This window comes from Cyprinus carpio, chromosome A18 (genome assembly GCF_018340385.1).
Source record: "Cyprinus carpio isolate SPL01 chromosome A18, ASM1834038v1, whole genome shotgun sequence".
In the NCBI taxonomy this organism is placed as follows: Eukaryota; Metazoa; Chordata; class Actinopteri; order Cypriniformes; family Cyprinidae; genus Cyprinus; species Cyprinus carpio.
In genome coordinates this window covers 2,110,452-2,182,540 of record NC_056589.1, presented here as the reverse complement: position 1 = coordinate 2,182,540, position 72,089 = coordinate 2,110,452, and the positions used below count along the sequence as shown (strand labels likewise).

Below are 72,089 nucleotides of genomic sequence, written 5' to 3'. Positions count from 1 at the left end.
GACGTGTCTGATTACATCGAGTATGTAGTAATGAATGCCTGGGTCCTCCAGTGTAATGCCTTATTTATTTAACTGGAGGAGCAAGAGAGCAGCAGAGATGGAGATATCTCATTTTCTACATCTCTCTATGTTCTCAGGGGGGACGTGTAAATGAGATGCCGGCACCAGTGAAGGCAGGGCAACTCTTTTCACGCTAACCCCGTCAAGGCCCACACGCAACAGGATAAACCCAAGGGCTTTACTAAACTGAAGCACAATCAGGCTCATTCGTACTTAAACGGCAGTCATTTCAGCACAGGAGAATGGAAGACAGTCTGCATAATCTCATATTCTACTCCCTCAGCCATCATAAAACTACATAGAGAGTGTTCATGAACACCTGGAGAAGGCTGTCCGTTTTTTCCTGTCCTCGTTCACGAAGCCTCGCATGGATTCCGTGTGCTGAGTGTGAACTCTCTAGATTCATGGTTGGTAGTATGAATTTCACAGACAAATGAAACCGGATCTGGAAATGTATCTTTATGCAAACAGCAGACCACTCATGTGTGACATTAGAATTTGCAAAGGGAAATTAAATCGCTGTGGTCTGTTTATAAGAGAGCATTTATAAAGGTAAAGCCTAACCAGTGAAAGTGCTGAACTTCTAATAAGACACCAGTCATCACGGCTGTTCGCTCCATCCAAACGAGGCAATGGATGACCTTTCAGTAATGTCAAACATCTGGTTTAATCAGACTTTCAGACAGAAATGTATAAGTTAGACCTACAGAGTGCGAAGAAATAATTGGCAATTATAAAGTGACAACTAAATTGCATAGTAGATCACATCTTTACATGCCATCTAGGGACTTTAGGGATTTTAGTTACTGAATAATGTCCATTATGCTCAGAAGAAATTCTCTCTTTTAGGCTGTAAATTATACAGTATAGTTTTCATCCTTGTTCAGTGTCTGCATCCTGTCTTTACAAAAAATTAAAATACATCCATTAACAGATTAAAAATTCACTTATTTTGTAATTAAAGTTATAATCGATTAAAAAATGTCTTTTCACAGATTTGCATTTCATTCATTTTCAGGGACTATATATACTTCCTTTGTCCACTGATGTCATTGTACTTTGTGTAGGGATCGTTCGAATAAAGACTGTTATTAATTATTAATAATACCAAGCCTCAGTGAAACTCCAGGTCATTAATCTTTGCATTTAAGACTACCCAGGTGAAATAAAGCCATGTGAATGAAAAAAAAATAAAAATAAATAAATAAATAAATACATAAATAAATAAAATACTTAGGGGAAAAGCAAGTCAAGGCATATGACTACACACCTCATCTAAGAAATTTCAAAATCATCTCTTCTCAATAAATCCTCTGACCACTCATCATTCAACAGGCTTTTAGAGGGCCCTTAAAGAAAAGCAGCAACTGAAATGAATACGCTGTCACCTCTCATTTCTGTCCACAGCCCGGTCCTGTGAGAGAGCGTGTTGTTCACGGGGAAGTGGGACAGGACTCTCAGGTTTACTGTGCCATGCTCTTTTTCTTAGGCATTTGCTTTGAGGACCCCCCTCCGTTCCTCAAAACCCCCACCAGACGTGTCTGACAGCCCGAACTCGACGTGAGCCACTCACCAGAATACAAAACCCATTCATCTGTGGCTCCGACGGTCAAATCTGGATCCAATAAAGCAGGATACTATTGATCCCTTGTCTCACTGAAACGTGCTGCGGTGGTTCTTCACCACTAGGGGGTTCGTTGAGCCAAGATCAGGACAAGAAAATGAGAATGAAAAGACATAACTGTGCAGCAATCTACATTTTGTGTGAGATGTATGCAAATGTCTTTTCTTTACATCATGTTCTGGCATCAACCATCAACCACCTTCTGATCGCATCTCAGACAGCATCCATGGGATAAGATTTTGAAAAATGAAAAGAAGAAAAAAATAGTACATTTGGGACATTAATGTTAAGTCGTTTGTTTTTCGATGTGTGCCTGTGTGTGTGTGTGTGTGTGACATAACATACACACATAAACAAAAAAATGTATATATAAAAAACACAATATAAACAAACACACAAACAAACAAAAACTTCTATATATACACACACACACACACACACACACACACACACACACACACACACACACACATATATATATATATATATATATATATATATATATATAATGAGCCTCTCAGAAAATGTTTTATATATATATATATGCACTTTTCTCTCTCGCTGTTTATCAACAATATATTCTACATAAATGAGCCTCTCAGAAAATGTTTTTATCAACAATGCCAGGAAATGGCACATCCGGACACTGCAACTGCTGACAATTGTCCATATCTTATTAGTTGCGCAAGACTTTCAGACTTTCTTTCCATCAACTACTATTATTTTGCAAGGCACGATAAGTCTAATATGTTTGTGTACACCACTAGGCCTTCGTGGGAGGCACAAAGTGAACCCCTCCCTCTCTACTGCTCCCTGGGGCAACAAACAAACGTATGAAACGGGAACCAGACCTAGCCACATGCATATGCTCTATTTGCCTGTTGAGTTAGGGGGTTCACTGATTATTTAATGAGAGGAATACCTAAAAAGTAAATGATCTGATGCACGTGTGACATGGGACGCCTGTCTGAAAGGATGAAGTCGGAAAGCCAGCTTCAAAAGGAGAGACTGGGAGCTGACCTAAAACTGTGCATGTGTGACTGACTGCAGGGTCACTGATCTAAACGCCCTGGCAAAAACCACAACATTCTTCCTCATCCTTACAGACACAGAACATTTTCTGTGGTTATGTGCCAAACACACACACACACACACACACACACACACACACACACACACACACACACACACACACACACACACACACACACACACACACACACACACACACACACACACACACACATCACATTAGATTAACATTTCAACATGTATGGTGCTGGCTGTCTGTGAAACATATGCACATATGCTTAACCCTTACTGGTTCAACAGCTGGGTTTGGATTATTGTTCAGTATTGTGCATTGGCTTTTCTTTGTCTGTCTGAGAGTCAAGAGACTTCAGAAGACATTAAGTAATGTAATAATTTTCACTGACTGATAGAGGGCAGAGTTGAGCTATGGAAGAGGCCAAAATAGACGTAAGCATAAGTGTCTTTCAAAGTATGCTAACTAATTTAGAAGAAAACTAAATATAACAAAAATAACAACTCTAGTTTAAAGCAATATAGGTAACATTGTATAATAAAGTTTCTATAACTTAGTTTCTAAAACTAACAATGAATACAACTTCTACAGCATTTATTAATCTTAATGCGAATCTTAACATTTATTAATACATTTTTAAGATCAAAAGTTGTATCTGTTAACATTTATTAATACTGTGAACATTAACATTTTTATTAACTAACACCAATAAAAGTTCAATAAATGCTTTGAAAATATTGTTCATTGTTAGTTGATGCATCAAGTAATGTTTACAAATGAGATCTAATTGTAAAGTGTAACCACAAATAAATGTATTTAATGTATTTTATATAGTACTCAAAGATATTCTTTTCTAAACAGAAATGAGATGTTGCGTGTAGTCTATCGTAAATTGAAATAGCAGTAACACTGATAAATATGAATTACTAAAACATTAAAAGTTCTACACATATCTATAAAAATACTACAGTAATATAAAAAAATTAAAACACACAAAAAAAGTAATAAAAAAACTAAAGGTTGCTGACCTTTTTTTTTTTTTTTTTTTTTTTTTTTTTTTTTTTTTTTTTTTTGTTTTTTTTTTTTTTTTTTTTTTTTTTTTTTTTTTTTTTTTTTTTTTTTTTTTTTTTTTTTTTTTTTTTTTTTTTTTTTTTTTTTATGATTAGCATGAAAAGCTTGTAATAAATGCCAGTGTACCAGGTCACTTTTTTGACACTGTTAAGTTGTTGCTTGGCATGTTTTTACAAGCTCTGACTAACACTTGACAGCATCTCTAATTGAGGGAGTGGAGCTCATAAGCACAAACACACAGACATGTAGAGCCAGCCAAAGAAACAAAAATACATCTAGAGGCAAAGACAAACACAAGCACGCTGCACCCACACAATCACATGCAAACGTGTACTCACAGCCCCTGAGCCGCACTGACACACATTCCCTCACATCAACACCTGTTTCTTCATTTATCTATCACCTACATCTTAAGTAACTTGTGTTACAATACAGCTGTACACAAAATAAAATGTGTCTGCTAAAATTTTGCCTATGCCCTTGATTTTAAATGTTCACTCATTGCGGTCGCTGAATATTAAACAGCGTGTTTTACTATGGAAAAAGTGACATGCTTTAAACAGAAAACTCTGTCATCATCTTCCCACCCTTGTATTGCTTCACGACTCTCATGGAACACAAAGTGAGTTATTATTAAAATGTCACAGCGCAACGAAAATACACGGTAGTCACTGGCAGTCAAATTTAGCTGCAAAAAATGTGCACATGATGCCTCTGCTGCCATCCTCCACTATTATCATGTGACTTCATCATATACATTTCTAATAAATGATCATATGCAGTCAAGCAGAGGAAGATAATGTGGGCAGAGGTGAAGAAGCCTTTGGGGTGAAAGTCTTGTCCTGCATATTTTGAATGTGGGAGTGCCACATTTGAGCTCAGATTAAACATAGGACAGGAACCGACTACATTCACGAGACTGCTGATAAAAGCAAAGAAGGGTTTTAATCACCAGCACAGAGAAAAAGAGAGAGCGATAGAGAGAAGTAGAGCTCACTCCGTTTCCTCATTGAGTATCAGACTGCAGGATAGATGCTACATCCTTAAACCGCATCTAAAAATAATCCTGTTGTTTTGTGGTGGGGTTAGTCTGGTTTATGTGTGTGTGTGTGGTCATGCTATCGTCTGGTTGGCTGTACATAAGCACGCAAGCATTAGAATGTGTGTGATGTGAGAATCTGGGAGTTTGATGGGAACGTGAGCTGATTATTTATGTGGCTGTAATCTAAACCCCCTTCAGCTGCACCCAGATCTTCTCCATCTCCCTGCAGTCAGCAGATACAGCCTGGAGATGGTCTGCAGTTGTGAGACGCTGATACATCCTTACATGAGCTGGAACACCTGCAAGGCATTGTGGGAACTGCCTTGATGGATGTACTAAGTGGACACATCACAGATAAGGGACAAGGTTTGGGCCTAAGATTATTATTCGGAATGGTTATGTAACTCAATATACAGCCATAACACTTTTGCAAGCGTGATATTGCTTTTACATGCATCACTTAAATAACCAAGTATAAAAATAAGGAAAAGTAGTCTGTTTAAATATAGTGTAAAATCAATATCACACTCGTGAGGCAATGCTATATGTGGAATTACCTTAAAAATATCTAAACGTCAATTTAGAACTACAGCAATTATGCAGAACGATTTGTGATAATTATTATTATTTTTATACAACCATTCAATCAATAAAATGTTAATGTTGAGTAATTTACATTTCAAAGGCAATTTTGCAGTTACTCTGTTTTCACGTCGCCGACGATCATTCCAGACAAATCCGCAGAAGTGCTTTTTTCGCGAATGAGTTATCGCCACCTACTGGCGAAATGATGCAACTTGCAGAAGAGTCACAGAAATCCATTCAGATTTTCCATTCAGAATGATCAGTCATCAGAATTTCTTAATTATGGTAAGTTTCTTACCAAAAATAAAAGAAAAAAAAGGCCAACATTCCAAATCCGAAAATTTGTTATTGGTTAAAAACCAGTGTAAACAAGAGAACTTGAATGAATATTACGTTTTGGAACAGTTTGTCTTTTCTCCTTTTGGTGCCTTCCTAATTTGCCATGAAAGCTGTGCTATAAACAGAGACCATGACAGCTGGAGTCACTCAACTCTTACCATAGCCCATCAGTACACACACGAAGCAGGCTGTTTTGAGCACATTTCTCTCAAAAGCCACACAAACACACAGAGTTGCAGTAATATGAATCAGTGTTTGGCACCTCTTCTTGTGAAAAGAGGAGTATCTGAGGAAAGCCATAATCCACTATTCCCTCCTAACGATGCCTCTGTGTGTGTTTGTGTTAAGTTCTGTGCTGCTGGATGTTGAGGCTTGTTTGTGTTGGCCCGGACCCAGTGTCTTATCAAGACTGAAAATGAATTTTTGCTTCATCGTTGGATTGCCCTCATTTTTAATCTTCTTTTCTTCCTTTCCAACAGACAATCTGCTCCACTGGCACACATTAAACTCTGCTGTCACCCATCCCCATAAAGAGACACTCTGAGCTGAGACACCTTTAAAATGCATGCAGTATGACAGAGCTGAGGGAAAATGTGTGTTGCGCTTAAACAGGTAATATGACGTTGCTAAAAAGAACATTATTTTGTGTTTTTGGTGTAATGCAATGTATTAATGTGGTTTAAGGTTCAAAAAACACATTATTTTCCACATACTGTACATTATTGTTTCTCCTCTATGCCCCGCCTTCTGAAATCTTTACAAAGCTCATCATGCTGAAAAGTGAGGTGTACACTGATTGGCCAGCTATCCAGTGCGTTGTGATTGGCTGTGGCTGACTCTGAACTTTTATAAAAATGATCTCTTTGGGTTTGAGACTTTAGTCTTTGCAACTTTACTGATATTCTTTATGCATCTATCTATTTTTAATTTAATTTAATTTAATTTAATTTAATTTAATTTAATTTAATTTAATTTAATTTAATTTAATTTAATTTAATTTAATTTATTTATTTATTTATTTATTTATTTATTTATTTTTTTTTTTTTTTTATTATTTATGGAAGTGTTTTCCCACCATAGAACAATAAAATAAAATAAAATAAAAAAAAATAAAATAAAAATTGCATTTTGTAAAAAAAAATTAAAAAAAATTAACAAAAAATTAACCTAAAACAAAAATAATAATAATAATAATAATTATTATTATTATTATTGCATTTTGTCATAAGTAAGTTTTAAAAAGTCTCAAATATGGATATTCTGGCAAATGTCACTATTTAACACTAACTGAAAACTTGAGTGAGTGAGTGAATGAAATCAATAATAAATAAATATATAAATAAAAATACATACATAAAAGGTTTAAAACTATCACAAATTATAAAAGATTACACATTTTACTCAAATAGATGATATATTAAAAAGCATCTCTGTCAATGTAAGATGAGGTGCTGAGTTTAAGGGAAATCAGATGTTTAATACGGCAACACGTGTCTCCTTAACACTGAACAGAGTCCATGCAGGGTCTTTAATTCAGTAAGGGTTGAGTCTCTTTGACCTTTCCTCACTGTTGGCCAAGGTTCACACCTCCACGGAGCAAGACACTATACCATAGTGCCAAACATATCCGATTGCTGACAAAAACGGCTGAGCAACACTCCCTGATCCAAACACCCCGGTCGCCTCGGATAAACAAAGCTCCTCAGAATGAGTTCCGGCACATGTTTCTCGACCAGGGAGTGTGGCGGAGGTCAGTTAGGCCCATTGCGAAACCCTATGGAAGGGCATAAGCCCTAGAACCTTCAAGAAACTTGAAACATCTAGAGAAAGTTACACACCTTCTAAGGCATGTTTGTGTGTCTTAGCAGGCCTATTTAGAGGCTGTTTGCACAATGCGTAAAAGGGATTGAGGCATTAATGAAAGATATCAAGGGCTTCTCGAAAGTCACAGATGCTTTGGCACTATTGCACTCAACTTTGAGAAATCTCCCTGTCAATATTAGTAAAAGACCCACATTTGGTCCAAAAGTGCAATGTCTTTACTCTACATTTATTTTCATTCTCATGATTGCCGGCTCTTTTGTTTAGAGCACTAAACTCAGGTTTGGGTGATCAAGAGTTGATACTGTCACAAAGCAGTATGAGCTCTCTTTTGACATCATATCCATGGCTTTTATCTAAAAATACCTCAGGAAGAAATAAAAACAAGGCTTCAGCAGAAAAGAGATCGGCCCCGTACCTCTCGGAAACACTGTGGCCTAAAATAGACTTCCTTCTTTGTAGTCGCTGGAGCAACATCTGTGGGGCAGTTTCTTTTGGGAAAGAGCCGGGCAGTGAATCAAAGCGAGCGGAGATCTCCTGCGAGAGATGAGTGGGAGGACTTTCTCTCACACAGTCTCTCGCTCTTTCCCCCTCAAAACATTAGAAGAACCTGCAGCATTTGGGACGATTCTAATAAAAGCTCATTAATATCTCCTGTCCTGCAGTATCTTTGGGAGATGTGCTAGAGAAGTGCTGATGAATCCCCCGTCAGGATGAATAGATAAGACTCTGCTAGATGATAAAGCTTTGATGTTCTGATTTATTATTTCATTTGATGGTAATAAAAGGTCTAGCAGCATTTAGACACCAGCCCTCACGTCAAGGTCGCCGTATTCTTTCGGCTTAATACTTTGAATACCAATTATGCAACAGTTTAGTGTGAGGTGTGATTCAGAGGTCTGTGAGATACGCTCAGGACGGACACGAGCAGTAAAGCAGTCAGAAGGAGTGAGTGATGAACGCAGGGCCGGCGCTCCGCACACGCACATCACGCACTGCGCGTAGGGCACCAAGTGCTTGGGGGGGCACCAAAAAATCTGGGTCGTGAAAAAATCATCACAATAGGCTACTTGTATAAATAACAAATAAAGTATTTCTAAAAGCAAATAAACAAACAAAAGCAATACAAAAGTAATATAGGCCTAGACCAAATTAGTCGAGAAAAAGGTGAATCTCTGTGCCAGTCTCCCTCTGGTGCCCCCCCTTCCCCACCTCCCAGTGGTCTGTTCGATTATGCCTCAATCAATAGGTGCGTTCGACTTGAAGCACGGCTACAGGCGGCGATCAACGAGAGTAGCCGCTTGCAGTCGGGGGCGGAGTTGAAAACAGACAAGTCAAGCCGGACACTTTCTGCTCCCGTTAGAACACTCACGTGGTGTTTGCATACTTTATCACAGATGAAGTAAATTAAATGCAATATTTGTCAAATACACAGACGTTTTAGAAACGTTTTCATGAGCAACAGAAACAGTCTTTACATACTGCTTAATACAGCGCGATTTTTTCAAGAATAAAGTTCAACATAATCATATACTATTTAAATACTAATAAAGTGAGCGTATATATGCTTTTATCAGTGTTGTATGATAAACGTTACTCAATACAACAGTGCGACTACAGTAAAAAAGCTTTTACCTTTCTAAAAATACAGATTTGTGGCCATTATTGGAATAGAAAAGGTTAGAATAAACCCGAAACACACGTGATCGTTGTCATGCGGTGAATCTGGCCAATCGTGAAGCAGCTGTGTCGTCATCAGCGCTCCTGCAGTCGCTCTGGAGAAACTGCGGCGGCTGAGTCAGCCGGCTGCTCTCGAAACGCTCTCGCGGTACTTTGATGACACACGTGACAGTCATGTGGCGTCGGCGTCGTCTCAAGTCGGACAAAATTTCTAACCGGCATGCACAGCTTCAAGTCAGATTTCGATCGGTTTGCGCAGCGCTTCATGAAGTCGAACGCACCTAATACGCACCAACGATCACGTGTGTTTCGGGTTTATTCTAACCTTTTCAGTTCTCCACAAATCTGTAGAACGGTTGACGGTAAAAGCTTTTTTACTGTAGTCGCACTGTTGTATTGAGTAACGTTTATCATACAACACTGATAAAAGCATATATACACCCACTTTATTAGTATTTAAATAGTATATGATTATGTTGAACTTTATTCTTGAAAAAATCACGCCGTATTAAGCAGTTTGTAAAAACTGTTTCTGTTGCTCATGAAAACGTTTCCAAAAACGTCTCTGTATTTGACAAATATTGCATTTTAATTCACTTCATTCATCTGTGATAAAGTATGCAAACACCACGTGAGTGTCACTAACGGGAGCAGAAAGTGTCCGGCTTGACATGTCTGTTTTCAACTCCGCCCCCGACTGCAAGCGGCTACTCTCGTTGATCGCCGCCTGTAGCCGTGCTTCAAGTCGAACGCACCTAATGTCAAATTTGGCAGACACCGACCTCAGACATGGCCTCGAAAAGGCACCAAGAGTCGGGGGCGGAAAAAAGAAAAAAGAAGAGACAGCGGGATGATGCTCGCGCGTCGCTTGCAGGTAAGACAATGTTTTAAATAAAAATGTTAGTTTTGTAGCCCTTGCGTGTAGTATGCATGTCCAGGGGCGTCGGCGCGTCCGCGTCGCTAGTAGTGCAAAAGATCCGGGGCTTTTAGCCCTGCATGTTGAGTCTTTTATTTTAACGGGGTCCGGGGAAATTGTGAAACTTGGGCTGTTAAAGATGCAGTTTGTTTGAGAAGGAAAGGAATGCCAATCGTTGGGGTCCTCATCGTCATATTTGAATGACAAATAAAGCTAATTTTCCCCGTACGTTACAGATGTGTCACGTGTGCATATAGCTATTAGTGCAGAACGTTCCCTATTGTAATTTCTTCACTTCAATACAACGTCTATCTGCCTCAGTCTGAACTTTAGAAAAACCCTGCAACTGAACGTGATGTGATTTTGCCAAATTTAGACCGCTTAGATAAAGATTTTTCGTTGTTGTACTATGGCATGCGGTCATTTCAAGAGGTTCGGCCAAGGGCGACATCTGTTGGTGAAACTGCAATTAGAAAAAAAAAAAACACAATCTCAGTGTTTGTATATTTTCATATTCACAGAGTTGTCAAATTATTAGGGCTGGGAAAGAGATTAATCTCGATTAATCGCATCCAAAATAAAAGTTTGTGTCTACATGATATATGTGTGTGGTACTGTGTATAATTGCATGGTTCGGCATTTTAAAAATGTGCACTTTAAAATTTCATACTTCATAAAATTCATACAGTTATACTGTTATTTGCACTAAACTTTTTTTTGCACTTTTAACTTTCTGTGAGGTTCAGTTCCAATTATTCATTTGCAGCAGTTATTTTGGAAGTAAAGAGAACCTAACTAAGAAATTCTGAATGGTAGTTATTTCTTTGGTGGGTGGTTGGTTGGGGAGGGGGGGGGGGCACCGCCAAGCATTTGTGCTTAGGGGCACCCAATGGCTAGCGCCGGCCCTGGATGAACGTTTAGAGCTGGTGGCGAGGGAAAAGTGATCTGTTTAATGTATAGCGTGACCAGACCAGGAGAGAGAAAGAGAACGAGAGCTAGAGATGTACAGAGAGAGCGTGAGAGCGGCAACAATGGATAGGAAAAAAGTTATAAAAGGATGAGAAAGAGGGGGGAAAACTTTATTAATTTCCTGCAATGATTTTCACAGTACTCTGAAAAATCTATCTATCTATCTTTCTATCTATCTATCTATCTATCTATCTATCTATCTATCTATCTATCTATCTATCTATCTATCTATCTATATATCTATCTATATATCTAATGGATTTTTAAATGTGTGGCTTTGCTTGAAAGCTTAAAAATGCTTGAAAAATTGTTTTGCTTTTAGCGAGTAATCTGTTAACTTTGAAATAAATAAATAAATAAATAAATTAATAAAATAAAATAATAAAAACAATTAGAAAATCTTTTAATAATAGTTCCAAATAAATAATAATAATAATAATAATAATAATAATAAAAATAAAATCATAACAAAAAAACTGTCTCTGGCAGCAGAGAATTAATTTCATATCAAATTTAAAAACATTCTATTTCATCATATATTATTTTTTGCTATCATTTTTAAATTAATTTAATTTAATTTAATTTAATTTAATTTAATTTAATTTAATTTAATTTAATTTAATTTAATTTTATTTTATTTTATTTTATTTTATTTTATTTTATTTTATTTTTAGGAAAAAAAAACTAAAATGTTTAGCATGATGATAATGATTGGGAATAATAATAATAATAATAATAATAATAATAATAATAATAATAATAATAAAGTTTTACATAGACAAACTAACACAAATACCTAATTTTCCTGGTTTTAAAACTTTTATATCATAGAGAGATTAAAAGTCTCAAATACAGAAATTATTGATATACTGCCAAATGTAACTTTTTTAAAAACATACTAAATAAATAATAAATACATTTTTGTTACTTGAAATGAATGAAATGTTTTATTTTAGGTAGTTGGCAAGGAAATATTTCTCATTTTAATTTAGCTTAACCTGATGTACTAAAATAATAATAATAAAAATGGTTTAAAACTATAATTTATAAAATTTAATTATAAAGTTTTATAAACTATTATAATCTACCCTTATCAAAAGAATCACCCAAATATATGAGCAAGAAGGGAAAGAGCGAGAGAGAAGGAGAATGCTTCACAGGGCGAGCGAGAGGTGTTGGAGTGATAAGGGAGGTGCGAGGCGTGCAGGAGGTGATGAGAGGAGATCATGTGGAGCAGAAGAGCATCGAGGCCTCTCCTTTGAAGCCGTTATCATGCTAACTGAAACAGCATTGGGCACACGGGGAAGATCTGGATCACATTCACTGCCTTTTATTCAATTTGGCTCATCAGAAGGGGCGTGTCTTACCCACCTATCTCTTTTTTCTCCCGTCTCTCCTGTTTCTCTCAGCACATGGCCGTAAGTCACACAGCTCTCCTTTTGCCCCTGATGTGTTGGCCCTTCCTAAGCTTTCTGGGATTGCTTTGCCTGGCTTCAGAGTCATTCCCGTCCGAGACAGAGCAGGTTGACATGTCACTTCTTCACGCTTCTCACTTTGGACTTGAAAGCACCTCCAGATATAGTTTCAAGGACCCGCATGGAGGATCTTTGACCACGCACTTTCTAATTCAAACAAATGAGAGCACGGGACAGCCGCGGAAGGGCTTATCTCTCACCCACAAGGTGTTTCAGACGAGACACGAATGGCCCGCTGATAAAAACTCATCGCTTTGAGTGGACTGTTTGAGTTTGATGGGAGAAAACAGAGACATAATCATCAGGAAAATGATTGCATAGAAATAATCCCATGTATTCACCATGATTATTACTGAAAAAAAATGGTGTAGAAATAATTTTCACCTAAAAATTACTTTAAAGGACAAGCAACAAATTGAATTGAACATGAAATCTTCAAGTAAAAAGATTTAAACTGTATTTCCATATAAAATACTCCAATAATTTTCTGTTTTATTGCTTAATTATTATTAAGCTAGTCGCCAAAGCGAAATTAAATAATCACACAAATAAAAAAATAAACACATATATTAAAAAGCTTATATATTTTAGTTAGTCGCTTGGTAAATCAATTCAAACCATAAATTACATTAAACCACACAAAACACGAAATAAAATAAAATAAAATAAAATAAAATAAAAAAAAAAAAAAAAAAATTCAAAAAGTCAAAAATCTAAAAAACATAAATATACTAAATGTAACTTTTAACACTAACTAAATAAATGATAGTATATTTTATTTATATCACATAATAAAATAATTTTTGTTTAAATACATTGAATGTTACAAATAAATAAAATATTAAAACATTTTATTATAGGTATTGCAAAGAACACATTTCTAAATTTCTCATCTTGATGTATTAACATAGCTAAAACTGAAATAAAAATTTCTAAAAAACTGTACAGACATAAAATCCTCTAAATATATATAACAGCATTAAAACAGAAAATATTAAAAACCATAGTAGTATCTCAAACCAACACAGATCTATAAAAAGCACAGAACTATAGTATCTCAAAAGGAGAGATGTGATTACACAACTGTCACTTCTGAGTAAATGTGTTGTCGTCTCAAACAAGGCTAGATCAGATCATAAGACAAGCCAGGCTTTCTCTCGCACTGTATTCTGTCACACACAGGTGGGATCTCTCTCAAATACACACATGATTATACAAACACAGGTCATAGCCACGCAGGCCTCGTCATCTTCTGTTCATGTGGTCAAAGCGACGCAGCTGTATTTAGGAACCACACATGATAAATAGCCTCTTTTCTCCTCTCTTCTATCCAAAACTCATCCTAGCTCAGCAGCACATCATCGCTTCGGCCCAAAACTGCCTTCCTCCCACCAGCAGCATGAAGAGGGACCTTGGACAGTATGTCCAAACAAAACCGCTCCCTAAACCTCTCCCTGATACTCTCCTCCTCTCCACGGCCCAGCAACCTGCTGGACAGAGACGTGACCGGAGGAAATCCACTCATTGTGACCCCCATCGGCCACGCTCTTCCTCTTCCTCTGTATATGGACTTTTCCTCCAGCACTTCACCGAATCAGCGCAGGCTGCTGGACGCTGTCCGTCAGACACTAACGGAGGAACTGGGAAAAGTCATTCGCTCCACTTCCTCCTGAACCTTTGTGACGCAGTCAAGCTCAGGAAGAGCTAGAGTGAATAACTAAGCTCACATCATGTGTGTAATAGACATTGTTAGTAAAATGTGCCTAAAGCAGTAAAAATTACCTTTAATAAAAATAACAAAAAAATTAAACTTTAATAACAAATGAATGAATTAAATATATATATATATAATAAATATATAAAATATAAATAAATTCAAATAAACTACTACCACGATCATAATTATATTAAAAATTAGTAGTTTTACTTTTTAGTGAATTTAAAAATAACAACATAAACAACATAAATATAAAGATTACATTTAGGAACTTGATATATGTTTGAAGTAATTTAAAAAAAAAAAAATTAGTAGTAGTAGTAGTAGTAGTAGTAATAATAATAAAAATTTATATTTCTAATTTTTTAGTAGTTTTACTCAAAAAATTTAGTCTCATTAAATCTAAATTTAAAAATAAAAAATGTATAACAGTTAAAAAAGTGTTTAAAGTAGTTTAAAAAGATAATAATAATAATAATAATAATAATAATAATAATAATAATAATAATAATAATAACAATAATAACAATTATTATTATTATTATTATTACTACTACTACTACTACTACTACTACAAATATTGGTATTTTACATTTTTATCATCAAAAAAAAAAAAAAGAAAACAAAAAAAATACAACAATTAATTCAACACTTTTAAAGTAGTTACAAAAAAAAATAAAAAATAACAAACAAACAAACAATAAATAATTTAAAAAAATACATACATTTAAACTAGACTAAATCAAACACACACACACACACACACACACACACACACACACACACACACACACACACACACACACACACACACATCATCATCATCATCATCATCATTTTAGAGATTTCTTTATTTTTAATTTTGGTACACACACACACACACACACGACGTGTAACAAGTGTCCAACAGTTCATACAGGAACAGCGTGAATCGCTGCACACTTGTTGGATGTGGAGAGTGCTGGATGGTTTTGGAGGAGCGCAGTGATTGGAGAGGGTGGGACTCCAGCAAGTGCGCTTTATCCTTCCTCTCCAAAGACGAGCCAGGTACAAACAGCAGCTGACAGCCGCCGCCGACAGCCTTCCGCGACTCCAGCAAACCACGGTAAGAACAAAGTTCGTTTTCAGTCCTCTGTTGATTAGCTGTAGTACTAAGTGGTTGTATTGTACAGAGCGCGAGCGCTTCGCTCTGAAGTCACTCTGGATCAGGATGAATCGCGCCGTTATTCACGGAGCGCGAGGAACCTCAGTGTGACGAGTGATCATAGTGACGGGCAACAGTCGAACTTTTCATGATGAGTTGATTTTGGAACGTTTTGCAACTTTATCGCTTCAAATGTGACTTTTAAATACCATCCTTCTGATTTTTTTTTTTTTTTCTTGTTAACTATCTGAAAAAAAATAACTACGTGTGATTGATATATAAAGACACATTTGTATAGTTTGTACAAACAGAAAAGAAGATGTATTATTATCATTTTATTTATTTATTTAATAATTTTTTTCTTTCTATTAGTTAAATTGTGTTTTTACGTGACATTTGGAATAGTGAAGTGCATTGTGCTGAATAAGAGTGTTGTGATAACCTCTGGAAGATCCATCTGTGACGGTCACCTCAACCTTTGACTCAGAGGAACATCAGTTGCCACACTCTCTAAGCACTTCAAGATGTTCACTCTCTCTTACACACACACACACACACACACACACACACACACACACACACACACACACACACACACACACACACACACACTACTGTTTTTGGTGAATCCTCAGTCCATCTCCACCATGTCCACATCATCAACACGAACCAGAAACAGAATCAGCACAGCTGGGCTCAAGCGCTCTCTCTCTCTCTCTCTCTCTCTCTCTCTCTCTAATGCCTGCTCTAGTAAACAATGATTAAGGGATGGCAGTAAGAAGACACTGACAGAATGAGAGGGGAGGGTAGAAAAGAGACAGACGCCAGACTCTGGACTGAAGAGATCAAACTTTATTGCTCAGTATTTGATTGGTTTAATGTTCTTAGCTTAGTATTTTTACTACTATTTAATAACAGTTAATTGGATTGCATTGATTAAACCAATAAATCATTCTATACTTGGCTTTTTAAATTATTGTTGGCTGATAACTAAGCTTTATTGGCAATTATTTGTTATTTCCATTTTTTTTTTAATACTACTACTAATAATACTACTACTAATAAAATATTGTATATCAGTGTATTGTATATCTTATAATATTGTTTTATTTTATTAATATATATTTTATTTATTTTTCATATATATTAACAGAAGAGGTAGCATATGCATGTTTCTAAAATTCTAAGCATGAAATAAACCCTCCAAAATCTGCCATCATCCACTTCCATTGTAAGTGCCTCATTGTATACTTTTTTTTCAGCAATAATGTGTTAATATCTCATGCTGTCTAGTACCACTGATGAAGCAATTTCAGCTGACTACTATTTTTATTAAATTATTCTTATTTACACAGAAGTAAACAATGACACAGTCGAAGTCATGCACATATAAAACGTACGATGACTCTGCTTTGATTTATCTGATCACCACACAGTCCAGTTGATTAAGACACACTTAAGCAACATAACACTGCAATAGATGAATGCTCTATCACTTCACCATTAGTTCCCGGCCTTCGGCTCTGTTGGGCTCACCTCATGTCATCTTTAGCTTTGAGTGGCAGGTTATTTCTAATCCAGGATGGTGGAGCCTCGTCTCTGGAATAAACAGTGTGTGATTGATTGAGGTCCTCACCTCTCGTGTGTGTGTGTCTTGTCTGCAGGCCTCCATTGCTGCAGCTCCAGCTCGTAGAATGAGTTACTACTTGGATCCAGTTTCCTCTTGTCAGGCTCTTCAAATGCCTGCCTGTCTGGGTGTAATGGTAAGACCTCCACCTTCCACTATAAATCACCTCTGTTTGGCCTGAGCTGCCCACACTAGCCATGTGTAAGAAGCAAGTGAACACACAGCTATGGTTGTTGCTGCATCAACATCAACACCATTTATGGCATAATGTTAATTAATACAAAAATTAATGGGACAAATGGCTAATAAAAAGCACACCTTGAATGAATTATAAATTGCTTTGGATTAAAAAAAAAAAAAGCTGTAACTTTTTTAGCAACATTAACTTCTTTATATAAAATTATGTCTAATTTTACTTCAGATTTTGCCATTAAAACGTAATGCAGTAAACACTGAAACCACAAAACAACTGTAAAAATTATAATTCAAATAGTTTATTAATGATAATAATTTAAATACAGCTAAAATAGTACAAAAAGTTTTACAAGCAAAAGGTAGTGTATATATCTGTTGTAAAATTATATACTGGACCTCTCTTCCATTTTAAGTGCCTCATCGTAATCTTTTTTTGGTAATCAAAATAATTGCACAATTTCTGTTGATTCAGCTTAACTTGTATTATTATATCCTTAATTAAAAGTCAATGGCTGCCAGCTACTCTTTGGTTACCCATATTTTTGAAACTATTTTCTTGTGTGTTCAGCAGAAGAAAGAAAATCCATAAAAATAAATTAATCTAGATTTGGAACAACTGAGTGAGTAAATTTTTGGGTGAGCTATCCCTTTAAATATAAATTAAATATAGTGTATATATATAAAACTGTCCCTTTACATGTTCAGTTTCAGTTCAATCAAAACATATCCTTTATTTTGTTCTATGCCACATTAGAATAATATTCCAGCTCTTGTCACTATGGTTTCTTGCCTCCAGGTGTTTCATATACATTTGCTATTGTCTGAGCAGATGCAAATGCTGTAGAAAGGTGAATATCAATGTGATTTCAGTGGTATTAAATGGATGTGAACCCGGGGGTGACAACAAATTCGCCCCTGAATGCAGACTGTTGTTTGCACACAGAAAGCTGCGTGTGACTCGAGAGCGTCAGGCTTTTCTCGAAGAGAACATTTAAATAAATGCACAATACAAAGGGTGGGGAAGAATTAGTATGGGAATGCTTTAAGGGAAAAAACATTTACCTCCTTTTAACCCCCATCCACCCTGTCTAGAGGTCAGAAGGGTTAAGGTAGTTTGTTGGGCGCTTGTAAAAAGGGAACATATTAACAGTCCTGGCGTGGAGCCGTTCGGGGCATATTGGGATTCTGCACAGGTGAGTGCAGAATCAAAGGTGTCTAATAAAGATTCATGCAGGACATTCAGGCATCAGTATGCACAGACAGGGCTGTTAGTGTCTGAGCTGGAAAGGGTCGCATGCTAATCCGCTCCTGACCCGGCCTCGTCCTCATGCAGGGGCTCACCGTTCTGGTAATCTGCTCAGGTGGCCTCGTGGCTTTTGAAACTGAGACGCTTGTCTGCCACTACAGTCAAAGGCTTTGCAGAGGGGGCTCCCTCCCGGTTCATTCATTTACATGCGCTGAAGAAGAAAAGACATTCTCTGATCTCACATCTCCCTCTGAACATCCCCTCCACCCCTCGCTCACTCACGAAGACCAGTGAACCTGAGGAAGACGCACAGATACTGTCTGTCATTAGCACTACAGACTAAAAGAGCAAGACTGCCTGGTGTTGTTGTCCCTGTTGACACCACACACTTAATTTTTCTGGAGGGTTGCACAAGAGCATTCTACTGTATAAAAATCCACTTCATCATGAAATCCACTCTTTGAAGGCATCACATTTGCATTCAGGTTGTTTGTGTTGCAAAGCAACCAAAAAAAAGCATTAGTGCATACCTCTAGGATTGGGAACCGGGTCCGTTAACTATTTAAGAAAAATAAATAAAATAATCAGAACATAATCTTTGTTTATTATCTTTATTATCATAACATAATATTTAAGTGAATCAAAAACTGTAATAAAAAAAAATGCAGCACAGTAATCCAATTTCTGAACAAATGGAATGCCAGTTCCATTTAATGAATTAAAAAAATAAATAAACGTACAATGCAACCAGTGAAGTTTGATTCCCAAACAAATGAATCTTATCTTAGCTTGTTCTTCTTATTAGTGAAACATTCAACAAAACCAAGTGCACTCTGATTCCCGAACTAATGACTCTCATGTGCCGGTTCTTCTAAGTGAATCAAAAAAATGTAAAGTGCAAATAGTGTAGTGATTCCAGAATGAATGATGCTTAAGAGTCTGTTCTTCTAGTGTTGTCCAGTTCCTGCAACCAGTGTAGTCCAATTCCCAAACGAATGACTTCTATGACCCTGTTCTTTTTGGTGAATCAAACACATCACAACACGCAGAGCTTTAAATCAGTGTAGTTACTGGTTGTTCATATCACAACATCGTTAAAGATGCTCATTTTATTTTATCAGGGGCATTTAATAAATTTTAAATAAATTAAATATTACCACCCATTTATTAAGTTTCAGTGCATTTTGAGCATTTGGCTTTTTAAATGCCTGTTTTGAAAGCGACTTGCATCATTTTAGAAGACAGGCCTACAGATTTTATTAGTTTAATATAGTTAAGGGCAGTTATTAGATTGCACTTTTTACAATAATTATTTTCCATTCATTATCTCATTCAGCAATGGAGTTGCATTTCTTTTTTTCTGGATATTTATGGTTTAAAATATACTAAAAGCAGAAGTACTGGAACCGGTAAGGAATCTGAATCAGTGTGGTACCACTAATTTCCTGCTCATCATCAGATATCCCGGCTCTCTGATGTTAATGGGGGCAGGGGTGGCATTGCTCTTTGTACGGGACGGGACCATCCTGTACTCCATAAATCCTACAGCCGTCCTCCCTACTTCCTCCGTCTCTCCCTCAACCATCATATATTTCTCTCTCTGCTCTCGACTTCTTGTCTCCTTTCCCCATGACTCCAGTGACGGACTTTCAGACAGCCTTACCACGATCCCGTCCGAGCCCCCCGCCGATCCTCCAACGAGCACAGCACTATAAAGCTGATAACCACAGTCTTAACTCAACGGCAGGTTTATCAGATGGGCAGTCAGTCAGGCTGCGAACGCCTCCCTACACGAAGAACAGCCCTGGAGACAGACAGTAGCTCAGATACAGCGGCTTCCATCACCACAGCCACTCCAGTTCACAACCTGTCTGTTGTCACTTAAAGAGGAATATAATAGTGGGCATACTTTCTCTTTCTTTTTGTCATTACCTGTATCAACCTGCAGGGGCACAGTGTTACAGAGCATCTCTTATTCGTGCAGATTCAGGAATAGTTCTAACTATGAACTAGACTTTTTTTTAAAAGTGCACTGGGTCTGTCAAACTTCAAAATGACCAAAAAAGCATCATAAAAGTATCACAAAAGTGGTGCACATGACTTGTGCACTACAGTCCAAATCCTCTGAAGCAGCATGCTAGTTTTGTGTGAAGAACTGATTGAAATCTTTGTGGTAATTCATGGAAAATCTTGACATAGTGCACAATAATCTCCTCCAAACTGAAGGCCCGTTACGCTTTGGTCTCAAAAACCGCATTGTTTCATCAATCTTAAACATTGGATTCAAAAAGTTACCCAAGACTGTCAACAAGCTGAGGACAATGCCTGTGTGTACACACACAATCTTCTACACAATTACATGTGATGGCATGCGATTTTGGCCAAAGGAAGTTGATTTGCCCATTTCAATAGAACTTTATCTGTCACAAACTGTTTTGTAAGAGGTATTTTCCCTCAGAATGAGGCTCAGAGGCAGTTCTCAGAAAACATCCCGCTGATGAAGGACTTTTTGTGGATATGTTGGCCTCTTAGACACAGATTGCAGTGATTGAGTGGTTAATGCTTCTGTGTGTTTACCTCCATCATATTTATTCCAATAAAACACAATAAACCATCATAGACAATAGATGATTATATAGGACATAACAAAAAAACCCATATGTGACGGCTGGTAAAAGAGGAGGAAGCAATTGCAGGCAATCAGAAGAAGTTTATTGAAATCAGAGTCCAGAATGTAGGCAATGGCAACGAAGGTCTACGGTGGCGTGAGAAGAGCTGGATGGTGAAGTCGCAGGTGACGGTAAAGACGGTCAATGGATGAAACCAGGAACAGACCGGAACACTGACACGAAGACGACAACACGAATACAATCCAGCACACGAACACGGAAGACGGTAAACCAACTAGGCAGTGGAGACATGAATGAGGATCTGACAACAGACAGAGAGATGAGTGAGTATATGTAGCTGAGTGGAGATGAGGATCAGCTGGAGCGAGACAATCAACACACAGGTGACAACAATCAACCAAACGAGCACATGGAGACTACGTGAGTACAACAACAAACACAAAACATGACACGGAGGAAACAATGGATTTCCTACCGTGACAGTACCCCCCCTCCCCTAGGACGTCACCTGACGTTCCCAGCCTGCTTTACCTGTAGATTGTAATCATCACCATAAGGCGGTGATCCAGTATGTCCCGAGCAGGAACCCACCTTCTCTCCTCCGGACCGTAACCTTCCCAATCCACCAAGTACTGAAATCCGCGTCCCCTCCGTCTAGAGTCCAGATACGATTAACCAAATATGTGGGTTTCCCCATTAACGATACGAGGCGGGGGGGGGGGAACCGGGGCAAGCGGGTTAAGACGGGAAAAAACCACCGGTTTAATTTTGGACACATGGAACACGGGATGAACCCTCCTGTACGCCGGAGGAAGGCTAAGACGCACTGTTACCGGATTAATGATTTGGTAACAGAAAACGGGCCAATAAATTTGGGAGCAAGCTTATTCGAAACGGAACGCATCTGAATATTCTGGGTAGAAAGCCACACTACTTGACCGACGACGTAACGGGGAGGCTTCGACCGGTGGCGATCGGCCTTAGCCTTGGTGCGCGACCTAGCCTGGAGCAGAGCTCTGCGAGCTCTGGTCCAGGTGCGGTGACACCTCTGGACTAGTGCGTGTGCGGAGGGGACCGAAACCTCGGATTCCGTACTGACAAAATTAGGTGGTTGGTACCCTAAACTACACTTAAATGGAGACATGCCCGTAGATGACACCGGTAAAGAATTGTGTGCGTACTCCACAATTGAGAGTTGCTGACACCAGGACGAAGGATTATTGGAAGCCAAACATCGCAAAACCCTTTCGACATCCTGATTGGCTCGCTCGGTTTGACCATTGCTCTGGGGATGGAACCCGGAAGAAAGACTAACAGTCGCTCCTAACAATTTACAAAATTCTCGCCAAAATTTGGACACAAATTTGGGGACCCCTGTCAGAAACCACGTCTGTCGGAAGGCCATGTATACGGAAGACGTGGTCAAATGACAGCTACCGCTGTTTCCTTGGCTGATGGTAATTTGGGCAAGGGAATAAAATGAGTCGCCTTCGAGAACCGGTCCACTACGGTTAAATCACCGTATTGCCCTTAGAGGGCGGGAGGGCGGTAATGAAATCTAGCGAAATGTGGGACCAGGGTCTCGAAGGGACAGACAGCGGTAAGAGTAACCCATCTGGAGGTTGATTGGAAGTCTTACCCAATAGCGCAAACTGAACAAGCCCAAGACGAAGTCGTGGACGTCACGAGCCATACCAGGCCACCAAAATCGTTGCTTGACTAGAAACCTAGTTCTACTAACCCCTGGGTGACAAGCAACACTGGAACAATGACCCCACTGGAGAACGTCTGACCGTAACCCCTCCGGCACAAACAATCGGTTCAGTGGGCAACGAGCCGGGGGCGTTACCCCTTCTAAGGCAGTCAACACCTTCGATTCGACCTCCCATCTGAGCGCGGAGATAATGATGGTCCCCGGTAAAATGGGCTCGGGAGTAGCAGTACGATCGGAACGCGCTCAAAAAGACGGGATAAAGCATCGGGTTTGATGTTCTTGGAACCCGGCCCGGTAAGAAAGTGTAAAATCGAAACGACCGAAAAACAATGCCCACCGAGCCTGCCTGGAGTATAAGTCTTTTGGCGGTTCTAATGTATTCGAGATTCTTATGGTCCGTCCATACAATGAAAGGTACACCCGACCCTTCAAGCCAGTGACGCCATTCTTCCAGTGCAAGTTTGACTGCCAACAACTCTCGATTGCCAATGTCATAATTAACCTCTGCAGGAGATAAACGGTGAGAATAATACGCGCAAGGATGCACCTTTCCGTCTGAGGATGCGCGTTGGACAACACTGCTCCTACCCCCACACCCTCTGACGCGTCGACCTCCACTATGAATTGACGTGAGCGATCAGGGGTGACGAGAATGGGAGCTGAAAAAAAAGCAGCTTTTTCAGTTTGGCAAAACGCAGCCTCGGCTGCGTTTTGACCACCTGAACGTCAAACTAGGGGAGGTCAAGGCGGTCAGGAGGAGCGGCTAGTTGGCTGAAATTGCGAATGAAACGCCGGTAAAAATTGGCGACCCCCAGAAATCTCTGCAGGGCCTTGCGAGACTCTGGGGATGGCCAATTTACCACAGCCTTAACCTTCTCAGGATCCATGCGAAAACCCTCAGTCGAAATGATGTGTCCTAGAAAAGAAACAGACTGTGCATGAAAAACGCATTTCTCCGCCTTGACAAACAATCCATTCTCTAGCAACCGCAGAAGCAACTCGTCGTACGTGTTTTGCACGTGTTCCTGGAGAGACGAAGAAAAAAATCAATATGTCATCCAGGTAAACATATATGAACAGATCGACCATGTCTCGCAACACGTCATTAACGAGTGCTTGGAAGACTGCCGGCGAGTTCGTTAAGCCCGAAAGGCATCACGCAGTACTCAAATGGCCTCTAGGGGTGTTAAAGGCAGTCTTCCACTCATCCCCCTCCCTGATGCGGACCAAATGATAAGCATTACGTAAGTCCAAATTTAGTGAAAACGGACGCTCCCTGCAACCTCTCAAAAGCTGAAGACATAAGCGGCAAAGGATAGTGTTCCTTTACCGTTATGTTTGTTCAGCCCCTCGGTAGTCAATGCAAGGTCGCAAGGATCCGTCCTTCTTTCCCACAAAAAAGAACCCCGCCCCCGCCTGGAGAAGAAGAAAGGGCGGATGAAACCCCGTTGCTAGAGAACTGGATATATATTTCTCCATGGCCGCCGTCTCTGGAATAGACAAAGAATATAACTTGCCCTTAGGGCGGAGAAGTTTCCTGGCAAATAACCCTATCGCACAGTCATAGGGACGATGAGGAGAAAGAGAATCAGCCCGAGACTTACTGAAACACCTCCTTCAGGGCGTGGTACTCCGCGGGCACGTTAGCCAAATCCACTGCTTCCCCCTGAAACACAGACTCAGAAAACATTAACACCAGCAGACAAAAGACAAGACAAATGACACTCCTCGCTCCAGCTAACCACAGATCCGAGGCGCCAATTGATCCTGGGGTTGTGTTTCTGGAGCCAGGTGTGACCTAGAACAAATGGGGGATTGAGGTGAGTCCGTGATGTAAAATGAAATCTCCTCCGTATGGTTGCCAGATGTGATGAGAGAAAAACCGGTACAGTGGTCTGTGTGATGACTGGCAGTCTGTGTCCGTTGAGTGCAACAAGGTGCAATGGGGTGTTTGAGGGAGGTGAGAGGAATGTGAGTTTTAGTAGCCAACTTACAGTCCATAAAAACTACCCTCTGCCCCAGAAATCCAAACAAAGCGTGATGATCGAGTGCGTGGGTGGACCACCGTAGACTCACCGGAAGGAGTGTCGATGTAGATATGAGGTCTTTCCTGGCAGAGATCCCACCCGATAGTAGCCTCCGTTTTAACTATCGGGCTTGGTCTTTTACCGGACAGCGCTGGATGTGATGTTCTTGGCTGCCGCAGTATAAACATAGTCCCAGGGATCTCCGCCTGATCCTCTCCTCCCGGGAGAGCCCGAGCTCGCCCCACCTGCATGGGTTCAAGATCTCCCGGTGGGGCTGAACCGCAACCTCTGAGCGCTGACGCTGAGCCTCCGGTCTGGTCGCGAGAACTGCCTCTCCCCCTCCGTCTGGCGGCTTGGTCGAGTCGGTTGTCTACTCTGATGGTGTTGAGGTCGATCAGGCCATTGAGAGAAGTGGGGAGCTCGACGGCGCGGATCTCCTGTTGGATGCGGTCAGCCAAACCCATGCAGGAAGTGATCCACACTGCGCCTCCTCTTTCGTTCCACTGACACTCCGCCGCCAGGGTGCGGAACTCAATAGAATAGTCGGCTACGGACCTGTCTTCCTGACGTAGGTCCGTGAGAAGTCTAGCCGCCCTCCCTCCCGGCGACGGACGCGGTGCGGTCGAAGACCCGTTCTCATCTCCTCCGAAAAGGGCGTGGAAACGAGGCACAGCAGCTGTCTTGGTTCTCCCACACACCGCCGTCCCCCCAGAGGGCAGCCCTCCCCGTCAGTAGTGACAAAACGAATGCCACCTTCATTTCCTCGGTGTGAAACGTGAAAAGTGCGGGGCTGCAGGGCGAAGTGCAGAGAAACAATGAGACAGAAATGATCGACAAAACTTTGGCTCACCCGCATATTTCTCAGGGATGGGGAGGCGTGGTTCGGACTGGAAATCCCTCCGGAGACGATCGGCGGTTGTGGGTGGCGTGGGAGGGCGCAGCGGGTGGCGGTTGTATGTTGTCGTTGAGCCCTGGAGAGCGAGCTCGGACACCTTCGTTCACCATTGCTTGGAAAGCTCGACCCCATCTCATCTAGCGCCTTGTCTTGGCGATCAATGCGATCAACGGCTCTCTGCAAAAACTCCTCTAGATGAGATGGGGAGCGATCGCCTGCTGCTTCCATGATGGTCAGATCCTACTGTGACGGCTGGTAAAAGAGGAGGGAAGCAATTGCAGGCAATCAGAAGAAGTTATTGAAATCAGGAGTCCAGAATGTAGGCAATGGCAACGAAGGTCTACGGTGGCGTGAGAAAGAGCTGGATGGTGAAGTCCCAGGTGACGGTTGAAGACGGTCAATGGATGAAACCAGGAACAGACCGGAACACTGACACGAAGCGACAACACACGAATACAATCCAGCACACGAACACGGAAGACGGTAAACCAACTAGGCAGTGGAGACATGAATGAGGATCTGACAACAACCAGAGAGATGATGTAGGAGTATATGTAGCTGAGTGGAGATGAGGATCAGCTGGAGCGAGACAATCAACACACAGGTGACAACCATCAACCAAACGAGCCCATGGAGACTACGTGAGTACAACAACAAACACAAAACATGACACGGCGGAAACCTTCATGAATTATATTTTCATAGTCACAGTTGAAGAGTATATTGGACCTGACAGAAAACCTTACAGCCTGTGTCTTGTAGGGCGGTCAAAAAAAAAAAAAAAAAAAAAATTGAATATTCGTCGAATTAAAAAATAGAAGAAGAAGAAAAAAGTTGCATTAGAATTTTAGGTCCGCGTCAGCCGTCAGGCAGCCTAATCAATGGCGCACGAAATGCGATGACGATGTAAGTGTGGAGAAGATGTTGTTTACGTCAAAACTGAAACCAAGCCATTCACACAGAACGCATAATTATCACATTTTCTAGAGGGACATCGATCAGCATTACACTTACGTCTTGCACAAGAGAGCCGTGTTTAGAAAGCCATGTAAAATTAATGTAAGTTCAACTTTTAACAAACATGTCTCAAGACTTTATGACAGTTTTTCCCCATCCCACTATATCTCATGTTTTTAAATGAAGAAAGTAGCCTACTGTTTGTCATTGGTTTTCGGCCCTTCGTATTAAATTATACATGCATGCATGGTGCTGTTTTTTTTTTTCTTCTAATTGTTTAAGCAACTTTATTAATTATATGTAGTTAACATTTTGCTTTTTTTTTTCAAAGATAGTCATGTTATTTTATTACACTTTGAAGAAACATGCATAGTTTTTTTGGCGCGATGCACCCTCTTGTGGCCTCAGGAGAGAAGCCAAAAGCTTTTTTGAATTTTGAATTTCATTTTTTTTTTTTTTTTTGGTATTTTGTTTAGTCATTTTGACAGCCCTAGTGTCTTGCAGAAAAAAAACTCTTTCGCATGCCGTATGTAAAGAGGGCATTTCTAAAAGACAGAGCTTAAATAAAATAAAATAAAAAATTAAAAAAAAAAAAATAAAATAAAATAAAATAAAATAAAATAAAATAAAATAAAATCTGTGGAAAAACTAAAATATGACTATTTTGGTGCTAGACTTTATTAACATTTAAAGAGCTCTTCATGAAAAAAAAAAAAAAAAAAAAAAAATGGTGGTATAACCCTGTTAAGGAATCAGTTGAAATATCCCTGATAGTGTCCCTTTTTTCATTTATTTATTTTTTCACTGTCTAATTTCCCCTTCTCCTGGCCTGACGTCAGAGTCCCACCGAGATCAAAAGAATAAAAATGCTTCTCAAGCACTTTGCTTCAACAGAAACTCGAGGTGCCTCGGGCCACACAGGGAATTTTATGTGTAAAATTGTTGCTGTTCACCGGTGGTAAGCAGTTTTGAATGAAAGACAAAAGACTTTTGACACAAAAAAGGGTTTAGATATTCTGTGTTTACAGTGAACTGCAAATCATTCAATCATCTCTGTGACTTTCCCAAGTAAAACCAACATCCCAGCTCTAGCTTTAGTAGTTTGTGTTGTGTTTGTTTCTGTAGAGGTCGAGTGGCAGGATGGCAGTGACTGTGGCTCCTCATATGCAGCCTCCTGCCGTGTGTCACCCACAAAACCCAGCTCCACCCAGACCCCTGTACGGCCAGCACATCACCCTGCAGGAGGTGCCCAACGGACCAGAGTACAGCCCCAAAGGTAAGACAGCAGATGCTAACAATCAATGTTATTGTGAATTTTAATAATTAATGTTATTGTGATGTGTGTGTGTGTGTGTGAGTCCTATCTTACGAGCTGGGATGATTGTTTGAGGGATATTAACAAATCAACGCCAAGTTTCTGCATGTATATCTTCTGATTTATAAATAAATTATGTTTGCACAATCATCACTGACATTTTTTTATACTTTGTCCAGTATTTATCTTTCTTAGATTATAAAATTGAAAATAAACAAAATAAACATTATTTATAAAATCTTAAATATTCATTAAATAAACAATGACAACAATAATAATACTACTACTAATAATAATTATCACTACTATATAAAGGCCAAGTTTATTCTTACTGTATATTTTCTGATATAAAAATAAATGATGTTTGGACAATCAACATTGACAAATCCATTTACCTCATCATAAATATATATATATATATGTATAAAAAAACACATTATTGTTAGGGGCCAAGCACCGAAGGTGCGTAGGCACCTATTGTATCCTGTTCTTCTTCTCCTTCCATTTCTTCTTCCACTTTTGAGTCTATGGCAGCCCATAGAACCGCTTGTGGGAAAGTTGTGAAATTTGGCACACTGGTAGAGGACTGTCCCAACATTAACCATAGCAAATTTGAAGTCTCTAACTTAAACTCTGTAGCGCCACCACTTGTCTGAAATTTCACTCATGTTTATGCTAATAATTTTTGAACTCTCAAAAACACAAAACTTCAAAAATCATAAGGTTTAGTTTGTTTGCTTTTTTCAGTTGTTCAAAAAAACTTTGTGTGTGCCATTGTAAACTCACAAAACACACCACATCGACTTGACTTTTTGTACTCGTACTAGGCCGTTGCGCTAATTTTTACAAAATCAAAAAAACTTTGTGTGTGCCATTGTAAACTCACAAAACACACCACATCGATTTGATAAAATTGACAACAATTCCAAAACTTTGTGTGTGCCATTGTAAACTCACAAAACACACCACATCGATTTGATAACAGTGCCAACTATTGGTCAAACGTGATAAGCCAATAAATCATAATACTAGAGGTTGTATTTATCATGATCATCCTAAAATTGCTTCTATTACTAATTGTTGTATTTGGTCTGATGCTCCATGCTATTATTATTATTATTATTATTATTATTATTATTATTAGTAGTAGTAGTAGTAGTAGTAGTATTACCACCATTGTATATTCCCTTTCTTAGATTATAAACAAACATTTTAAAGTAAACATTAATATATTTCTTTAAAATTTTGTTTATATTATAGACACACACACACACAGACACACACAAAAAAAAAAAAAAGAAACACACACACACACACACACATATATATATATATATATATATATATATATATATTGTTAAAAAAAATTCCATCCAACACTTTATCTCATTAAAAAATGTGTTTTACTCTGAAATGTCATATTTGAGACGTAAAATGGGTTGTGGGTAGAAAAAAAAACACAATACTCAGAATGAGGTCAATAAACTCTTGACACAATATAAAGTTGAGGCCTGTTTGGTGTAAAACAGATCTTTGTGTGTGTGTGTGTGTGTGTGTGTGTGTGTGTGTGTGTGTGTGTGTGTGTGTGGGTGAGACTGTGAAATGTGCATGTGTGCAAACACACGCTTCACATTTGAGGAGGAGGACACTGCGATGCATCTGGTAAAAGCATCTCTTTGGGGGTCAATGTCCTCGTCGTCCCCCAGAGAACAATGTTTTCTCTGCCACACTCAGTGTATGTGTGAGTACGTGTGTTTTTATTTGTGTGTCTTGGATAGAGGAGGTGACTGCATGCACTAGATTTTTCTGTCCAGGACATTTTTTTTAAATGTTTATTCTGAATGAGAACATTCCTCCCAGTGTTTGACATCAGCCTCCCTGCTTTTCAAAACGCCAGAAAAATCTGCGACATGCGCCATCTGTACATGCATGTGCGTGTTGGGATGGATCCAGCAATGGCACCAACTATTGCTTGACACCTCCCCAAATGGAACACAAGGCCATAAGGGTACAAGGGTGCAAGGGCTCAGCAGTGGCCGTCCTTTTCCCAAGCCTCAGGGCCCCTCGGGGAGCGCGGGGGGGATCGGGCCGGGTCAGGTTTGATGGGATTTGCTGATGTTTGTTGCTGGAGCAACTCACTGTATGAGTATGTCACACCATCATAAACAATGTCAACTGGAAAAAAACGACCTGTTGAACTTTTTCCTTGGAGGTGATGCATGTGAGGGCCGAGCGCTGTGAACGCTCTGATGTTTGGGGTTTTATTTAATACGACAGGCCATGAGTTTAGAGCGATTTTAGAGGCTGGTAGAATCCAGAGATGCTGTTTCTCGTTTGTTTCTTTAGTCATGGCTGAGGCACGGTTTAGTCAGATCTAAAGCGAACGAGCTCGCCTGTGTGAGACGGTAACCTCAAAACACACTCTTGAACTGTCATCCAAGCCACTGCGTGCAAAAACCGTTGGACTGCTACAGCTGTTAGTCAGAATGAAACGGGCCACCCTCCTGTCACCCAGAAGATCTCGTCTGGAGCAGTTAGAATGACTTTCTACCTTATACTTTGATCTGAAGTCATCAAGTGTCAATTTGACACTTTTTTGTGGACTATTGCAAATATATTTAAATACACAAATATATTTCAAGTTTCAATAGAAATTATATTAAAGTATATTTTAGTTTATAATAAATGCTTGTCAGTACATTTAGCAGTGACTTAAACAGTATTTCAAAGACAATAGAAGTAATTAAGAAACTACTTGAGTGGGTCAAAAAAGTTAATGGAATAGCATTTAATATAAGTTTAGGCTTATACATTTTCATTTAATGGTAAATAGCATGCAATTTGTGTCTGAAAAAGAGTGTATTACTTTTTCCACAATGGACATTAGCCATCAGTTTGTCATTTCAATACACCTTTTGTGACCTATTGCACATATACTGTGTGAAATAAATGATAAAAAAGTTAGGCATTAAAGTATATTTTAGTTTATCATAAATGCTTGCCAGTGCATTCAGCAGTAACTTTATCAGTATTTCAAAGACAATAGAAGTAATCGTGACACTACATAATGAAGCACTTAAGTCCTAATGAAGTTGGTGAAAAAAATCATGCAGCTGCATTTAATATACATTTAAACGGATGCATTTTTTTTTTTTTTTAAATAACATGCAATTAAGTGTCTGGAAACAGACAAAAGTCTCCCAGTATATCTGGATTCACCCTTACTGTTTTTACTTTTCCCAGTCACAGCCTTGCTATACTAAACTGCATTTGAAAACTGAATTCATTTCAAGCGATATCTGTAATTTGCCTGCCCATTGCTTTTTACACATCATTTGCATAACGTTTAGCATTTTGCAACTTTATCACATGCTCACTTACTTTACGCTCCACTGTCAATCCCACAATCCCTCACATAATTTGCTGATTAGCTCCCACAGAGAACGAATGGGAGCCGCCTGCTCTTTAAGCATGACTTTATGATGTTAAGCGTTACCTCAGAGTTGACAGACTCAGTTTTTCGGTTCGGGATTACGTCAGTTTTTCCGTCCTTTTCACGAAAGCAAAATCTTTCGGAAAGATGTGACCAAATGTAGTTCCTGATGTAATTTTTTTGACTACATGATTTGGCTTTCCAGACGTCATGTTTTCCTCTGTCCTTTTTAAGTACTATCCAATCACGTGCAAAAGCTTATGATGTTTAACAAACCAGTGCCATTATTGCTGCAAATGAAGGTGGAATTTATTCCATGACTATTAGAACAGCAGGCCGGCCTTTGGTTTCCAGGTGTGCCATGAAACGTGCCGCATGACACACCATAACACACATAGACATGCACAGACGCCCACATGTTTTCAGACAGCTTCAGCAGAGCTGTACGAGTCCTGCATCTGTAGGCTGTAGGCGCAGGTGCAGGCAGTTAAACCAGAGACACGCTATAAACGGCTTTTGCGTACTACACATATGGGACCTGTATGTGGAGAGGGAAAGCTTGTGTCAGTTTTCTGCGACGTGTCACATACTGTTGCTCCTCAAGTCCATCAAGAAGTAATTATATTTCACAAAGAACATGCACTGGTAGACTATACTTTTCTATTCAGCATACATGCAATCATGTAATAAATCTACATCTCTACAGCCCAGATGTGAATGCTGCTTATCAAATGCTTTCCAAAGAAAAAACATGCAACCATTAAGCAATAAGGAGACATTTTTCTTAAAAAAACTCCCAAAAAAACAAAATAAACAACAATAAAAAAATTCAAAAAACTGCGCAGAGTAAGCCAACTACACCCTTATCATGATCAGCCCTTGTGAAAAAGAACCATGCTGAATTGAATTGAATTGAATGTGCATTTGTAGTGTACTTCAAATATTAAAAGTATTTAAAGTATATACTGTATATATATACTGTATATATATATATATATATATATATATATATATATATTTTATTTTTTTTTTTTTTGCACTTGAAGAAAAATACAAACACACCAATTTGGGTGAACTATCCCTTTAAGTGCACTTGAAGAAAAAGACACTTTCATGATGTTTCCTAACACACTTTTGAATAGTGCACTTTGTAATGTCATATTAAGTTTTACTTTAACGTTTTAAATGATTAGTTTTAATGATCTTTCATTGTGCTTTAAAGGAGTGCGCTTGTTTTGATGTGTTTAATAACATACCAAAGTGCATGTGAAGTACATGATTATAATTTTAACTTGATAATAACATGTTAATTAAAATGTTATTTTACTAATTAATTCAGATTTTGCTGAGCTAGTTTGCTGAACAGAAATGTATATAAAAATTGCTAAATGCAGCTAAAAAAAGTGGAATGTTTAATTTCACAAACTATAGCTTCAGACTGGATTCTTCTGTTTCATTCAGTTATATAGTTGGGTGATGAAACGTCATCTTTTTCCTGGATATGGCCGGGATTTCTGAATTGTCTAAATCATCCGAGCTTTGTCCTACTTGCTGAAGGTAATGACTGAGAAGTAGTTTGACCAATAGCAAGTGTTGGGAGGTAATGCAATGCAAGTAACATCATGCATGTAATTAGATTACTTGTTTTCAAGTGACTAGTAAAGTTACATTAATTTTACATTTACAAGAGAAAATCTGATTTACTTTTTTTTTTTTTTTTTTTCAAATAAGTAACACAAGTTACTTTGTTCTCCCATTTATGCACTGACAGCTCTCCTGTTCTGATGTTGAGAGATATTGGGAGTAAGTGCAGAGGCAGAGGCTTAGTAATTTAACGTTTGGCGTGAAAGGGACTTTACAGTTGCCAAAGTATAACTTATATAAATATATATATATATATATATATATATATATATATATATATATATATATATATATATATATAGATATAAACAAGTCCAGCTGAGGTGACAAAAAGTAACACAAATTACCGTAATGCATTACGTTCCATTAAAAAAAAATGTAACAGTGACAATTTTTATGAATTTTTATGCAAAATATTGTAATGCTTTGCTTTTTAAAAGTAACTTTCCCCAACACTGCCAACAGCATGCAGGCCTTCTACGTAATCACCAAATCGTGACGTGCGAGAAGCCAGGATCTGCAGAGAACTGTCAAAGCAATGCAAATGTGTATGTGTACATATAATGTATGTACTCCAGAGAACACGTCAATAGGAAAACAAAGCAAAAACCTGGACATTTTAGGCAATTTAGAAATCCAGACCAGGACATGTCTGAGTAGAAGAGGATGAATGGTCACCCTACTTTATAATATCATTTAAAAATGTTACCTTTCTCCACTTCTCTTATTCACCAGACTTCATTGCTCAAATTTCACATGTACAGAGAGTCCAATGACACAGATGCACACACTCATAAATACATGTTCTTACAGCTCCATTCATTGAAATCACACAAGCACTGTAAACTCCCACATCAACACACACACACACACATTTGGGCCACACTGACAGCTGTGTTATGCAGCTCTGGCACCGCTGGCTTGCATTTAAGTGATTTGACAACTGGACAGCTGAATTGAGGAGAATCTGCAGAGCTGATATTGAGAAGTGTGTGTATGATGTTGTGTGGAAGCACCTTCCAGTGTGTGTGTTTGTGTGTGTGTGCTAAGCCTGTATCTTTGTATACAGATGCGTGTGTGTGTGTGTGTGTGTGTGTGTGTGTGTGTGTGTGTGTGTGTGTGTGTGTGTGTGTGTTTGGAGGAGAGTGCTGTCTCTGATGAGGGGCACGTCCTCGTGGGACAAGGCCCATTTTTTCTGGGTTAAAATAAACAGACAACTGGCGGGGGTCTGGGGGTTATGGGAAAGGAGGAAACAGTGATGCTAATCAGTCCTGCACACACTTCCCCCAACTGTAAAACAAAGAGACAGAGAGAGAGAGAGAGAGAGAGAGAGAGATTTTTAGCTGTTAGTGCGCATGAGTGAAAGTTTAGGACTACAGCTCCACTTAGCAAGGTCAAGTGTCGAAATTAACTCTCCAGATCATTTTATTTCTTTATTACGGTTTTCACAAAGGCAATCCATGTTATGTGATATTACAAAATCAAATGTATAGGCAACAATTACACAAGCTTACACGTCATGCATAATTTGTACAATTAAAGGGATAGTATTTTGTCATATATATTCTGACATATATAATGTGTGGAACATAAAGGATTTTAATGTAAAGCATAATGTCCAAATTTTTCATATGGAAAGTGGATGGGGATTAATTTGTCTTGAAAATGCAAAAAGCACCATAAAAGTATCAGAAAAGTGGTCCTTTCAAGTTGCGTGCTGTAAAAGTGCACTGAATGTGTACTTGTAGTGTGTCTGTGTAATGTTAATGGGACACTTTCACGACTATGTTTCAAAACACACTTAAGTACGCTTTTGAAAAGTACACTTACTAAACAATGTCGAAGTAAACATTTTAAATACATTTTTAAATCATCATGTTTTAAAGAAGTACACTTATTTTTATGAGTTGAGTAACAGAAATTACATTAACATATATTTTAGTTTATCATACTGTAAATGCTTGTCAGCACATTCAGCAGTAACATTAACCATATTTCAAAGACAAAAGATGTAATTATGACATTGCATATAAAGATTTATTGAAGTCCTATAAGTGGGTCAAAACACACTTTTAAGTTCAACTAATTGCATATATATATATATATATATATATATATATATATATATATATATATATATATATATATATATATATATATATATATATATATATATATATATATCATACAATATATATATTTCATTTAAATTGTACATAACAAACAGTTAGGTGTTTCAAAGATTACATTTAGTTCGCACTGAAGTATATTCTCTTAAAGTTTATTATTTCTGTAAGCACTCTTTTTAAAAGTATGCTTATTCTTTGTCTGAATCTTGCGTGGGGCATTTTTAACTCAGCATGACATTTGAGAGTGAATCTTCATTTGCATGGAAAAGAGCAGCTCAGATATTCTGCCTAAGATCTTATTTTGTGCTGCACAGAAGCAAGAAAGTCATACAGATTTGGAATACCATGTGGGTGATTAAAAAAGACAGGATATTTGATGCACATGGCCCGTGTATTGTAGCATTCCTGCAGTATATGATGGATTGAATAAACCAGCAGCCTCTGACTTGACAGATCAATGGACTGAGGAGCACCAGTGCCGTGGCCTGTTGTGTGTGTGTGTGTGTGTGTGTTTTTTTACCTGTATTTTTAATTTTGCATAAAAGACAGGACGACTGGGCAAAGACGCCTAGAGAGGGGAGGAGAAGAAGAGGGCAAGATGGAGAGATGTAATTTAATTTGCCAAACAATGGGGTGAATAGCAGGCACGTGGTGGAGCTAATGGAGGAGAGAGATGTCCTTTTTTAGCAGTACTAATTGATAAGAAAGAGCTTTGCCTTTGTTCAAGCAGTTCCCCTCCCCACCTGTCTGGGACACCATCGGTAAACCCCCATCTGCTGTCCAGGGTCCTCATTAACTATTTACCATTATTTATATTTTATCTAAGGCTCACTTAAAGTAAATCTTCAAAAACACTAAATATTCAATAATCTTTAGCAAATCTATCATTTTAAAATTACAACATGATATTATAAGAAAAACAATATCATGTTGTAATTTTAAAATGATAGATTTTTTATTTATACTTACATTTTTATCTATATTTAGATATTTATCATAATTTAGTTAAAAAATTATTTAGACAAAATAGTTTAGAATTTGAATATTTAAAATGTAAGTATTTGTATTACACACACACACACACACACACACACACACAATTTATCTTTAATTATTATTATTTTTTTTATTATTATTAAGTGTTACATAATGTCAAACTGTTTCTGCAGTAGTGCCAGACTTATAATTCATTTGTTAAGCATAATGATTTTTGATTTGTGCCCATCAAGTTTTTTTTTCAAATACATACATACATAAATTAACCATAATACTATGACCTATATGAATTACTCATGACATTTTTGCCCACTCCCAGTTTAAATGCTATTTGATGTCATGCATAAGCTCTTCCTGTTAGCACCCGTGGCTCAATTCTTGATGGTAGTCATTATACAGTTGTTGCAGTGCTCAGCTCTTCCCCGGCCTCATCTGATACCTCATAACTGTCGAAACCATGACAACAGCACAGTGGCGATTAGAGAAGCGGTGTCTACGCCGGGGTCTTCCTGCAGCATAATGAACTCAATAACACAGCCTGATTCCCCTCCTCAGGGTAAATTCCCAAACAACTATGAACAGTTCTGAGGCAAAGCACATGCTTCCAGTAAGTGCGACGGGCCAGAGAGCGAGAGACGGGTTTTTCCTTCACTGTATCCTGGAGACTGCTTGTTTTGGGGAGTCAACAACTTATGTTGTTGCATGCAACCTAAGTTGGAGAATGAATGAATTTTAGTTTTATGAATCAAAACCAAGACTCCCCCGTGTTCATGCAGAATTTCTTATAATTCCAGAAGCGTTGGCTACCTAGAGGAGGTTTCTGAGAAATCCTGTTACCCAACAGTTAGCTGGTATTTGAGTAGCTAACCCAGAATTTGCTGGTTTGTACACAACAATTTTCCATCTTATAATATAGCGGCCAACAAGACATGGGAAGACATGAAGAAACATGAAAAAAATAAACCAAAACCTTAAATATAAGAATATACACTAACCACTCAATCATACTTTACTACAACCGAAACAATTCAATAATACAAAAAAAACAATTCATGGATCTAATACACAAAGTTTAAATAATAATGATTTTTAAATGGTTTTGCACCAAGTCTCTTCGGCTCACCAATGCCGCATTTATTTGATTTAAAATGCATTCAAATAAGTAATATTGTGAAATAAATTTACTCCTGTCTTCAGTGTCACATGATCCTTCAGAAATCATTCTAATTTGCTGATTTGCTGCTTCGTCGTACATAGACGTCCTTTCTTAAAAGGAGAAAAAGGGCCACTCAGCAACCTCTGGCTCTGATATTAGTCAGCAACCCCATTAGTCTTAATGGCCGTCTCTGGGCGCAAGGGAGCCTGGTCTGTCCTTTTAAAAGTACATATAAGGAGCTCATTAAGACTTAAAACAAAGCGGAGCAGTGAGAGGGGGTCAAACGAACGAGTGAATGAGTGAGTGACTGACTGGCAGAAGGGGGAGAAGTGCGAGATCTCCTCCTTCCATTAAGATCCCTTCCCCCTTCTAGCTCTCATTGACGGGTTCTTGTGACCACAGAAGCTCCATAAAGGCTCAGCCATTTCCATAATCGCTCATATCTGTCGGATGAAACACTATCCAGACAGCTTAATGGACACTCTGAAGAATCCCTGTTTAAAAATCCATAGCTAATCAATAACGCTGGCTCCCGGCCTCTCAGCACCGCTCGCAGATGTGCGCCGCCGTACTCGCAGCCTAGTATTGACCCGGCTAATAGGGTTATTCCGAATCCAGAGACCTGTGCTGGTCACATTTCTTACCTCAGCTTTCCATCACCGAAGCTCTTTGTGGAAAATCCGGGAGGTCAGAATTAGTTTTACGGAAACGCACGAGTCCGCAATGCGTTCTAGGCAGCCGTTCCCACAGTTGTCAAAGCCGTTGGGCTCCACTTAGGAAACGAGCTGATCAGCACATGAAAATTGCAAAGGCAATCTGTTACCATGGCAACTAATTAAGTTAACGCAGTCGCAGGCCCTCATCCCTCCGCCTCCATTCACCTCCTTTTAGACGCGAGTCAATCTTTGCTCAAATCCATATGCAGGGTGATTTGATTTACAAAACTGAATTTGAGCTGTTCACAACATGAGTCAAAACCAACAAGATATACATTCGTTGACATTTGAGCTGTTTCCATGCAAATAAAATGGATTTTTTTTTTTAAACACATAATAACTGAGTAGCAAATCAGCATATGAGACTGATTAGTGAAGGATCATGTGACACTGAAGACTGGAGTAATGATGCTGAAAATTCATCTTTGATCACAGAAATAAATTACATTTGAACAGATATATTCAAGTAGTAACAGTTATTTTAAATTGTAATAATATTTGACAATATTACTGTTTGTACCATACTTTTGGTGACATAAATGTTGCCTGGTGAGCATAACAGACTTCAAAAACATTTAAAAATCAATCGCACGTGTCAATCTTTGCTCAAATCCATAAGTACGGTGATTCAGTTTATAAAATTCAATTTGAACTGTTCACAACATAAGTCGAAACCAACCAGATATGCGTTTGTTGTGGTTTGGGCACTGGTTTAATGTAAATAAAGTGGATTTTTTATTTATTTTTTTATTTTTTTAATTAGAGGTGTTTAACCGAGCGGCAACCTCGCGCTCTCTCTCGTGAAGCCAATAAGGAAGTGACTAAAACTGCAATTCATCGATGGCCGCTTGAGGCTGTTCAGTCCCATAGACTCCTTATGTTAAAATGCCCAACTTTACAGCAGAAAAAAACATGTTTTTACAGCCTGGTGCAAAAACATGATTTTGTTCTATATAGCTAATTTTGCCCTTCGTGACAACTGTGAGGGGGGGTGAATTTTTTTATAACTCTCCGTTTAAATTATATTAAGCCTTAAAGTTCTGCATAATTAGGGGTGGCCACTTGAGTGACAGGTGGATTGCCGCTTGACAATGCCGGCGCGCTAGGTCGTCGCTTCATCAACAACCTCCCGCCTTTTTGCCCATTTTCGATTATCCGGCAGAGTCGCGCGGTGACGCGATGCCAAGATGGCGACGGGGCCCGCTCTGCACACTTTGAGCTTCAAAACCGCTATTGAAGAGTCTATGGGTGACGTTCCTAAATTGGGTTTTTACTGATCTACACAATATGTGTTTAACGCAGGCTTCTGAAAGTTGGCTGTAGGATTCAGATCCAGCGCTGCCGGTGTGGCGAGAGGATCCTCTGTTAAATCCTAAATTGGGTTTTTACTGATCTAGTCAAGGTGGGCAGGAAATACGCTGAGGTGTTTATGAGGGCTGGGTCGAAGTTATGAGAGCACTCGTTACTTTCAGATCATTTGCAGTGTATTAGCCAGACGGGAGACGTGTCTTTTTATCCTCTTTTGTTGCTCGTGTGATTCCTCCGCTCCGGTGAGAGTTCAACTGAGCGTAGCGTCAGCCATTCACAATGACGAATGGGATACTAAAACACGAGCCAGCACGGATTACACTGTTTATCTGTGTTTTTAAATAGACTGGATAGTTTTCTTGCCCTTGGCAGCTTTTCCTTGAGAAAGTGAGGTGTGTCGCATTCATCATTTGGAGGTCAGCGCATGTCTCGGCTTTTGAAATCGACAAAGTACAGCACATGCAAGTACATGGGTGTTTGTGAGCTATTATGGTGATATGACACTTTCAGCAGTAGATTGCATCAGTGTAGTTAGGCAACATTTTTCTCATGTGTTTTTTTGAGTTTGCAGAAATTGCTCAAGACTATTCAACAAACAATGGACAAGATGTGACCTCCGTTTCTTTATGAAACTGCTCTCTTTGTTAACATCAGCTTCTCTGTATTGAATAAGGCCCTAAAAGTAAGTGAAATTAACAAATGGGAAGTTCCCATAACTATTCAAGTGGCAATTGTGCCCAATAAATGACCAAACTTGTTTTCAGGTCAGATGTAATCACAGCTTTGTGATCCCTGGTGACTGTACACTAAAATGCAATGCTCCGTCTCATTGGTGGGGCTTCATTTTGGTGCAAAAGAGAGGGTGGAGATGCAAAAGCCACATTTGAAATCTGTTTACACTGATTTGTCAGTGGTGGCATAACTGCATTCAAATACGACTCACAATTGTGGGAAACGTGTCGAAGTCTTGAGCACAGCAAATAGAAAACAAGAAGGTGATTGGGATGACTGGTAAATATTCATCTGGCTCTTAAAGATGCAGTGCAAAGAAAAGGGTAGACTGAGACTGAAGAGCCATACTGTAAAAAAAAAAAATATATATATATATATTATACCAACTAAAATAATATCAACATTTTAGGTTTAACAGACTTAACTTAAAAACACAAAAACAAAACATATTTCATAAACTGATGTAATGTTTATATACCAACTTATTGAAGTAATAATATCTGTTTTGTACCACTGTAATACACTGATAATCATCAAAAACAGATGGTGATAAATAAGTCACATGATGAATTAAAGCTCATCACAAACAGCTTTTCCACAAGCTAAGAAGGGAAACGCTTAGCTTATATATAGAAGGTGCACTGTGTCATTCACACAAATACTAAACACCAGCATGGTAACACACTGAAATAATGCAATAAACATTCATTTAACAACATTAGATGTAAGATAAAACCCTAATGTACACAACTAATAATAATAATAATAATAATAATAATAATAATAATAATAATAATAATAATAAAAGAAAAAGTTATTTTAATGAAAAACTTCCAATATGAAGTGTCATGCAAGGAATTTTGGGAGTGTCAATTGACTTTTTTTTTTTTTTTTTTACTGCAAATTATACAAAGGTGATCTTTTTCATTTCCATAAACTGTAATTTTAACAGTATTTTACTGTTAAATATAATTAAAGTTATTAATATATAAAATCAACTATATATATATATATATATATATATATATATACAGTGCAGAGGAATTGATAATTTTCTACATTCTGACAATCAATAATACAGTCTATATTAGAAGTGTCTGTTCTAAAGTGCAATGACATGTTGCGATGCACCTTCAGTTTCTTTTATTACCTACTGCTTTTATTGCAGCTTTTTTATTATTAAAATTAAACACTTCTTCTTCTTCTCTTCATTAAAACTTTAAGCAAAATCATTAAGTGGCATCTTTCCAATATCTTCTTTCCAATTAAGGACACATTTAATTGCCCATATTAAGCTATATATCTATATTATAATATATATACATATATATAATAATATATATATATATATATATGTGTGTGTGTGTGTGTGTGTGTGTGTGTGTGTGTGTGTGTGTGTGTGTGTGTGTGTATAATATGAAAAAAAAAAATATACAAGTTAATTATACCAATGGATTTACAAAAAAGTGTTAGTGGACGTTTTGAAATGAAATGCAGCTTCAACTGTTCCAGAGCTCTGGCGGCGCGTGCAGAATAGAGTGTAATTGAATTGAATCAGCGTGTAACGCCGCCCCCTTTACGCGGGGATCAGCCTCTTTCTTGCCGCACACAGAACCGCCCTGGACCGGGGTAACTAACAGAGGGAGGGAATGAAAGACTGATTGAGATAGAACTGAGAAAGAGAGAGGGAGGGAAAGAGACGCTTCAGTACTTCAGAGATCGGATCTTGTTAAGGGGACACCGGTGTCATTTCTAAGAAACTCCAGGCACACAGACGGACTTTGGAGGACACATTTGGGACTAAAAACATCCAAACTGACTTTGTGCATTGAATGCGTGACAATGACGGCAGCTGTCGATATTAAGCCGTTAACTATAATAAAATCTGAAAAAGTAGACGGTAAGTGCTCTAATCGTTTTCTCATCCGTATTGTTTTGATTTTAGATTATTACAACATGCGTCTTCGTCACTTGTCCAGTCAGTTATGAGTAACTTTTGTGCATATTGAGGTAATGTCTGTGTGAAATGCATTGAAATCGAGATAATGTAACATACAGTCATGATTTTATGTCAAACAGCAATTTTCCGAAACTCGTTGCAACATCAAATGTTTTTGATCAGCGAGTGATAGACAGGTATGATGACAGCCTGCACGCGGCGCTCCAGATGTGCCAGTCGCTGACTCTTGATAATCTGATAACATGATAATCTTTATTATGTAACATACGAACCCATTGGTTTTTACACAGCTAAGTGAGCACATGCAGTTCACCCCTGGTCTAAATTCAACCAAGTTAGTAAATATGTTTTATATGTGATCACAATTGAAACCAGTGAGGAGAAATCGCTTAGTTGTTCAATAAGACCCAACAGCAAGTTGCATACAGTAGACTAAGATTATAATGTATTATCAGGCTATTGTGGGAAAATGTATCGATTAATACAAGAATACATATCTTTTTACTTTGTTACATTTGTTACACTTTTTTTCTTCCAATTATTATGCAAATTAGCCAGTTACATATTGGGATTTATTATCTTTTTTGTTTTTTCACTGGCCACAAATGTGACATGTTTGCATGAATTGTGATCATGAGACAGCAATAATACACTGTTTATATACTCTTTAAATGTTATATGAATCAGATTTGTTACACAGTATGTGTATTATGACATGTTTTCCATGCTTTCTTTTATTGAGCTTTCAGATTGGAATTAAACAGCTCTGGTCATGTGACTACTTCTGTCAGTTATGTAAAAATGTTCTTATCAAATGTAGTCATTCTTCTCTTTAATTTATAGGTGACAACTGTCACAAATGTTAAATTAAATGGGTTAAATACTGTGATATTGTATTAGGAAATTCAGACCATATCATTGTTTTTCAATAATTTGAACATATATACTGATATTATGTGCAAAACTGGACACTTTTATTGCTATGGTGCAAAGTTACTGCAGCAAATACTGTACATGAAGAGTCTGACAAGAGACTGATGTCGAATGCCACACATGGCCCCTGACTTGACACACTTTTCCGCTTTACATAGTCGTGTTTCATTTCATGCATGACCAGCAGGCTTGAATTTTAACTACAAGAGTGATTATTTTCATGTCCAGCTGACTTTCAGAACATTGCGTCCTCTAATGTGCTTGTGCATTTAGTGTAAGTTCATTATTTGGTCATTGGCTGAGCCCTGGGCTTTCACTCCTTTAATGCAGATATTATGGGCCTCCTTGTTAATGCGTGATTAAAGTTTCATCTTTCTTTCTTTCTCTTTGTGTTTTGATGTGAGTGTGCTTGTGCAACCTCATGCATTCATATCATGGCAGGGAATTTCCCTTTTGGCTAAAGAGTGGTCAATGTCAACTGAATGAAGTTTGTCATGATTCTGCTTCACTGTCCATTCATACCACATCCATTGACCCCCACTGCTGACCCAGCCCGGCTCAGGAGGGGCTGCATGCCTGACCAGGGAGAAGGGAGGGAGAGAGGGAGGAAAGATGCCATGCTGGTTAAGCAGTCAGCAGTCTCACACTCCCCCTCTGTACTTCTGAGGACTGGAATAAAGTGACGAGTATGCAAGTGGGATTTTAGCACATGCCTCGGCCCAGTGGACTCTTTAAGAATATGACCCTCTTCTTTGGCCCGGTGAGTTCAGTGGCTGCTAGTTTCCCTACGATAAACTGCTGACTGGCTTCGACCACAGCTGGTGGTTGTACACCCAGAATTCTGACTCCCAACCTCTCAAACACACTCACACACCACCAGCTGTTAATACATCATGGAAAAAGGCATTCACCTTTGCAAGCATGTCAGAATGAAAGCTAAAACATGATGACTCCAGAGCGATGTGCAAGATGTGATATAAATCATTACCACGCTTGCATATTCTTGCGTGCACAAGGGCCTGCTCTCTTTTCACACACAGTTGCAGAGTTTACATTTACAAATGCACTGGCACATGAATATGCACAAACACTCTCCAACACACATGCACCAGCTTTCTCCTCGCATGGAAAAAACAGTTGTGCGCTGTAAAAAAAAACAAAAAACTGATACTTGCAGTGGGGGTTGCCAAAATATCGTGCTATCTTGCAAAACAATTTCTCAAGACGTGCTCCCTCGAGTTCAGTCAACCATGAACGTTCAGGCCAGTGTGAGCGGAGTGCACTGGCAAAAACTGTAAAATCCACGTAAGACTTGTTTACTGCTGGTCTGCTGCTTTAGTCTTCTGGAAGAATGGATATGTGCACCTTGTGGGTCCCATGTTCAGCAAAAAGTGCTTGAAGGAGTGTAAAGCTCTGGCAGACTGGCACAAATGATGGTTTCTAGCATGCACGCGTCGTTAATGCTGAGAGGCCGTAGACATTAAGCACCTGATCCCAGTTTGTATTGGGTCTTAAATCAAGACAAGCGAGCTGTGTCTTGAAGACAACGGCTAGTACAAAAACAAGCCCGCCTTCCCCCGCCCCCCATTTGCTTTTTGACTCTGTTTATACAAAAGTGATGAATGGTTGAATTCAATCGAGTCACACAAAAGTTGTTTAGAGTTCAGTCAAGATTATCTGACTTACCCCGGAGACATGTAGTGCATAAAGAAACAATGGGACCTACACAAGAACAGCACAGCCTCGATAAACACACTAAAGTTCATTAATGGAACTGCTAAAATAAGATTGCGTTTGGAGTTAGCACAAAACAATCTTGAGGAACCCACAGAGAGTCTGGAAGCAAAAGTGTTTATGTATAAAAATTGACTGTGTGACCTGCTAAAGAGCCTATAAGTCATTCACAAGTATGAATCATGTGTTGTGGCACAGCACGGATGTTAGAGCGGCCTTACGGTCAAAGATAAACCCATCTAACATCTGCTACCAAAATGGCCAGTGCTGTTCCTACCCAGCTAGTTTTGCTTTGCCAGAAGTCTTCAGCATTTTCTGAGAGCTTTGCTTTAAAAGGGGCGTAGTCAAAATGCTTGACAACAGGGTCACTTCTTTCATCTTTGCCCAAAGACTACTTAGCACTGTGAAATGAGTCAGCAACAACATGAGAAACAGCCAGGGGTTACCTCCCACTCATTTCGGCCTAGAGAAATAACCCTTGATGTGGATATCTGCTCTTCCCTTTCTCCTTCTTTTTCACTCTTGCCCTGTGTACGTCTCAGGGTTCAGCGAGTGACAGGAATGTCTGAGGATTGGGTAGGCTGCCTATTGCCCACCTTTATCTAAATAAAAGACACTGCACACTCTCACTCCGATCCCCTGCTAGGCCCCACTCGTACACCCTAACTTTAGATACCCACACACTGAGCACTCGGGCAAAAGCAGTATCCAAGCATTATCAGGTGTGTGAAGAGATGGTAATCCAAACAGGCAGTCATCTTCAAGGGTGTATCTGAAAATGGCCTGGATTCCCAAGTTACATAACAGATAGGTTTCTGTAATGTCAGACTCTTCGTACTTTCATCAGGCCCTGAGTATGCCTTGCTTACCTGACAGCTTTGTAAACACAGATCCGGGGTAATCAAGATTAGTCTAATGTGGGTCTCTGATCGCAGCTTTTGTAATTTGTTGAACAGTGTACAAGTCACTTAGAAAATCATTTTCTAATGTGAGGTGTAGGGCATGCTTAAGGTTTAGAAGTGAGTGGATTAATATTTGACACTCAAAACTGATTCATCAGACTCAGGCCTCGAGGCTAAGATGAAACACAGTTAGATCAGTACGTCTTGCCTACTGTTAGTAAATGACACCCCCTTCACAGAATGTCCACTGGCTACATGACTCCCCTGTCAAAAATTCTTTCTGGTGAACACACATTTTTATTGTTCCCTTTAAAATGTAGTCATCAAAGGGTGAAGGGAGGTCCTAGCCTTTATTCGTTCAAGTTATTGGCACAAGCTAATTGCACAAACAAACTTTTTTCCCAATCCTTACATGCGTCAGAATGACTGAACCACACGTCAGAGCCGTTTTCACTGTAGCATACTTGTGAAATCCGTTCTGACCCACTTCACTGTGTTGCAGTTTGAAGTCTTCCCAATAGTTATCTCTTGCCCTGCTTCTCTGAACTTCAAAAGACCAAAACAAAAACAAAAGACACAGCATGTCCCAGAGCAGGGAAGAAATAACAACCCCGGTGTATTTTTTCCAAAATTTTACAGGATCCATTTTCTCCCCTGTGTTCCATGTCTCTCTTTTTTTCCCTGCGTTTGTCTCTCTACCGTCTGCGGGCCACATGGGCTCTTGCCTCGTCTCCCTGGCCCCTGATTTGGCGTCTGACTAGTGTTGTCGTCTCATCCCCTCCACGTGCTACAGGCTAATTTCTGAGTCACAGCCACTGCTGTGCTGCAGCACCCACCCCTCCTCCCATAAGACATTAGCCCAACCCAGTCCCCCTGAGGCTTTCTGGTGGGCTCTAGACCACCTCCTGGGTGGTGGGAGGCCCTTGAGGTGAGTAAGCCAGCCGAATTGGTGCCTGCCTTTCCATGCCACTCTTGTTTTTCACTGTGGCTGTTTTGCAGATGTTTACAGAGTAAAACAGAGATACTCAGAGGTTGGCGTTGAATCTGCTTTTGAGATCAGAGGCATCCCGACTGGTTCTGGCTACGTGTCTCACAACTCAGCGAGGTAGAGGAAGACCTTTTCCCAGATTCCTCTCTCCCATCAGTGTATGCACTTTCACCAAGTCACCTGTTTTAGGGCTCAGTTACTGGTTTCACAATTATCCTACTTTTGTCTCACCTCTTTGAACATAGTTCCTTCATCAGAGGCATATTGGCAGAATGCTCCTGGCTACCAGTCCAGTTACATATGAGATCTTAAGCTGTTCTCTGAGGTCCAGGTGTTTGGCTGTAGCTAGCTTTACCGTCTCTCTCGGTTTGTGAGTGCTACTTGATGTACAGCTGAATGGAAAGCACATGATCCTTGGCAGTCACAAGAGCCGCCACAGCTGGGACTCTTTCTCGTTCAACCTTCTCCCCACTATCTACATATTTCTGACAGAGAGGCTCTGCTCGGGCGATTTAGGGACAAGAGCAGTTAAAGGCGTTCTGTGTAGGTGTTTGGACTGGATCCAAGAGGCGGTCATAATGAGGGCTAGTCTTTGACAATGTTCACTTACACCAGTTGAGCATGGTGGGACCTAACAACTCGCCTCATTCTCATAAAACCACAGAGCATGGTTAGTCTGACTTTTTTTTCCAGCTTGTGAGAGTGTTCAAATGGAACTTGTTTAAAACATTTAAAACTATTTATTCCTTACACAGTTTAGAACTGCAGAGACTTAATTTGGCATGCCTTTCTGCTTTTCACTGCTTCTGCTTTCTGTCATTTGATGTTGATATTTGTCACCACAGAGGATTTTACTGAAATGATGTTTCACTTTATTCACTTTGATGATGCATTAGCACACCGTTGTGCTCTGCAGTTCGATGTGGATTTCAGAACAACTGCATCTTTTTTTCCAGCCATCCATTCATCTATTTTGGGCTCGTGAACTCTTTTCATTGCTGCAGTTGTAGTACTTTTCTCTGTGTACAGTTAATTGTGTAATTGGTGCATTTAGAACTGAACTCAAAGGCACATTGGTTTTTAGGTCACAAATACAGAACAAACTCACACAAAAATCCTGTCCACATTAGCGACTGTAAAACAAGGCAGGAATGTGTGGTACGATACATAAAAACAATGCAGCCTGTGGGGAATTAATTTACTGAGAATGCATCTGTTGGCCATCGGCTGGTTCCACAATAGCAGAAACCATTAGCTTGCTAATTGCATGCAGAGCTTTCCTTCCTTCATTTCCCTAATACTGAAAGCTGCTTGCTCATAAACTTAGCTCAGGCATGACTGACTACGCTTGTATGAATTTGCTTTGATCAGAAATGCTTTTGGACATATTTATATCCAGTGCTGGAAACATGTTTTCTTTTACCCCTTCTTGAAGTGCTGCAATTTCAGGTACACTAAGAGGAGGTTAATGGAGGTATCTAGGAAAAATGTCGCTGGAAGAGTAAACTGTTGGTCAATATGCGCATTTGTTTGTTCAGAAATCTAAACAGTATGATTCACTGATCCAAGTGCACTCTTGGTCTTTTATAGGTGTTCACTCCTGCACTGCAGTTACACTCTCAAAATTTGCATGCTGCAAACCGCCTCCGCTTTACTTTGCAGTATGCATAGTAGCATCATTATACGTATCTCTGTAATGCCTAGCATGACAATTGCGGGCAGTTGAAAAGCATGAGTGCAGACATAAAAACAGTTGATCAGCCCTAGTCTGTGGTAGTACAAACAGTTATGTTTTGTCAGCAGCAGATCAAGGTACAATAGTGGTGCCATTTCAACCCTGCCAGATTGAACAATGAATTGTACAACTGAATGGGCGAGAACTTGCCGAAGGATGCCCATTTTGAAGTCATTTCTGTTGGTCGTTGTGATTTGAATGCTCAATGTGACACACTGATGGTGTTTTGTGTGTGTGAGACCATCTAGTGAACCCAGGGCACCAACTGGCTGGGTCTCTAAGACAGGAAAGCCCCCGATGTGTGACCCCAGCACGGTAGACGGACCCTGCACTGCCTTTGGGAGCTCAATTGTGGGTCGCTGCTATTCCTGTCTTGGCCTGGCCCGATCTGCATGCTTTCGGATGGAAATCTAAACAGTGGGCAGAACAAGCACTTCTCTCACTGGATCCCCACCCTTGACCGTGCCTTGTTCAGCACGGATCTGCTGCGTGAATGGCCCTCCTTCATGCGGTCTCGCTGTCACACACTCTGAGAAAGATAGAGCAAGAGATAAAGAACTGAAGGTGTTTTGTGGGTCACCCTGACACCCTGCTTAGACACAATTGTCAAAGGGCAGAACCCAAGTTTTTTTTTTTCTCTCCTATGTACCGAGCTCTACATCCTCAAACTACTTTATTTTCAGACTGGAATTTGATGGCATATGCAACTCTTAATTGAAACCGAAAGAAAGTGAAAAGGGGAAACACATGTGGGGTAAAATATGCTAATTTGACATACAGACACAAATACACCAAGCACAAAAAAGCATTCAGAAGCTCAAATACCGTCCAGACTATTGAGGGACTCGAATGAGCTATTTGGCTGTTATTACACTCCCACTCGCTGTCTCTCACGCACTTAAGACAGACCCCTCACACACACAAATGCAGGCACACATTCTTCTATGAAGTGTGTCTAATTTTAGAATGGACCATTAACATTATCATCAGTGTGTGATCTGTAAGGCTGAAGATCGGCCCTGGCTAGATGTGTGCATGTCATTAAATCACTGAATATACTATGGAATACACAGAATGAACTGGATGGGCAGGACCTGTGGTCATGCCAACGGTGATGTCTTCCCATTGGGGACTCCATTCATGTTGTCTTGGATGCTCTCACATCATCTGACCCACCACACCCGACTACATGAGACCACTGGGGCTTCAAGAACATACTCAGAATTTCACAGCCCCATGACTAATGCACGGAGCTCACACAGGTGGACTTATACTCATCCACACCGCCCAATGCACACCTGCACTGTTTCCATATGATATGAAGGTTTTCCGGTTGGGACTGTATGGCTCAGACCCAAGATCTTTTGGGCCTAACGCAGTTCAGTAGACAGAATTATCATGGCTTCTTATCAACCGCTATTAGCAATGTTTAGTTACTCTCTATGGAAATTAATACAATCCTCGTTTCATTCAGTGAACTTTGCATGCCGAGGCAATAATTAATTTGCTTCACTGAAGAACATTATGTTGGAATGATCACATGTGGCTAGCTGATTTGAAGTTTACCCACTATTAATCAAGCTAAAAAATTATATAAATATATATCAAGCTACTCTTTCGAAAAAAAAAGAGAGAAAAGTTTTCAAGTATTTAAGGGGACATATTTTTTTATATATGACTGTAACTCTTGAAATTAATAGAACTATAAACAAATTCAGAAATACTGCATATTTTGCTAATTGAGCATGCAACATAATGCAAGTGAACCACACAGATACTTTATAGATTAACAGAAAGATAAACGTTCCTGATTTGATTTTCATAGCATTCTCTGAACCCTCTGTATTTTAATCCACAACTTGTAAGAGCTTCATATTTTGTCGTAATTTGGCTTTTTCTTATTCTATCTAAATATACAACCATTTCAAATCACCATGCTGCTGCATCTTGTTCAGAAAGCACTTTGCATTTGTCACTAATGTAAAAACCTCACTGCAATTTGTATGCTATATTTTGTCCAAACCCAACATGCTTCCTTTACGAAGAAAAAAAGGACATTTGCACTTGACCAGGGTCTTCTGGTGTCTTTCTTGCCAGTTCTGGCCTTGTATCACCTAATGTGAAAATGGGCCTCTTGTGCAGTGAATGAAGCTGCTGACGTCCAGCTGGTAGAAGGGCCTCTCTAATGCGCAATTAAACACTGTAAATGGAGACTGCAGCATCTCGCTCTAATCGAATCACACAAGAGCACTGCATTGTTCTTCTCCATTTAGATGCTCCGCATAATATATCATCGCAAATGCTTCCCTGTTTGAGTCAACCAGGGTTGCAGATCGGGAGAAGGAGAGGGAAGGAGGTTAGGAGGGACAGCTGTTGTGCATTCCTGGCTGGGTTATGTCGTGATGTGGATCGACAACAGCGACGCAAACCCATACAAGCGCCCAGGGCTGGCAGTTTCAAAACCGTGCGGAGATTCCAGAACATCTGGGTGTCAGTAGAAAAGCAGTCACAGACGGCGAAAAAAAAGACACAAAGTGTTGGCTTTCCACAGTCTGGACTGTGCATTTAGCTCCCAGACAAATTCATTGTGCCTGAGTCACAGTCGGGCATTTTTTGACGGCCACCAGTAATAGAATAATCACCCCTCACCTTGTGTTTTTGATCGCATTACTGTCCTTTCTTCGTCACTCGGCTTTGTGACATTCTTCAAACCCTCAGGGTTTTTTTGTTTTCCTAGACCCTCTTTTCTCTCGAACCGCCACTCCGACAGTCCTAATTGGATCAGTGGAAGTCATCGGGCACTGTTTAACTCATCAAAGCCCTCTCTGTGTCCTGCTGGGTGCCCACGAGCAGAGAGGGCGAGCTTTCCAACACTGAGCTGTCTGTTCGATGCCCTGCAGCCTGCTGTGACATCATCACCCCTCTGCCACGACCTCTGACTCCTAACTATTGACCCCTGCCAACAGAGGCTTCTCTGTCTGTGGCTGGAGATGGAGATGGGACAGCTTGCTGGGCGGAAGGGATTGTGGGAAGGTGTTCATCGATGTAGAATCTGACGTGTGACACACACTCGGGGTGTTTGCAGACTGTCCTTGGCTCTGAGCAGCAGTCTAGGAGGTCGGGTTGGAGGTAGTTGGTGTGTGTAGGCCTGCAGGACAGCTACATTTCATTGTGACGCTATGGCTGCTGGTTTTCTGGGATTTTATTATTGTTTTGTGAATGTAGTATATATGACTTGGAATGTAGAATTTTTTTTTTTTTTTTTTTTTTTTTGTAAATTTATTGTATTTGTTTTTGTAAAATGAAGTATATTTTGTGAAAAGTAATATGTGTTTTAATAAATTTGGCTGGATTTAAGTTGACTAATTTTATTTTATTTTGCTTTTTATTTTTTATCTTTTTATTATTATTATTATTATAATTTTTTGTAAAATGTATATTTTATGAAGTAATGCAGTGTTTTCTTTGATTTGACTTGATTTTACTTTAAGTAAAATCAAGTAAAATAAATAAAATAGGTAAAATGATCATAATTTGTTTTTTTTTTTATTTAATGTGACTTGAATTTATTATTTTATTTTATTTTTGTAAAATGTATATCTTATATGACATTGGAGTATGTTTTTGTTTATTTACTTATTTTTTTTACTTTAAGCGAAAACAAGTAAATAAAATTAGCAAAATAAAAATAAAAAATATTCATATACATATATATATTTATTTATTAGTAAAATTATTTTACCTTTTTATACTTTTTAGTGTGTGTGTATGTGTGTGTGTGTGTGTGTGTGTGTGTGTGTGTGTGTGTTCGGAGATTGTGTGATGACATATTTATCTGTGTTTGGTCCAACAGATCTGGAGTGTGCGGATGTTCCCTTGTTGACTCCAGGAAGTAAAGAAATGATGTCACAGGCTCTTTTGGCCACATTCAGCGGCTTCACCAGGGAGCAACAGCGGCTCTCCATCCCAAAAGGTTAAATTCTACAGCACTTACATCTAAATAAAAAACTCTCTCTAATAACTTTCTAGAATAAATCTTATATCCATATTTCTGTAGCGCTCTCTCTTTAAGGGAAAGTTCCTGGCTCAGTATTCTGTAGCACTAGGCTGTTTTTGAAATGCCACAATCAGATGGCCTAAAAAGAGATCTTGCTAGATAGACACATGGCACTTTGAAGCAACAGAGGTTATGAATTATGTTTCCCAAACTATGGCAGACCGCAAGATGGCTTTACTTGCTGTGTCTGGAGAGGCTGAAGTCTGTGTCGGGTCTGCGTCTGTCTGGAAATAGTTGTTGTGGAGCTTGTGCACAGCCGAGAGAGAAAGAGAGATAGATAGAGAGAGAGAGAGAGAGAGAGAGAGAGAGAGAGAGAGAGAGAGAGAGAGAGAGAGAGAGAGTTGGTTTCTAGGTCTGTAGGCTAAAATTACAGCTGTTTCAGTTCCTCTCATCATAACATCAAATTTATAGCAGAATCAGCTGATAATTTCACATGAGCCATTGGACCTGTGACTAAAATATTGTATGCATCAGCACTACAAGTACACAGTATTAGTTTACTTAGAGTTTATCGGCACATGCATGCTTGCTTAAACATTTTTGTAGCTGATTATGAAAAAAAAACACTGTATCCTTCTTTAATATAAAGCAATCTGCACAACATATGTCATACTGTGTATAAAATACAAATTGCATATGCATGTAACACTGAGATGAAACACGTGCCTGTCTCTTTCTCTTCTCTAGACCCCCGCGAGTGGACAGAGGCCCATGTGAGAGAATGGTTGACCTGGACGGTAAATGAGTTCAGTCTGAAGAATGTGGACTTCCATAAGTTCACCATGGACGGGGCCAATCTCTGTGCACTGGGCAAAGAGCGATTCCTGGATCTGGCGCCAGACTTTGTGGGCGACATTCTCTGGGAGCATTTAGAGATGCTGCAGAAAGGTAGATGTCCTCACTGCCTCATGAAAGACACCAGTCTACAATCAATTTTATTTTACTATCATTGAGATACTGTAATAGTTTTTCCTAATTTTTTTTAATTATATATATATATATATATATTTTTTTTTTATATATATATATATATATATATAATTATATATATATATATATATATTTTTTTTTTCTGTTTTCATTTAAATTTTAGAGATTTGTTTTGTCATTTTGTTATTTTTTATTATTTTTTAATATATTTGTATATATTTTGACGTTTTATTTTGTTATTTTAGTACTTCAACTAAACAAAAATGAGAAATGTTGTGTTGCCAACTAGCTAAAATAAAATAAAAAAATTAGAATTTTTTTATGTTTTATTTAACTTCAGTAAATTATTACATTTAATTACATGACCGTAATATGAATGTTAATAAATATTACATTAATAATAAATATATATAAATATATATATGCGTGTGCATATATATATGTGTGTGTGTGTATATATATATATATATATATATATATATATATATATATATATTTTTTTTATAAATTAATATATGAATAATCATAGTATTAATAATTAATATATTTAAATTTCACTTATTTTTACTTATTTTTTTTTTACAAAATTAGAAACTTGCATTAAATCACAAAATGCATTAATATTAATATACAGTAGTGATTTCTACAAAAGAGTATGATACAGTAGGGTAAATCATCTTAGCAGATTTTATAATCTCTGCTGTGATATGTCATGTCAGATGCTGGAAGCATGCAAGTGGTTTCACATTTCAAAAGTCTGTAAAATAAATTCCACTCTGACATGCATTTCTTTTGCACAATCTAATCTGTTATCAACAAAGTTCAGCTTTGAAAGTGTGCATAGGTTCAGTGATGTGTGTCATTTTCTCCACACAGAAGACCAGAAGCATTTTCCTGTCAACAGTCTGACCTCCAGTTTACAGGAATGTCGCTACCCCTCAGACTACTTGTTCAGTGAGTATCTGCCCTTTGTTTCAGTTTGCCTCATCAGTACCTGAGCACACGTTCAGCACTTCAGTCATGACTGTACTAAATGTCATCTGTTTGTGAAGGCAGTTGAATAAATCCCTTTTTCACTTAACGCCTGCCTGAAAGGAAGAGTTCATTCATAAAATTTCTGTATTAACTCACCCTTATGCCATTCATGTCTAACTTTATTAATACAGAAAGCTGTTGCTGTCAAGCTAAGAAGTACCGTAAAAGCACCATGAAAGTCTGAATTCATTAAAAAAAGTCATGCATGGCTTTGAAATTTAATTAGGGATGCAGTGATATTAAAACTGGTGATAATTATCTTGTTACGGACAATAATATAAAATTGTCTGAAATGCTCAACTAATAATAAATAAATAAATACAAACTTAAATCATTTGTTTTCAATGCTACAAGTGAATTTAGGCATCACAACGTTAGAATATATAGTATGAAAAATTTATTTATTTATTATATTTGCTAAGTACCAGTATCAATATTTTCTAATATTTGCTAATATGCATACATTTGCATAGTGACAGTGTTATTAAATGCTTAGCTTTGAATTTTATCTTAAATCTTATAATGACCGATGCAATAAATAATCTCTAATTTTAGCCGATAACCGATATTGTGCATTGATATTGTAACCGATATACCATGCATCCCTAAATTTAAAATCTTTTGAAATATACGTTTGTCTTCTCTTTGTCTTCCTTTGCTCCAGACTATGGCATAGAGCATCCTCAGTGTGTCCCTCCGTCAGAATACTCCGAGCCGAGCTTCATCACCGAGTCCTACCAGACCCTCCACCCGATCAGCTCAGAAGACCTGCTGTCGCTCAAATACGAGAGCGAGTATCCAAACGTGATACTGCGAGACACACCTCTCAATCCACTGCAGGGAGACTACTTCTCAGTCAAACAGGAAGTTGTGTCACCTGACAACATGTGTGTGGGTCGCATTAGCAGAGGTGAGCATGGGCCTATGGTCATGTGTTTTGTTAAAAAAACGAAATCGCGTTCATACAGTCTCTAGATTAATATGGTTTAAATGTTCGGGAGACAAAAGCTAATTCCTTTCATCTTAGATGCATGTTTATTATCTCCCATCGGGGCTTAAATTGATCCCCATCGCCCCCACAGCGATCAGCAGTGTGTGGTCTTCAAAACGCCGCGTTATGCACCCATTGCCAGGGAATGAAGTAGACCGTTAGGTTTATTTGTGGTTCTATCTTACAGCATCTCGATGTGCTCTCAACTGCGGTGGGGAAAAAGGAGAGAAAAACAAAGCTGTTTGCTTCAAAGTGAGAGATGTTTGAAGCCACAGAGCGCTGGTAGCCGTCTTTTGTGTCAAGGCGTCCTTGTGAGGTTATGTTACTGGGGTACAAGGTGTTTTTTTTTGTGAACCTTAGGTTCTCGTAAGGAGCGAGAGTAAAGCGTGAAAAGAGCGTTCCGGTTTCTCATGAAGTAACTTTACCTCATGTACGTCTGGTTTCGCTCCCTCTCATCGAATAAACAGCCCGCCTGTCTAACCATTGTGCAGCTGAGCAAATGATGGAGATTTCAATTGGAAGTTGAGATTTGTTAAAGTCGCTTGTATATTTTTGAACAACGCAGAGATTTGGGTTTTTGCCCTCTAGGTACGCACAGGCTTTCTGTGGAGTAAATCCCAGCTTTGGCAACGGCGCTGTGTTTTTCCTGCGTGGGAAAGTATTTGTGGTGCCACCAAACTCGCATGTGGCTTCAATTTTTCAATTGAGGATTTCAGGATCAGTCCCAGCTCTGTATTATCTTTCATTCTGTAATTGACATTCAATCGAGACCGGCCTTTTATCTCCAGCTTGGCCAAAAATAGAGAGGCAATTTGTTTTCCAATTAGAGAAAACCCAAATATTTCCACATGGAAATCGTGTAAGAGAAAGACAATGTGGTGTGGAGCGGTTCTGGATTTTTCCACGTGGTTGGGTCTAGACCGCTTGTGAACTTCTCTGGCTGGTGTAGTCGCCAAACTTTGCACCCTTTACAATCAAAGAAATCGGGTTCATGGGTAGAAACAAAGGCCAGGGGCCTGATTTATAAAACACATTTAAAATCAGGAAAAAAAATCTGGATTTATTAAGTCAAAAATTGGCGTGCAAGGGTGTAAACTGTTTGCGCTCTTATATACCTAAATTAAAATAATCCAACATTGTTTATTAAAATGTCAAGATAATATGCATTAATATATGCAAACGGGCAACTGATTTATAATAAAAACATCGCTGAAATTAATTAATTAATTAAATATGGTTTCCTGAAAAAAATACTACAACTACTACTATTACTACTACTTTTAGGAACTTTCCAGAAATTGCTGTATGTTCATATTTAGGAACATTTCAGTGTTATTTTAGCATTGAGATACTATTTTAGTAAATTTTTTTCTGTGTAGATATTTTGAAGAATGTCCATGCTCCTCTTTTCCATACAACATGAATCAGGTCAAAACACTGTTTGAATATGTGGAATGAAAAATGACTGTGGATGATGTTTAATAACAATGAAATCTCCGTCGCAGGTAAGCTGGGAGGTCAAGATTCGTTTGAGAGCATTGACAGTTTCGAGAGCTGCGACAGGCTGACGCAGTCCTGGAGTAGTCAGTCATCATTCAACAGCCTACAGAGAGTTCCCTCCTACGACAGCTTCGACTCGGAGGACTATCCCACCGCACTGCACGGACACAAACCAAAGGGTACCTTCAAAGACTACGTACGGGAGCGCTCGGACCTCAGCAAGGACAAACCGGTCATCCCGGCAGCTGCGCTCGCTGGCTACACAGGTCAGCATTAACCTGAATTCAACCATTCACCACTCGTGAATGACTGAAAAAACTACTCACATGCATTAAACCCCAAATGAGTCAGAATTCAAATAAGCACAAGACAGAAGCCAGAGCCTTGAGACATAGCCTACTTTCACAATCATACACAAAGCAAAGAGGGACAATAACAACAACTTTACTGAAAATAATACTTTTATATTATAAAAAAAAGAAAAAAAAAAGAAAAGTTTCTGAGCATGGTACAATGGTATTATCTTTGTTTTTTAGACATGTTCCATGCTCCTGGCGTGGTTTTCTTTGAAGTTTGACTTTGAGATTATTGGAAAAAAAAATACCATGGCGTTTTTATTTAATTTTTTAATACCATATTATTACCATGGTATTCTTGAAAGTACCATGTAATATGATATCACATACCATATCATATATAATTTATGATATGACATACTATATCTTAAAACATGTCATGTTATTCTATATATCATAAATCATATTATACTGTATATCATATAACACACCATATCATATACTGTATATCCTATATCATATCAACAACCATATGATGTTATTGTATGTATCATATCATAAATCATGTCATATTAAATACCTTAACCATGCTATTTACCATATCACATCAAAAAGCATGCCATGCTATTCCAAATATGATATTATAAATCATATCTTATTATATTTTATATTGCATACCATATATTCTATGTACCATATCATATTAAAAACCATGTTATTCTATAAATCATATCATATAGTGCATACCATATCTTACGCTGTATACCAAAAAGCATATGCTATTCAGTATATCATATTTTAAATAATATCACATGCCATTTTATATACTTTATACAATATCATATAAAATAACTTATTAAATAGATTTCTCAATAATAAGCCATGCCATATATCTTATTGCACACCATATCATATAAAAAACATGTCATATGCTATTCCTTATATCAATATATAAATCATATTTATATATCACATTGCATACCATATGGTATAAAAACCATATTATGTTACTTCATATATCACATAACGTCATATCAAAAAGCATATGATGTTATTCCATATATCATACAGTATATAAATGATATCATATGTCATATCATATACATACAGCAGCAAATGAAATGAGATATCTATGATGTGTTTGGAATCTGCTAAACGAGGCGCATCGTCTCGTGTTACTGGGACAAGGATCGGTGAAAACGAGTCGTGCACCAGTTTTGAATGCACTGGTGCACTTGGTAACCGCAGAGCCACATTTGTTACACGACTGTAAGAAAGTCATGGCAGTCTTTTTGTGAGCACGACTGCAGCAGCGGCTTGTGCGAGCGGCTCGTGTACCAGCAAACACGCCACACCCCGGCCTCTTCACATGAAAACACAGGCAGACGCTCGTTCGTTCCCTCACGCTCCCTCCCTGTCTCTTTCTCGTCGCTTTTGTCACTGCCACCAGCTCTCCGTTTCTTTTTCTGCTGTTTTCATCTTGTACTCCTTATCTGCGGCCCACATCTCAACCCATTTCCAGGTCGTCTTAGCAACAGAAGGTGCAGCACAAAGTGATAACAGTCCTGTGCACTTAAGATGAGAGCTCCTTTAATCGGCCCATCTTCGAGGGGCTTTTTAACCTTGTGCCATACGTCTCAAACCTACCTGCTCTTATATCAAAAAACAAAACAAAAAAAAACCCACACACCCAAAAAAAAAAAACACACATCTCCCACTCACTATGTGTGGCTCATTTCATTTCTATTTTGGGAAGCTAAGGTTTCTTTGAGCATATAAAGGACCGTTTTGCTTGTACCTGAGTTGTATGTAATCTTTTCCATACTAGATCCGAGCTCAAAAAACAAGATATAATAGCCATATTTCATGTAAGAGACTGTAAAGTGTGTTTTTTTGTGTGTGTGTGTGTTTGTGCACATGCAAAAAGGCATTTATATAATTGACAGAACTACCTGTTTTTTTTTACGAGTGTTACCGCAATGTCAACACAACAGCCTTCAGAGTTCAGAGATGAGGTAGATAAAGCCAGCAAGTGACAAAAAAGATCTATTTGCTCTCAGAGCTCTGAGGTTTTCATGTTTGTCATCATTAATCACATACGCAAGTACAAATCCATCAGATCTATGAGGAGAGCAGCACAACCACAGTACCGCAACACTTTCTTCAGCGATGGCTGATTTTTAACTTTATAGGGCAGCTTCCTTATAAAGACGCACACACACACATTAAAGGGACAGTTCACCTAGAAAAATAAAACTCCGTCATCATTTACTCATAGACCACAGAAGGACGTTTAGAAGAATGTTCGCTCTGCTTTTTTTACATACAAAGAAAGCGAATAGGGACTGGTGTGGTCAAGCTCCAAAAATGACAAAAAAGCACCACAGAAGTGGCGTAAAAATAGTTCATATAACTATGTATAGTAGTTCAATTCTTCTGAAACAATATGATAACAGTATGATTTTAAGGATCAAGGACATTAGGCATCACTGACAACTACTTTGGTAGCACTTTACAATAAGGTCCCATTAATGCATTAACTATCAATGACGATATTTACAATTTGAGTGAGTAAAAATGTTAATTTACACAAAAATATTTATTTTAGGCTTAACTATCCTTTTAAGTTCAGTGTTACAAATCCAAGTTGTTGTCAGAAATCCTTGTCTTAGCTTGTGTGATATGCTGTAATCATGCACTCACTTCAAGTAAAGTGGCTTAATGTATTTGTAAAGCATTGCTGAAAGTGCGCGGTGGACTTGTCTGTCAGTCTGAGGGTTTGGTTCAGGCGTGTAGAGGACAGAGCAATTGATTTCTGTTTCCAGCCCCTTTGGGTGTAATGAGGGTGTATGACAGTAGCCGAGCTTATGGAATGTGTTTTAATGCATTTACCTACATAAACAGATTACTACATTGATCCAGATGAGTGATTGTAGTGATTCATATGTTTAGATGGAGACAGAGAGAGGCAGACAGAGAGAGAGAGAGAGTTACAATGAACTGTTGAATTGTTGATGAGATAATCTGTTTCAGAATTGCATTAGTGTTTTATTGCATTATCGGCAAGGATATTTTTAGCTGGATGTAACACGCAGTGGGGAATTCACTATGATTTAATTGTGCCTGCTGTTATTGTCATTTATTTTGCATGTGCATTGCTTTTCCACCCAATTCACCAAAGGAATAATGCAGATTACTGTAGGTAACTGAATGAATGCAGCACACACAAACAATAATGTGTCTTCTGTCTTCTGAATAATGCGCTACTCTAAAATAAGACTAAAAATTAGGGTTGCACCAGTATTAAAATCCTGCCTGATTGCACTATTCATTTATTTATTTAGCTGATGAACGATAAACGGACAAGATTAAAATTCTATACTACTGTTTAAATAATTGAAAAATAAAAATAATTTGAAATGCATATATATATATATATATATATATATATATATATATATATATATATATATATATATATATATATATATATTTATATATAATTAATTTTATTATTTTTATTTTTATTTTATTTTTTATTTTTTGCTGATAACCAATAAATCATCAAGATTAAATTTCTACATGGTAATTTGTTTAAATAAATAATAAAATTGAATTTAGGCATCACAACATTAAATTACAGAAATTAAATATACCGAATGAAAATGTGCATCCCTAGACTTTCAGGACTTTTGCAGGGAAAGGGAATTAGAGTCTCTCTCTTCTCTTCGCTCTTGTTTTGCAGCAGGTATGATATGAAATGACGGTTCATTTTAATGCACACAAACCACAAGATGAAGAAAAAGCAGAGCTTATCTAGACGGGTGCATGAGCTGTTCTGCTGCTGCCTACATGCTGTGAAGCCCTTGCAGTACAGATCTCGCACTGTAGGTCAACACGACCACATAAACCCTTCACGCTAGTCCTCAAATTGCTTCTCACAGTCAGATCCATTAAGATGCACGTTTGCATTTTTTCCAAGTGTCTCCTTAAATATCTCACCGTGTAGAAAGGCTAAAGTCTTTAAAGCTGACCCCGGCACGGTTTAGGGCAAATGCAATATAGAAGCCTGTGAGAAAAGCCTCTCGTTTTGCAGATGGCCACCAAGGGCTTCTCTCTCTCACACCCACACAGTCTTTCACACACAAGTCGACATCACACACATGTGTGCTTTCAGATACACCCGGGCGACATGCAGACATATACATTATGGCCTGCGTGATCAAACACATTTATCCGCCAGATATTTAACCTTGGGGCAAAATCTGAATGATGTCAGTGCTTTGGAATTCACATAAAGAGTCCAAAGCCCAAGTAGGACATTCAGTATGAGACAGTAGCCAGTCAATACTCCATTGTGTCTCAGCCATCTCTGTTTTCACGCAGAGTGACATAAAGCTAATGGCATGTGAAACTATGTTTGGACCGGGATACCAATACAAACTTAATGCACTAATACAGTAGGAAATCTAGAACTGAGAAGTCTAGAATGGAAATAACATGGGACTTTGATATGTCATGCATGTAGATGGTATTGATATTTTGTTGTGAACATAGGACTGTAGTAAGCCATGGTGTTGCTTATCTGTTCAGGCAGCGGACCCATCCAACTCTGGCAGTTTCTGTTAGAGCTCTTGACAGACAAATCCTGCCAGACCTTCATCAGCTGGACTGGAGACGGCTGGGAGTTCAAGCTTTCTGACCCTGATGAGGTGAGTGGCTATACAACAGCTTAGACTCCAAAAAAAAGCAAGAAAAAAGTGCTCAAAAGAAGTTTTTTTTTTTTTTTTTTTTAAAGAATATATATATATATATATATATATATATATGAGTGTGTGAGTGTGTGTGTGTGTGTGTGTGTGTGTGTGTGTGTGTGTATGATTGGATTGGATTGGAATACATATATATATATATATATATATATTTATTTATTTATTTTTTAAATACAAGGAAATATACAGTGTTATTATAGTTAACTAAAACTATATATAAAATGAAATAAAATTAAAGTTAACTAAAATAAAATACTTTTTTACATTTTATTTCAGCTAGTTGCCAAGGCATTATTTCATATTTTCACTTAGTTTAATCTGATGCACTAAAATAACTTAAACTCAAACTTATATATAGACATTTAAAAAACATTTAAAAAAGTCTAAAAATGACAACAATGTTATATGTATTGTAAATGAGTTAGATGTATTGTATATGTATACTAGTTGGTTAAATTCAGATATTAAATAATGTGTGTTGCTGGCTGCTGTCCAACCACACAGTGCCATTTTATCGTTTGAAAACCAGTGATCTCTTGTAGTATCTGATACAATCACTATTCATCGTTCCCACCGCTGCACGTAAGAGAGCAGCATGATTGCACACGCAAATGAATCTCATGAACAGCCAGATATTTAATGAATGATTCTTCGTGTGTGTTCATGATCCTGACCCATGTCTCCCTGACCTCTAGGTGGCACGCAGATGGGGCAAGAGGAAAAACAAACCCAAGATGAACTACGAGAAGTTGAGTCGTGGTCTCCGCTACTACTACGACAAAAACATCATCCACAAGACGTCCGGCAAGCGCTACGTCTACCGCTTTGTGTGTGACTTGAAAAGCCTGCTGGGATACACTCCCGAAGAGCTGCACACCATGTTAGACGTGAAGCCTGACACGGATGAGTAAACTTCGGACAAAAGTTTGGAAACAATAAGGCTGAAAAAGTCCCTTACAGACCCTGGAATAAAAAAATGGGGCATTCAATCACATTCCGTCTTAACACTTAGTCGTGGTCCAGTATTGTTTTGAGCTCACAGGGGACAAAAAAAAAAAAAAGAGGAAGCATCGAAACATTTACCAAAGTTTAGAATCCGTAGACTTTGCGCGTCTATATTGTTTGTAGTTCTGCGGGAAGGAAAACTCTAAGTTCAGGTAGAACTGCTGTTTTGACCCAGAAGCACAAACACCAGGAAGGAACAGAGGACAATACGATGGACATTTTCTTGGACTGAACGCTCCTGTTATTAAACACATTGCCAAAATTAGAGACAAGAGGAATATCGCAGAAATATTTACGATTGAGTTACATACTGTTTCTGTCTGCTTGCGTACACAACCACGAGGAAGAGTTCTCAGCCGGACCAAAAGAACAAAAGTGTTTTTATTTTATTTGTATTTTTTTGATAGTTTCTTAAAGATCTATATGTGTCAGTATTAATTTGTTGTATTGCGATGCTGTCCGGACAGAGATTGCGCCGTTTTGTACATTTTCATATGAAGGTTTATTGAAGTCAAACTGTGCTTAGATAGTCTCTCCGCTTCTTTTAAGGTCACGGTTGGTTACCGTTTGCTCTTACCACAGTGTCCATAAACGCTGTTTTTGATCACCAGATCAAAATAGATACCAGAGTCTCGCCCTTTTCAGTTGAAAGAGACATACCTCAGTCAAACTGAGAGTGTGAGTGAGAGACGCAAATGAAAGCGGCCGTTGGCTTCTCAACGGTGACACGCTTGTGGTGAAAACGAGGTGTTGTATTAAGACAAAAGACATCAAACATTTCTTGCCTCTGTTTCTTTGTACGTGAATGGTTTTTGATAAAGCTTTGCCTTAATATAGCACATTGCGTTTATGAACTTGCTGTGCTTTCTCAAGGTTGACTGAAATGTGTGGGTTGGTGACAACTGAAATGTCACTCAACCGGGCCTCAAACGGTTTGCTGGCAGCTCTAGACTGAACCGAAAGCCATAAAGCGAGGCCTTTTAACCTTGAGACAGACGTGGCGACGTTAGCCATGTTGAAAAGTGCACACTTCAGCATGCATCTGGATTGGCAAAGTATGTGAGATGGATTCTGCAGCAACAACCGAGGATCTGTTGGGCTGCGTTCGATTTCCCTGATGGTTTGTGAAAGTTAGTGTTACTGTTAGTGGCTGATATGATGTTAAGATTGGAGGAAGACCAGATCATGCTGAGACTTTCGGCAGCTTTAAAGATGATGTGTGCTACTACTGGCTAACAAGCATCACAAAGTTAGAATCGAAAATGGGAGTAAGTTTCGTAATGGTTCGTTTAAATGCAGTATTATGGACATTTAACTATTTTAGTCATTGCAGGGTGTAACTTTAGCCAGAGTTATATTACAGTGTCCATGAAATGAAAAGCATACTTAAATTGAGCTATTTGGAGTAACTGCACATGAAATGTCAAATATGTTACCAGTATTTTCAATACTTTACAGGTTAAAAAGACTGAATGGTTTTCTTCTGTGGGAAGGGTCTTGTGCACAAGACCTTGTGGGAAAAGCCAAAGTAAAGAACGTTCATCTAGGAAAACAAATCGTATTGTTTACAGTGGCAGAACGCTACCCATCCTGATTGGTGTAGCTTTGGAATTGTCTATTTTTACAGATAATGTTTCATAAAATGGCTAGATTAAAAAAATAAACTGGGAACACATTCGTGAGAGCTCAGAATAAAAGTCTTGAATTCAGAGATGAGCTGGTTTCAGCCGCAACAACCAAAAAAAAAAAAGTGCTACATCACCTGAACAATCAGTTTATAGTGTTAAAAATTCTCTCTGGAATAACAAGAAGAAAGCGTGAGCTTGTTAAAGCCACAAAAGAAAGCCAGTATGACTTATTATTATTATTATTATTATTATTATTTGACAAGGTCCAAATCATAATGCAGTCTGTCCTGATTGTAAACGTTGCAAAAGTGATGCATTTGTGTGAGAATGAAGACTTTTGACAGATGCATACAGTGCATGCGTCTTTTATTTCCCCACAATTTTGCCTTGTTTTGTATATTTTATATTTCTGTATTTTTTGAATTTTAATGTATTTAGTTCACAAACATTTTGAGATTTTTCAATAATTTATATTTTATAAACTTTGAAATATGAAATGCAGACAGCTGTGCTTTCGTGGGGGAAAAAAACAAATAATAATAATAAGGTAGCGCAGGACAAAATGTAGCGAATTTTCTTTTATATGAAACGAAAAAAAAGGGGGGAAGAAAAAGTCAAATGTAAGGAATTTAAAGACCTGTCTGCTTCTACAGTTCTGTATAGATAAGGCTGATGCTGGCCCATCATTATGTTCCGCTGGAGAGTTTTATAAACAGTAGCTTCTATTTCTTATTGTACTTTAAATTGTTATGTTATTAAAATATATGTGGAGAAAATGATTCATGTGTGTCTTTGTTATTTCAAAATGAATCTTTCGCCAATAATGCTGAATCAAAGTAGCATGAAGGAAGACACACCCATAGCAACCCAACGCTCGCACAAACACAGGTATGAAGTTGCAAACACATGCAACTATCACCTTGCTCTATGTGTAGCTCTGCAGGCTTTGCGGCAGATTTGTGGTTTTGTTTATTATGAGTCTTGGTTAAATGAGCAGCTCGTTTCTTTCATAGCTAATCATCATAAATGCCACAGCTGCAGTTTTTCATCGAGCTAAAGTTGTCATATCACGGAAAGACATTGGTTGTTACCTTTGATTCTCACACTTAAGATTAGCGTGTGGCGCCTTTGGTTGTCATATGTCGGGGCTTTACATGCACAACGGGCTCTTCTGAGGAAGGAGATGGGAATGTGCGGCGACAACCCTCAATAAAGGCCCCCGACGTAAAACGAGCATACTTAGTCCATTTATGTAACCTCACAGTACAATAAATTACAAATGGTAAGGGCCATCTCTTCTTTTTATGACTGTCAGTCCTCTCTGTCAAAATCCAAAGAAGCTCTCTTGACTATACAAATATGGGTTTATATTACTAAAGCATTAAAAAACAGCCTCCAAAAGTCTGAGGCTACACACTCAGAATAAAAGGTACAAAAGCTGCCACTTGGCCGATATCCTTTCAAAAGGTAATAATAAGTACTTTTAAAGTATGTTTAGCTTAAGGGTACTAATATGTATAATTTAGGGGTAAATAAAGTACAACGATGCACCTTTTAGCTTTTGGACCTTAGAGTACTGCCACAGTGATAGCTTTTTTGTTGTTGGTGTTGTTGTTTTAAATGTGTGTCAAAATCTAATTTAAATCCAAAATTAACTGAGTTTTATGATTTTAAACAATGTAAAACAAAGAAATGTTGACATAAAATGAAGCAAAATTTATAGGTCGCTGATGTACATATCATGTCACTGCTTCATACAGATGTTCAGCTGCTCTTGCTTCCATTGCTTACTAAAAAGAAAGAGAGAAAAAACAAATACTAAGACATTTTGAAATGCATGTTAATGTTTTAATCATGCTGTTTATAATCTGCATCTTTTGAATGTATGTGAGTAGGTTATGGATATGCATTGCATTGCATTTTTTATGCACATATAAATTATTGTGAATCTGGTGTTTTCTTCACACATATTTCAAGTAGAGCGCTGTGGTTATTATAAGTTTTAGAAATTTCTACATATTTAGAAATTTCGTATCACCTTTTTCAGGGAAATAAGCCAAAGATGTGTCCATGACCGCTTTTCAAATTGTTCCTACGCTGATGCATTTGAACTTGCAGGGGATTCACCGAGACGAGAGATGGATTTCACAATTTAGCTGAAAATCTTTGTACGGGTCTCACTTCTGTGGAAAGAAAGAGTCAGTGGTATGTGCAGAATCAGAAAAGTCACTTTTTTTTTTTTTTTTTTTTTTTTTTTTTTTACCTGAGCTCTGTTATTTTGTGTGCACTATTTGCATATACTGTTGTCTTTTGGTTACTAGGTCTGGAAATGTCTGTGTTCTGAGTCGATAAATAGTGTTAGTCGGTCACGGTGGTCAGATTTTGTGTCAATCAGCATTTTCTATTTAGACACATATCATATTCCAGTATGCTCTGTGTAGATGCAGTTTCTGTCTTTTACATTTGCACATACGACATCCAAAACAGTGGGGGTGGGGGTGGGGTGGGGCAAAATACTTTGTGTGTATATATATATATATATATATATATATATATATATATATATATATATATATATATATATATATATATATATATATATATGTATGTATATATATATTCAATATGTTGATAATGAATAAATTAAATTCACGAGGATTTAGGTAATGCTGGTCTGAGTGAGATCAATAAAACATTAGCAGTGCATCACTTATCAAGGCAAAACACTGCAGGTGAATAGGGTCAACTTAGTTAACTAATAGATAACTAATTATTCATGTACTCATGTTCATTCATGCTCAGGACAGAAATCTTAAAACCTACTGCAAGTTTCAAAATCCTTGTTTCATTTTGTTGACATATTAAAAGTTTTTTACAGATGGGATTCAACATATTGAACGAAGTTATGGAAGCAAAACAGCTTAAAATTGACCAGTGCATAAAAGATTTTGGCTGTAGTGTGTTTGCCTTAAACTTTTCATTCTCCTAATGTCCACAACTGACTAGACACAACCACATGATATTCAAGGTCCGTGTGTTCTAGACATCATTCAGCACTAGTATGTTCACTTTGCAGGTGGTTCCTCTCTTGCCTTCACCTTTGTCTGCTTTAGATCCGCATGTCATCACACGCTTCACCCATACACACACTAGTGCACTTAACCTCGTCACTTGTTTATAAAGAATCTGATCTTGCTTAAAATAATGCCTTTAATAGGTACATTCAATATGCATAGAATTATAAATATAACATGAAGTAGATTTTTGTGAGTGTGTTTGGGAGGCATATCTCTCTCTCTCTTTTTTTTCTTTTCACTATGCAGTTGAAAAATGCTGAAAATGGTTGTCAGGTTACATAAACACGGTGTATCTGTGGGTTTGAAGGCACCTACAGTTGGGGATTTCAAAAGGGTAATTTTCATATCTGACTGAGGTAATTTTCCATTACGGTTGAGTGAAAAAAAAAAATAAAACGAAAGAAAGGCAGAGAGAAAAAAAAAAAAATGTGCAATTGCAAAAGTGTCATAAGTGGTGAAGTTAGGTGATGTCCTATGCTTGCAGGCTGTTGAAGAATTTCTCTCTCTCTAGTATGCGCGCACACACGCGCACACAGAGCTTTAAGCGTCCTATGCAGGAGATGTGCGTGGAGTCTGAGCACAAATATTTATGCTAAAGTCTATGGCTGGCCTCAGCTGTCTCCTGTATCCTACTACCATCTGAGCACAAGCAGAGAAATGTCCCAAAAACTCAAAATAAGTCGTGGGCACACGTAACTGGAAACATAACTAGTTATACAAACATAAACATATAAACATAACAGGTGCTCGGTCAAATAGAATCTAAATTAAAGGAATAATTATAATAATTTTAAAAAAGCACACAGTTTTATCTGCTCTCATGAAACTTTAATAAATTATAATTACAATTTGGCCAAAAACAAGGTCTTCGTCAGCTGCCTTGTTTGGGTCGAAAGGTAGTTTCAAAAGGAATAGTTCACCCAAAAATGATTTTTAATTTGTATTTTTCTAAAAAAAAAAAAAAAAAATTCACTATCAGACCATCCGAGATCTACAATAAAAAATTCATCTATTCTAACAGATTTGGAGAAATTTAGGCTTCCTCCAATGAAAAAGTCATCTGGTCTGAATCAGGAGAGAAATCTGCATAGCTCAAGCACCGTTTACAAGCCAAAACAGTCCTAAACAGATGTGAGAGGAAAACAAGAGATGGACTATTGTGGAATATAAACTCATACTTTTGTCCTCAAGCAATCTTGATGGATTTTTTTTTTTTTTTTAGCTTTTCACTTGGCAAGATGTTAACTGATGGACTGGAGTGGTGTGGATTATTGTGATGTTTTTATCAGCTGTCTGGACCCTCATTCTGCCGGCACCTATTCACTGCAGAGCATCCATTGCTGAGCAAGTGATGTACTTGCAGTGGCTCTGGTAATATTATCATGGTGAGTCTCTCCAGTTCTGAATGCAGCGACTGAATCTGAATCTTTCAGAATGTGATACTGGATTGGATTCAGTGCATGTAAACACACCTAATGACATCTGACTGAACTTCTGCATGATTTTTATGTCACTACCATCTGGTCCTGCCAGTGGAGATGTGAAGTTACTGTATCTCCAAGCTCCAAAACCCAATCTTACTGTGATAAATTAACTCACAAAATGTGCCATGTATCCCCGTGAGGAGCTGGAGAGAGAGATGGCCCTCATGACGCATGTTAAGCTCCTCTCACTGGTTCCATTACGCCACAGCTTGTGAAATATGAGCCCATTCCTGGTTCCCCAATGTCCTCTTCATAACAGCGTTTTCTATTCTGGGCTCATTGTCCTGAACGGTCGAATCTGGTTCGGGTCAATATTACCAGGGATCAGTAACACTGTCTTGGGACTTCATTACAGCCCCATAACCGATCCTATTGGACTATCAGTGTCTGATCTATCTCTATTCTCATGGTTTCAGCGATGACTCATGATCTGCTTGCAAACTATCTTTATTTACTGTAAGCCAAGGGGTAAGGGTGCCAAAAGTTTTATTTATTTTTTCATCTGGAAATATTTGTTTACTTAGAAATGCACATGGGAACATTAGTTTGTTTGAAAATCAAATATCTAAATGGATAATTATTCTAATTATGACTATTTTTTTTTTCCTAAAAATAAAATACAAATCTATGCATTAATGTCTATAAATTAATTTGGCACAATAAATGTATTAGCTATTATGTTCAAATGCAAATAACTTTATTTATTTATTTATTTATTTATTTATTACAAATATGAAAATGATTCTATTTAAGACACCTTTGATAGAAAATAAATTAAAATAATTCTAAAAAACAAAACAAAAAAATCTAATGCACACATATGTTCACAATAAATATATTAGTTATATCATTAGTCTTATTGATATTTATATTTAAATGTGTTTAAATGGGAAACAATGAAGACCTTATTAATGTAATTTCATTCATTCAGGGTGTTACTTTATTTATACCAATCTGCAAAATACCCTAATGTTTGCTATTTTAAAAGTAAATAAATGGTTGTTTTACTTATGTATTTTATTTATTTATTTATTTATTGACAAATAATTAACAAAGTGCAAAGTGCTAGTGATTCTAATTAAGACATCTCTGGTAAAATTGATGGATGGAACAAACAAACAAACATACATCTCAGCATTAATGGGTTAATTTACTAATTTATGTTCAATATAACTATATTAGTTATACTATTGTGAGGCCAGTTTGCATTTACATCTCAATATAATGCAAATATTTATATTATTATATATTATTTATAACAAATTATTTAATTATTTATTGTCTCATAGAAATAATAATAATAATAATAATAATAATAATAATAATAATAATAATAATAATAATAATAATAATAATAATAATAATAATAATAATAATAAACAAAAAAAAAACCTTGGGCATTAATGGGTTAATCTACTCATGTAGATGTTCACATGTAAATGATTTGAACTATTGTGAGGCCAATTTGTATTTACATTTAAATATGATTAAACGGGAAACAACAAAGACCTTTGAGGTCAACAAATGACCTCAATGTCATTTCATTTATTCAGCATCTCACAGACACTTTGATTTTCTTGCTCTCGTGTTTCTCAGTCTGATTGAAGACGTCCTGACCCAGATTTAGCCAAAGGTGGGAAGTGTATTATGTGGGTGTAGGGGGTTGGGTCGCCCAAGCTTTACCTGTGATTTGCATTTTTATTACACTTGTCCTTGTCCAGGTCTCCCATAATTTGCTACCGACTCACACCATCGCGTCCCTACCCTGATGAGAGCGCCCTCGCCGGGACCACACCGTATTCATGAAGGGCCAAAAGCTAGGGACCTGGCATTCAAAACGAGAAATCGAGACGTCTTAAGATGGTAATGTGGACTTTCCATCAAGAATGCTGATTGTTTTTGTTTCAGAATGCATGACGGCTTATAAACAGCTAGACAGGTACAATGAGAAGCGAGTGTGTTTGTTGGAGCAGAGCCAAAGGTGGTAGACAGAGGGTCAGTGGATGATCTCTACTGCATTCAATACCTGACACTCCAGCGCTTAAAGCTCACGATGAAGTGCATGTATTATGTTACAAAAAGGCAAGCGCTGGCCTCTTGCTGCGCCTGCAAAACCCACATCAATAATGTAATATTTGGTATTTACAAGAAAAATGTGCTTATGCAATCGTCCTCATCTAGATTTATAAACCCGAGTGCATTTCTGCTGGCCACAGTATGCGATTCCAGGCACATGTTTGCACAAGTGTGCTGCGTGCATGTGCGTATCTAAGCGCAGCTGGCTGAACGCGATCTCTGCTCTGGATCGAATGTTTTCACTTCTCCTTTACTGGGCTTCGTTTGGGAGTTAGCACGCCTTTCCCAGGACATCTGCTCCCTGCGCCCACAGTCGGCCTCTCGACCAATCGGGATGCTCCTGACGCCCTTTCAATGGGCCGCTGATGTCCTGTTATTGGTCGACAGAGGCAGGGCCCAGAAAGTGAAGACTCAGGCCTGAGAATTTTCCGAAACCTCCCCACCTCCCCTATGGCTTTTTCGGGCCAACATCTGCTTCCAATCCCAGTTTCTCCAGAGATCCCCCCTCAGCCCACTTTTCAAGGGCCCCCGCTGGAGAACGGTTCTTGGGATTCTCCTAGTGGACTCCAGTCCTGCACTGACTCAAACAGAGATTCTCATCCTTATAAATGGCTTTATAGAAAGCACATCTGGATAAACGTAACACTTGGCCTGGAGTGATTCAAGCACTTGCTCCATCCGAGAGGAGAGGAATATGGTACATACTGTGGGAAAAAGCTTTTTGGTGGGAAACTCCATGTAAATGTTTTAGTGGCTTTATGAATGAATCAACAGTATG

The 72,089-nt window shown here is 38.3% G+C and overlaps 1 protein-coding gene across 3 annotated transcripts; it reads left to right on the top strand.

The window, feature by feature from the left end:
* The first annotated feature begins 15,297 nt into the window (after positions 1–15,297).
* LOC109063082 (protein c-ets-1-B) lies at positions 15,298–65,453 on the top strand. Of its 3 annotated transcripts, none has more exons than XM_042774750.1 (10): positions 15,298–15,449; positions 17,153–17,251; positions 27,905–28,055; positions 52,314–52,433; positions 53,205–53,405; positions 54,327–54,401; positions 55,147–55,392; positions 56,979–57,239; positions 61,863–61,981; positions 62,737–65,453. In XM_042774750.1, the coding sequence occupies exons 2-10, from the start codon at positions 17,183–17,185 to the stop codon at positions 62,950–62,952; spliced, it is 1,458 nt and encodes a 485-aa protein (XP_042630684.1). In that variant the 5' UTR covers positions 15,298–15,449; positions 17,153–17,182; the 3' UTR covers positions 62,953–65,453. The 3 variants fall into 3 exon arrangements, with proteins under 3 accessions (XP_042630684.1, XP_042630683.1, XP_042630685.1); XM_042774749.1 differs by having other exon boundaries at positions 15,299–15,449; positions 54,324–54,401; XM_042774751.1 differs by lacking the exons at positions 15,298–15,449; positions 17,153–17,251; positions 27,905–28,055 and adding an exon at positions 41,840–42,108 and having other exon boundaries at positions 54,324–54,401.
* Positions 65,454–72,089: the final 6,636 nt, after the last annotated feature.

Excerpts from the sequence above, each read along its gene's own strand:
- LOC109063082 (XM_042774749.1), top strand. The coding sequence starts at position 17,183 with ATGAGTTACTACTTGGATCCAGTTTCCTCTTGTCAGGCTCTTCAAATG. Across the intron at positions 52,434-53,204 it reads GCGGCTCTCCATCCCAAAAG|ACCCCCGCGAGTGGACAGAG; the intron begins GTTAAATTCTAC and ends TCTCTTCTCTAG. Across the intron at positions 55,393-56,978 it reads TGTGGGTCGCATTAGCAGAG|GTAAGCTGGGAGGTCAAGAT; the intron begins GTGAGCATGGGC and ends TCTCCGTCGCAG.